General features: G+C 37.0%; 1 protein-coding gene and 3 pseudogenes across 1 annotated transcript; 3 read left to right on the forward strand and 1 right to left on the reverse strand.

The window, feature by feature from the left end:
• Positions 1-23,633: 23,633 nt before the first annotated feature.
• LOC145006923 (disease resistance protein RUN1-like) lies at positions 23,634-29,324 on the forward strand (annotated as a pseudogene).
• A 960-nt stretch (positions 29,325-30,284) lies between these two features.
• On the forward strand, positions 30,285-31,136 carry LOC145005924 (uncharacterized; annotated as a pseudogene).
• A 225-nt stretch (positions 31,137-31,361) lies between these two features.
• LOC145006924 (uncharacterized) lies at positions 31,362-34,948 on the forward strand (annotated as a pseudogene).
• Positions 34,949-42,239: 7,291 nt separating this feature from the next.
• LOC145007554 (heparanase-like protein 3) lies at positions 42,240-47,340 on the reverse strand. Its single transcript, XM_078966467.1, has 9 exons — positions 46,942-47,340; positions 45,754-45,790; positions 45,301-45,484; positions 45,071-45,219; positions 44,319-44,549; positions 43,533-43,722; positions 43,317-43,442; positions 43,121-43,220; positions 42,240-42,743 (listed from the first exon to the last, which is right to left on the reverse strand). The coding sequence occupies exons 1-9, from the start codon at positions 47,158-47,160 to the stop codon at positions 42,354-42,356; spliced, it is 1,626 nt and encodes a 541-aa protein (XP_078822593.1). The 5' UTR covers positions 47,161-47,340; the 3' UTR covers positions 42,240-42,353.
• Between the last annotated feature and the right edge of the window lie 24,749 nt (positions 47,341-72,089).

Consider the following 72,089-nt stretch of genomic DNA (forward strand, 5'->3'; position numbering starts at 1 on the left):
CACTGGGGAATGGCATTTTCGTCTATAAAGAGCCTCAAACGGTGCAACCTTGATGCTGGTGTGATGACTATTGTTGTAGGAAAACTCAATTAATGGCAAATGAGTATCCCATGCATTTCCAAAGTCTATCACACAGGCTCGGAGCATATCTTCTAAAGTATGAATGGTTCTGTAACGCCCGCAAATCCGGGCTAGTCAAATTAGAGATAATAGGAGTCAAAAAGGACTTTTCGACAAAAGATTATTTAGAATAAATAATCTTAACCAAGTTGTAGTATATGTCACGAGGTTTCCGTGCATATAAAGAACGCCGAAATCCGAGTTATAACGAAGAAGTTATGACATGTTAAAGTTTCGCAACGGAACCGGTACGATACCGGAAAGCGTAAATAATGAATTTACGATAGAGCGAGAATTAGCCTTAGCAATCTAAATGAAAATCGTAGAATATGTTAGAATAAGAACATTGATAAAAAGAACGCCCAAATCTGACTTCGTATGAAGAAGTTATGATTTTTCGAAGTTTCGGACTAGCAGAATACAACCCGGAATTCGAATATTAGATCGAGCGGGTTTTAGCCGACACGGCCTGAACGAGAATCGAAGATCTTGTTGAGAGTAGCATAACAAGAAAAAGATGGGCAAAAACGGATGTCGGATGAAGAAGTTACGAGGATTTAACGGATCAATCGTGTCCCGGCCCATTAATAATATAAAATTTAAAATCGAGCCAAAATTAGCCAATGAAGTCTAAACGAAAGTTGTAGAGTACGTTCCCACCTTCGCGTGGATATAAAGAACGTCAAAAATGGAGCTCGTATGCGAAAGTTACGAATTTTTGAAGTTTGAACTCGAAAATGCGAAGCTGATGCGAAATTCGGGTGACGTGGCGCGATCAGAGCCGTCACTTGCGGCCCACGGTCTCGCTTGGATAAGCGACACGTCGCTCCTCGCTACGCCCAGCGTCCGGCTTCGTGCGCCCCGCGTCCGTTCGCTCTCGGTCCAGAAGGCGCCACGACGCCTCGTCCTACGCCCCGCGTACGAGGTCCGGGTACGCCCCGCGTACCTTCGCTTCCCCTCCGTCCGGTGCGAGACAGCTGGCTGCGAGCTGGCACCCTTATCCGAGAGAACGCGTCGCGTAGCTTCTGAACGCCCTGCGTACCGCCGAGGCCTCGCGGCTATAAAAGGAGGCCGAGGCTGCCTCATTTTTCACACCAAAATCTCATTCTTTCTCTCACTACTTTCTCTCTCTACAACCCCAAACCATCCCTAAGCCCTAGTTGAACCCCTAGCACCCTAAGGAAGCCCCGAGGCTCCCGAAGTCCCGAGAAAAAGGAGTTTTTCGGTTTCGAAACGTTGCTCCAATTAAGTCCCGGTTTTCGATAAAATTCGCTGTAAGTATGCTACGCTTACGCAATTTTTAATATAGCTTTCAAATAATTATAGGAATGTTATTAGGTCCTTAAAATAATTATTTGGGCTATTATTATGAGTTATATTGAGCATCATTAACGCTTAATAATAGTCAGACTAATTAATTTATCGCGGTTATCATTAAACTAAACCCTAGTGATATCGATACTAGGTTTTATCGAAGGAATAACATTTTAAGAGTATCGAAGCGCTGTCCGAGTGCTGAGTCACCACCTAATCAGGTGAGTGCATATTCACTTTCAACTTACACATAGATATGAAGTATTTAATATAAATTACGTGCTATGTGTGCATATTATCTGAATACTTGCTATCTATGCTGGATGAACGTTTTATACATGTTTTCAAAGATTTAAACTGTATATGTATTTTATATCTACAAAATGTGTTGGGTAAAACATGGGTAGATGTAATAGTTGCTGTGTGATAAATAAAATGATGAGAGGCCTCGTTATAGATGTTATTGATGATCCAGTCATCTAGCGGAGTATAGATGACGACCACAGACTATTCTAGACAGTCCAGTGGAACACTAGCAGGCTCGCAACCTGTAGGTGTTTATTTGAACTGTGTGTTTATTCGAACTGTGTGTTCATTCGAACTGTGTGAACTGTGTGCTCACCAGATATACTCCACCCCAATGATAGTCCTTTGGCTAGGTCCCTTGTGCTAGATGTTTTAGGGACGTAATGTGAGGATAACGGGAATGGGTAATTGGGTTGGTTGTTTGATGTTTAACAATAATAATTATATTATTGTGGGTTGAAAACCCTATGTACTCACCAGGTTTCCCAACCTGACCCACTCAGTTTATTTATATCACAGGTGTTGATACGAAGTCACTTTACACTGAGAGATTTAAAGAGATGTAGATCACTAGTGTAAATAAATGTAAGTTCTGTTTATGCTTATGTTTCTGTATTAACAATGACATCCCAAACGTTTTGAAATGAATAAAATACGTTTCTCCGAAAATGTTTTAATAACATATTTATCATGTTTTTCTGGGAACAAATTCCGCAACATTTTTATAAAATGAAGTACTTTGATTTTCATAAAGCATAAACAAAATCGGTCTTTTCTGGCCGTGATTTTGGGGATGTCACAGTTGGTATCAGAGCATTAGTTTAAGCGAACTAGGAATATGGATTTATTTCTAGACTTAAACTTAGAATGCTAGGCGATGATTGTGAGGTGTGAGCACTAGCTTATTTTAGGAATGATGCCTAAATTGCTTTTATGTGCTAAATGATTAGTTATGCTATAGTTTGATCGGATCTATGGTCTATTGCCGACCGGATCTGGAAACCTTATGTGTTTAGGATTCTAAACGTACGACTACGATACTAGAACTAGCATATAAACGTTTCGGAGTGATAAGGATGATTTAACCGTCAATCCTAAGTAAAGAGCTAGATTCACCTTATTCGGTGTATAGATCAAGATGGCAAGAACCCGCAGCGGGAACGCGAATGCAAATAGGAATAGAAACCGACCCCCAGTGATCGAGCAGATACCAGTTATGGTAGCCGCTGCTGAGCCAATAATGATGGCCGGAGTGCAAGCGATGATCCAGGTAATGTTGGATCGTCAAATGGAGGAAACAAGGCGTTTACTTCAACAAGCTCGAGAGGAACTTACGATGCCTATTGAGCAGCCCGAGCTGAATGACGGGCAGTCTGAGGAAGGGAATGACAGCAGGACCGTTGGTCAAGCTGATCCGCCAGTGATTAGAAGGAACAATCAAGATGACGAGGTCGAGAGGAATGGATGCAAGTACAAGGATTTTCTGACTTGCAAGCCATCGACTTTCACTGGAAAGGAGGATCCGATCGGGGTCATGGATTGGATCTCGGAGATGGAGTTAGCCTTCATGACATGCGGTTGCAGAGGGAAGCTACAGACCACATTTGCAGTACGTCAGTTTCGAGGAGGCGCTGTACGCTGGTGGAATACCTTGGGGAAGACTTTGAGCCCTAATGAGCCCCTGCAACTGACATGGGCAGAATTTCTGGTGCAATTCAAACGAAAATACTGCTCAGCTCAAAACCTGCTTGAGCTAGAGAACCAGTTTTTAACCCTGAAGAAGGGAAGCATGTCAATCGATGAATACACGAACAACTTCACGGAAAAGATGGAGTTTGCCTTGCGTCTTGTTCCGGATGAGCTGACGAAAATCGACAAGTACGCAAAGGGACTTCCATGGGAGTATGCGGTGCCAGTGCGTCAGGCACCTACTCTGGAGGCAGCTATCTGGGCTGCCAAGTCGGTCAAAGATATGATCAAGGGAAGAGCCTCCAGCAAGATGGAGGTTGGCGAGAAGAGAAAGTTTGAAGGATCTTCAAGGTCCAGCGAGAAGAGAAAATTCTCGAAGTTTGAAGAAGGAACGCAATGGTGTGACAAGTGTAGAAAGAAGCACATTGGGAAATGCTCTAATTATACGACATGCTTTAAATGCGGGAAGACTGGTCATTACGCCAACGAATGCACAAACAAGAGAGAAGTCTGCTTTAAGTGTGGAGAAGAAGGACACTTCAAACAAGACTACCCAAAGAGAGAAGGGGCTACAAAGCCAAATGTGCCACCAAAGCCAAAGGCGAGAGCATTTCAAATGATCCTTGACGAAGCAAATGACAATGCAAGGGTTCAAGAGTGAAGGCTTGACATCCGAGGATCAAGTTATGGAATGATCGTGTAGATAGTACCTCACGATGTAGCCCGTTAGAGGCATAGTCTAGGGTGAACTTGAACACCTATGTAACAGTTTCAAGAAATAATATAAAACCTTTGTTTTGTTATCTGATGTGTTAATTTGTTGTATGGTTTTCTTGTATGGTGACTTGGAGAAACTGCGGGACAATACTTGGGACGAGTATGAGTAGGTGTGAATGGTAGTAGAGGCCTATACTACCGGAAGCACAGGACTCACACTTGGATCAGGGAAAGTCACAAGGTTACCAAGAAGCTAGTAATTGATTTCGTTTTATTCTAGTGTGTTGTTACCATTGTTTCGGTAATGACTAAGAAGATTGTTGTTATCCCGACCCTAGTGGTCATATTACATTGAGTCCGACTACGATGAGTAGGCTACGTGGTTCAGAGAACCAAGTTTGACGTAGCGTCCGATTTAAACCAAACAATTGAAATCAAAGCGATCAATAGTAATATCACGCTCGTTGTTAAAGAAGTTGGTAGCTAGAAATGCCTAATGTTAAAGTGTGATTATATCACATTAGAACATGAAGGAAGGCATAGTCTGTTTTAGAATATAAGAGGCCTAAGTCTAAGTGTTGCAACATACGATGAGAGGTCATTAGAATATGACACATCGGTCCATTGTATCAATAAAAGAACTTATCTTAAGTTCGTATCCAGTGAGGATCGAGATTGTGACTTGAAGGTCATAATTTGGAGTCTAACGTAAGATAGAGAGCGTATACAAGATCGAGCACCGCCTGTAGCCAAGAAATCTAAGGGTTAGATAGACGTTCGAAGAAACATCGAAGTTATGACTTAGGATGAATAGATAACAAATGGAGTCATCATGTGAGCCCTTTTCTTTGATGATTCCGTGACGTAATCATCCTAAGGGGGAGATAATTGTAACGCCCGCAAATCCGGGCTAGTCAAATTAGAGATAATAGGAGTCAAAAAGGACTTTTCGACAAAAGATTAATTAGAATAAATAATATTAATCAAGTTGTAGTATATGTCACGAGGTTTCCGTGCATATAAAGAACGCCGAAATCCGAGTTATAACGAAGAAGTTATGACCCGTTAAAGTTTCGCAACGGAACCGGTACGATACCGGAAAGCGTAAATAATGAATTTACGATAGAGCGAGAATTATCCTTAGCAATCTAAACGAAAGTCGTAGAATATGTTAGAATAAGAACATCGATAAAAAGAACGCCCAAATCTGACTTCGTATGAAGAAGTTATGATTTTTCGAAGTTTCGGACTAGCAGAATACAACCCGAAATTCGAATATTAGATCGAGCGGGTTTTAGCCGACACGGCCTGAACGAGAATCGAAGATCTTGTTGAGAGTAGCGTAACGAGAAAAAGATGGGCAAAAACGGATGTCGGATGAAGAAGTTACGAGGATTTAACGGATCAATCGTGTCCCGGCCCATTAATAATATAAAATTTAAAATCGAGCCAAAATTAGCCAACGAAGCCTAAAAGAAAGTTGTAGAGTATGTTCCCACCTTCGTGTGGATATAAAGAACGTCAAAAACGGAGCTCGTATGCGAAAGTTACGAATTTTTGAAGTTTGAACTCGAAAATGCGAAGCTGATGCGAAATTCGGGTGATGTGGCGCGATCAGAGCCGTCGCTTGCGGCCCACGGTCTCGCTCGGATAAGCGACACGTCGCTCCTCGCTACGCCCAGCATCCGGCTTCGTGTGCCCCGCGTCCGTTCGCTCTCGGTCCAGAAGGCGCCACGACGCCTCGTCCTACGCCCCGCGTACGAGGTCCGGGTACACCCCGCGTACCTTCGCTTCCCCTCCGTCCGGTGCGAGACAGCTGGCTGCGAGCTGGCACCCTTATCCGAGAGAACGCGCCGCGTAGCTGCTGAACGCCCTGCGTACCGCCGAGGCCTCGTGGCTATAAAAGGAGGCCGAGGCTGCCTCATTTTTCACACCAAAATCTCATTCTTTCTCTCACTACTTTCTCTCTCTACAACCCCAAACCATCCCTAAGCCCTAGTTGAACCCCTAGCACCCTAAGGAAGCCCCGAGGCTCCCGGAGTCCCGAGAAAATGGACTTTTTCGGTTTCGAAACGTTGCTCCAATTAAGTCTCGGTTTTCGATAAAATTCGCTGTAAGTATGCTACGCTTACGCAATTTTTAATATAGCTTTCAAATAATTATAGGAATGTTATTAGGTCCTTAAAATAATTATTTGGGCTATTATTATGAGTTATATTGAGCATTATTAACGCTTAATAATAGTCAGACTAATTAATTTATCGCGGTTATCATTAAACTAAACCCTAGTGATATCGATACTAGGTTTTATCGAAGGAATAACATTTTAAGAGTATCGAAGCGCTGTCCGAGTGCTGAGTCACCACCTAATCAGGTGAGTGCATATTCACTTTCAACTTACACATAGATATGAAGTATTTAATATAAATTACGTGCTATGTGTGCATATTATCTGAATACTTGCTATCTATGCTGGATGAACGTTTTATACATGTTTTCAAAGATTTAAACTGTATATGTATTTTATATCTACAAAATGTGTTGGGTAAAACATGGGTAGATGTAATAGTTGCTGTGTGATAAATAAAATGATGAGAGGCCTCGTTATAGATGTTATTGATGATCCAGTCATCTAGCGGAGTATAGATGACGACCACGGACTATTCTAGACAGTCCAGTGGAACACTAGCAGGCTCGCAACCTGTAGGTGTTTATTTGAACTGTGTGTTTATTCGAACTGTGTGTTCATTCGAACTGTGTGAACTGTGTGCTCACCAGATATACTCCACCCCAATGATAGTCCTTTGGCTAGGTCCCTTGTGCTAGATGTTTTAGGGACGTAATGTGAGGATAACGGGAATGGGTAATTGGGTTGGTTGTTTGATGTTTAACAATAATAATTATATTATTGTGGGTTGAAAACCCTATGTACTCACCAGGTTTCCCAACCTGACCCACTCAGTTTATTTATATCACAGGTGTTGATACGAAGTCACTTTACACTGAGAGATTTAAAGAGATGTAGATCACTAGTGTAAATAAATGTAAGTTCTGTTTATGCTTATGTTTCTGTATTAACAATGACATCCCAAACGTTTTGAAATGAATAAAATACGTTTCTCCGAAAATGTTTTAATAACGTATTTATCATGTTTTTCTGGGAACAAATTCCGCAACATTTTTATAAAATGAAGTACTCTGATTTTCATAAAGCATAAACAAAATCGGTCTTTTCTGGCCGTGATTTTGGGGATGTCACAGGTTCTCTCACTCTGACCATCAGTCTGTGGATGCTAAGCTGTACTTATATCTAGACATGTTCATAAGGATTTTTGTAAAGATTGCCAAAATCGTGAAGTGATTTTACTATCTCGGTCAGAAATAATAGAATTTGGAACTCCATGCAATCTGACAATTTCCTTAAGATAAATTCTTGTCAGCTTCTCCATATTGTCGTTCTCCTTAATTGGCAAGAAATGGGCGGACTTAGTCAATCTATCGACTATTACCCAAATAGTGTCAAACCCATTAGGAGTTTTAGGTAACTTAGAGATGAAGTCTGTTGATATCTGCTCCCATTTCCATTTAGGTATTTCTGGTTGTTGAAGTAAACCTGAAGGCTTTTGATGTTCTGCCTTTACTCTAGAACAAGTCAAACATTTTCTCACATAAGTAGCAATTTCAGCCTTCATGTTTGGCCACCAATAATTTACTTTTAAATCTAAGTATATTTTGCCAGAGCCTAGATGTACGGAATACCTAGACTTTTGGGCTTCTTCTAAGACCAAGTCGCTGACTCCACCGAACTTAGGCATCCAAATTCGGTTCATAAAGTGACTTGTTCCGTCATCTTTTTGTATAAGGTGCTTTTCTATTCCTCGCAAAGCTTTGTTCTTGATGTTTTCTTCTTTTAGAGCCTTAAGTTGAGCTTCTCTAATTTGTTCGGTAAAGTTAGAATGGATAGTTATAGTTAATGCTCATACCTGATGGGGTTTAATATATTCTTTCCGGCTCAAGGCATCTGCTACCACATTTGCATTTCTGGGATGATAACGAATCTCACATTCGTAGTCATTCAACAATTCGACCCATCTTCGTTGTCTCATATTAAGGTCTTTTTGGTCAAAGATGTGCTGGAGACTCTTGCGGTCGGTAAAAATAGTACACTTAGTACTGTATAATGTCTCCAGATTTCTAGTGCAAAAGTTACAGCTCCCAATTCAAGATCATGGGTAGTGTAATTACTCTCATGCACCTTAAGTTGTCGTGATGCGTATGCAATAACCTTTCCTCTTTGTATCAACACACATCCTAATCCTTGATTTGATGCGTCGTAGTATACGATGAAATCTTCTATCCCATCTAGAAGGGATAGGATTGGTGCACTACACAACATTTTCTTCTGTTTCTGAAAAGCAGCTTCTTGTTTGTCTTCCCAGTTGAACTTTGTATCCTTCTGGGTTAGTGTTGTAAGTGGCTTGGCTATTTTTTTTAGAAATTCTCTATGAATTTACGGTAATAGCCAGCAAGTCCTAGGAATTGACGCACTTCTCTTGGCATTTTCGATGCTTCCTAATTCTTAATTACTTCAATCTTGGAGGGTTGGACATGAATCCCTTTGTTGCTAACTACATGTTCTAAAAATTTGTACTTCTCTAATCCAAAATTCACATTCGGTGAATTTGGCGTACAACTTTTCTTTTCTTAGTAATTCCAAGATTATTTGCAAGTGTTGATCGTGTTCTTCCTTGGTTCGTGAATATATCAATATATCATTGATAACACTATCACGAATTTATCCAAGTACGGTTTGCAAACACTATTAATGAGGTCCTTGAACATTGTTGGAGCGTTGGTCAATACAAAGGCATAACTAAGAACTCTTAATGACCATACCAAGTCCTAAATGTTGTTTTCGGAACATCATATTCTCGTACTCCAAGTTGATGGTATCTTGATCTGAGATCTATTAATCTTCTAGAATCTTCATGTGTTTTAGTCTATCAAACACCATATCCAATTTTAGTTGTGCATCAGTCTAACCATAATTAAAAATAGGTGATCAGTCTACGTTTAGTTGTGGTTCGGCCCATGTACAATAAAACTCGACTAAGTAGTTTGACCTAAAACATTACGTTGAATTCTTATCGAGCATTTGGGTTTTCTATATTTTTGGTTTATACATGTGTTCTCATCGTGGGACTGAGTTTATACGTAACTCTATATCCTGTTTGTTGTATTCACGAGTATTATTAATTATTGTTTGTTACTTCAGGTCTAGCTGATAAGGCACCGGCCAGTCAGGACAGTCGGAGGGCAGGATCATTTTACCATATAGCCGTTCTGAAATCCAGCAACCCAAGCAACATGTCTATCCTATCACCGCTCCCGTAAGTAGTCCTTCAGTAGTAGAATTTAATAATACTTTTATTTGTAGGTTAAGGGATATACCTAAACCTAACAGAGTAATCCCTAAACTATAGTTGGGCTTTCCTAAGAAAGTACTAATTCACTATAGTTAATAGCTCTGATATCAATCTATCACACCCCAGCCGTCAGTGGAAACACCGGGCAGTGTAACGTCATTTCTCGTATCATAGTTATCAACTTCCTGAAAACACATGCAATTTAAAATACGTCAACATAAAGTTGGTGAGTTCACAAGTTTTGACTCCATATAAAATTAATACATTTTCCAAGTTCAAAAGTATAGTTTCGAAAGTATTATTTTGAGTTTCCAACGTTTAGTATATATATCCTAGGTATAATGGTTTACTTACCAAATAAGTATATACCTATAAGTCTAATATATTATAAATATAAATGTTTGTAATTTCATACAAACTAAGTTGCTACGTATAAATCTTATTTCAATTCTATACGAGTAAAACCGCTACGTATAAATCTATTTCAATTCTTTACGAATAAGTAGTATAGGTATAGTGGTCTACTTAATATAAAAGTAATATACCTACTAGATTCTTATACTTAGAGTATAAGTCTTTGGGAAACTTATACTTAACATTCATACTTGTATATCGACAAAGTATAATGCTTCTAAAGTTGTTCTACCATGAGTTTGTAGTTGCGACTGTATGACATAGTTTTATACCTCTTATTATTATTACAAGGATCAAACATTGTTGTAGTGCAAGGATTACACCTTGTGGTAGTACAAGGATCACACCTTGTGGTAGTACAAGGATTACACCTTGAGGTAGTAAAAGGATCACACCTTGTGGTAGTACGAGGATTACACCTTGAGGTAGTACAAGGATCACACCTTGCGGTAGTACAAGGATCACACCTTGAGGTAGTACAAGAGTTACACATTGCGGTAGTACAAGGATTACACCTTGCAGTAGTTTCCGCACGTTTCATCAATGCTGTAATAATAAAAAATAAAAGGATACTTCATCATTCGCTTTTGGTTGACTGTAGCTAACAGTCACAAGTGGGGTGGTCAACCAGTATACTAATTATACACGACTTCCTCGCTCACACGGGATTAACGAATACAGGTCAGAGGACTTTCACTAAGATCCCCAATCTTAGATGATGAATACAGTATCTCAGGTAGACTTTGACAACGTTCTATAGTTCTAACAACAAAAGCATTTTCGTGTCTAAAACCCTAAGTTACTAGAATACGCATTTAAACATTACTCCTAATTTCATAACATTTAGGTAGTATAACAACTATAACTTGAAGTAAAAACCAGGTTTTATCTCGACCTAAAACCAATAATAACAACATATAACGTTTCTAGTTTTATCTTGACATAAAACTATCAATAACAATACCAAGTTTTATCTTGACATAAAACTAACAATAACAATACCAAGTTTTATCTTGACATAAAACTAACAATAACAACATATAACATATCCAGTTTTATCTTGACATAAAAGTATTAATAGCAACATACTATATAACTTAACATTTAGAACTTTCGAATATGACTTCGATATTATATCTCACACAGCATATATGTAGAATCCTAAGTATAACTCAAGATCTACATTAGTAAATTAACATACTGATAAATTAATAATAGTTGTATGTACTCAAAATGTTATATTTAGAATAATCATATTTCGATTATCATAATTATATACTATCATATAGACATAATAATAACATATATACAATGACTAGAATGCGTTTGCCCCCGAAATATTAGAAAGTGGGGCTGTGAAACTCACCTTGGCAACGTGTTTTTATGTAATCTAAGAAGAAACGGTCAGCGGTATGAGGTCGTCGGGGCTCGGGAAGCGAAACGGCTTCAACAAACAAGAGAGAGAGAGAGAGAGAGAGAGAGAGAGAGAGAAAAGAATTGGTGTACTAAGCCTTAGGGTTGAAATGGCTATTTATAGTAAGGTTTTATGACACTCACGTCGTGAGTGTCATAAGGCTCACGTCGTGAGTCTGCCTGATTCACTCCGTAGACTTGTGATTTGCGTCCCTAGCTTTGGAAGGTGGCCATGACTCCTCACGTCGTGAGTGTCATAAAGCTCACGTCATGAATTTGGATCGTATCCTCTCGCAGCTTGTAGATTCCGAATTATAACAGAATGACTCGTCACGTCATGAGTGTCATAAAACTCACGTCATGAATTAGCTAGTTTAGGGTTTTTGAAAGCTGAATCTTCGGAATGCCATAACTTTTGCATACAAACTCCGTTTTTGACGTTCTTTATATGAACATGTAGGTAATTACGAGTAATACAACTCTCTTTTAGACATAAATAGCTAATTCTAAGTCTATTTTAAATTCCTCTTATTATAGAGATTTATAGTCTTTGGTTTATCATAACTTCTTCATGCGAAGTCAGATTCAGATGTTCTCTATATTTTTGGAATCGTATAGACGTATACTTTGAGTTGTATCATAAAGAAAGTTCATATTTGTATTACAGTTTATCATGAACTACATAACATTCTTACCACATTACATAATCACATTACATGATTAGCATAATCATATGTGATTGTTATTGAGCTAATTTTGACGGGTGTTACATGACCACACTGTTAGTGCTGTGAGGGTGTACCGAGACTGTGTCCTGAATGTGCTTGGAGAGGGGTTTCGTGTTGATCTAGTTCCGATACCATTGCGAGGGCTAAAGTTGATTGTCGGGATGGACTGGTTGGGGGCCAACGAGGCCATGATTAATTATGAGCGCCAGTTGGTGAGGGTTCGAACCCTAAGTGGGGGAGAACTGGTTATTTATGGTGAGAGGGCATCGTAGGGGCCAACCCTCTGTTAAACTGTGACAGCTAGGAGATTTTTGTAGCAGGGTTGTAAGAGATTTCTAGCATATATCTCGGATATGAGGGTCGAGACCACGACGGATGTAGTCAGTGTGTCGGTTATATAGGAGTTTCAGGATGTCTTTCCCGAGGAGTTACCGGGAGTGCCTCTGGAGAGGCAAGTGGAGTTTCACAATGATTTGGTGCTGGGTGCCACTCAGATAGCGAAGGCAACGTACCGGTTAGGTCTGCCCAAGATACACGAGCTATCTATGCAGCTTCAGGAGCTGCTAGACCGAGGGTTTATCCGTCCCAACAGTTCCCTGTGGGGAGCTCCGATCCTATTCGTGAAAAAGAAGGATGGATCACATAGGATGTGTATTGATTATCGAGAGATGAACAAGCTAACGGTGAAAAACCGTTATCCGTTACCGAGGATCGATGATTTATTCGATCAGCTACAGGGTGCGTCTTGGTTTTCTAAGATTGATCTTCGGTCAGGGTATCACCAGATGAGGATTCGGGAGGAGGATATACCAAAGATAGCTTCCAGGACTCAGTATGGGCACTATGAGTTTGTGGTGATGCCATTTAGGCTCACCAATGCCCCAACAACGTTCATAGATCTCATGAACAGAGTGTATAGACCGATACTGGATCGGGCGGTGATTGTTTTTATTGATGATATCCTGGTCTATTCTAAGACCAAGGAGCAGCGTGAGCAGCATCTGAGGGAGGCGTTAGAGACAATAAGGGTAGAGATACTTTATGCCATGTTCTCCAAGTGTGATTTCTGGCCGCGAGAGGTGCAATTTTTGGGGCACATCATCAACCAGGAGGGTATTTTGGTGGATCCAACCAAGGTTGAGGTAGTGATGAAGTGGGAAGTACTAAAGAATGTATTCGAGATCCGTAGCTTCTTGGGTTTAGTGGGCTATTACCTGAGATTCATCCAGGATTTCTCCAAGATCGTCGTGCTATTAACCCGCTTGACCAAGAAGAATATGACATTTTGATTGGCCCCAGATCAGCAGTTGGCTTTTGAGACCCTGAGAAAAAAGTTATGTGAGGCTCCGATTCTAGTACTACCTGAGGGGTTGGACGACTTGGTAGTGTACTGCGATGCATTGATCTCATCGTTAGGTGCGGTACTGATGCAGAGGGGGCATGTGATAGCTTATGTATTGAGGCAATTGAAGCCTCATGAGGTGAATTACCCCACCCACGACCTAGAATTGAGGGTAGTGGTGTTTTCCATCAAGATTTGGTGGCACTACTTGTATGGGCTACGGTACACTATTTATACTGATCATAAGAGTCTGAAGTATTTGATGGATCAGCAGAACCTCAACATGCAACAAAGGAGGTGGTTGGATGTGTTGAATGACTATGATTGTGAGATCTTATACCATCTAGGGAAGGCCAACATGGTGGCCGATGCTTTGAGCCACAAGACAGTGGGTTCCCCGATTGGGAACATTTGTTTGAGGATGACGGTGGTCTCTCCATTGTTGGATATGATCAAAGAGGCTCAGGGCGAGGGTGTAAAGAAGGATTGGAAGATAGAGTGGATTCAAGGTTAGTATCCCTTCTTTGTTCGGGGTATTCGAGGTCTTCTAACATAGTGTGGCTGGGTGTGGGTACCGGTAACTAGAGTAGTGAGACAAAAGATATTGGAGGAGGCACACAAGTCCAAGTTCTCTATACACATGGGGGCTACAAAAATGTAGAGAGACTTGAGACTGGGTTATTGGTGGCCCTGCATAACGTAGGAGATCGCTTGGTTCGTAGAGCGGTGCTTGACCTGCAGGAAGGTCAAGGCCGAACATCAGCGGCCATATGGCAAGGTTCATCCGCTACCCATTCCCATGTGGAAGTGGGAAGAGATTACTATGGACTTCATCACGATGCTGCCAAGAACAACAAGGGGTGTGGACGCCATATGGGTGATTGTGGACAGATAGACGAAGAGTGCCCACTTTATTCCGATCTCCGAGAGTATATCCGTTGAGAAGTTGGCATATATTTATGTGCGAGAGGTGGTGGCTAGACACGGGGTGCCAGTGTTGGTAGTGTCGGACAGAGATATTCGATTTACATCTAGATTCTGGAAGAAGATCCATGAGGAACTGGGCACTCAGTTACATTTCAGCACGATGTACCATCCCCAGACAGATGCCAAACTGAGAGGACGATCTAGACACTTGAGGATATGTTTCGAGCATGCATGTCAGATTTTGGAGGGAGTTAGGATACATACCTCCCATTAGCAGAGTTTTCATACAACAAAATTTACCATGCCAGTATCCAACGACCCTTGTTTGAAATGTTGTTTGATAGGAGATGTAGGACCCCGTTTTGTTGGGGTGCGGTTGGACACGAGGTCATAGGGAGCACTGAGGTAGTGCTCAAGACCACCGTGCTGATTCAGAAGGTGTGTGACCGGCTGCGAGTCGCACAGAGCCATCAGAAAATGTATGCTGACCGGCGGCGATCGGATCTTGAGTTCCAGGTGGGGGACCTCGTGTTACTAAAGGTGTTGCCATGGAAGGGAGTCATAGGGTTTTGGAAGAGAGGCAAGTTGGGACCCTAATATATTGGACTATTTAGAATTTAAGCCTGGGTAGGCAAGGTGGCCTATCGTTTGGATCTATCGAATGAACTTAGATAGATAAACAAAACCTTCCATGTGTCTCAGCTTCGAAAGTGTGTCACAGACGAGGCTGCGGTCGTGTCTCTGGATGACATTCAGGTGGACGAGAGCATGAACTAAATTTATAGGCTCATTGCGATTTTGGATAGGAAGACCAAGGTTCTTCAGACAACTCAACTCCTCTGACAGCTCCAATCGGTAAGCCACTTTGCCCACACGGGCCAAATCTTAGAAAGGACCAATAAACCTGGGGCTCAGCTTGCCTCACTTTTTGAAGTGGATAACACCTTTCCAGGGTGACACCTTCAAAAGCACCAAATCCCCCACCTGGAGCTCTAGCTCAGAGCATCGTCGATCCGCATAAATCTTCTAGCAACTTTGAGCCGTCAACAATCTCTGTCTAACTTGTTGTATAAGATCGGTCGAAGAGATCAACAATCCTTGGCAATGGATAACGATTTTTCACCGTCAGCTTGTTGAACTCCCGGTAATCGATGCACATCCGGTGTGAACCATTCTTCTACATGACCAAAAGGATCGGTGCTCCCTATGAAGAGTCGCTCGGCCGAATAAATCCTTTTCCTAACAGATCTTGAAGATGAGAGGATAAATCCTACATCTCAGGAGATGCAAGGTGGTACGATTCCTTGGCAATTGGTGTCGCACCCGGAATCAGATCGATCCAAAACTCTACCTGCCTTGCAGGAGGCACACCCGGTAACTCCTCATAAAAACATCGGGAACTCACGTACCACAGGATCATCATAAATGGAAGTCGATCCCTTTTCCTCAATCCGATTATCCACTAAATATGACAAATAACCCATTCACCCATGCTACAAACTCTATCTCGGCCTGGCGGCAGAACATAAAGCTAATTTCGATCTAGTACCCTCACCGTAGATAGTTAGCACTCCCACACTAAGGTCTCGAACCGTCACCATCTAACGCTCACAGTCGATCAGAGCCCCAAACCGGCTTAACCAATCCATACTCACGATCACACAGACATCTCCCATCGCAATAGGTATAAGATCTATCGGATAACCAACATCGAAGATCTCTAACACACAACCCCGATAGATATCAGTAGCGGACACCAGACGCTCATCAGGTATAGAGACTCTCAAGGCCCGACTCAAAGTCGCTCGTGTAATGCTAAAATGGTAACAAAAAGATGATAACACAAAAGGTCGACTTGCACCCGACTCAAACAACACAAGAGCAAGTACAAAATTCCCAAGAAAAGTACCTAAACAATCAATAATATAAGCAACATAAAAAAATAATCAGAATAATAGAGAACACATACTAGCCAGGATGTTTGGAGCTGCTTGGGCCTCTTCTACTGTCAACTGAAATGCTCTCCCTCAAGCCCTCGATGCCTCGGCTTTCCCTTCCGGCCATTAGTAATACACAGAGTCGCGGGGGACGGAGTCAGAACCGCCCTAGATGCAAGCTGAGGAAACTCGACCCTCATATGACATGTATGGTTGTAATTGAAAGAAAATTGAAATACATTGGGGAAATCCCTAACCAAAGCGCCTCATTTCCACATAGGTAGCAAGCCATCCCTAACCAACATGGTACCTCATGTGCCTTTCGTACTTTCGTAAGTGTGTCCCTTCTGGCCTCTAACTCTCTGGTCAGTGGACTTAGGTCGCTTAGTCGACGGTTGCGACTGTACTGGCCTCCTATCTCTCTTATAGGCCTGCCTTTCCTCCCTAGTCTGGGTCCCCAACTCAATCTCCCTCCTCCTGACATTGGTCTGCAGCTCAACCAATGTCCGATATGTAGTGTTTGTTACAAAATCATGAATATCCCTCCTCATGATACTCGGATACCGACTCAGACATGCCTACTCAGAAGACACGTGCTCAGGGAAAAACAAGGACCTCTCATGAAACATCCGGGTGATCTCAATCACCATCTTTGTCTTCTGCTTGAGAGATAATAAATCTTGGCCCAACCTCTCTCTCTCTCTATGTATTATATATATATATATATATATATATATATATATATATATATATATATATATATATATATATATATATATATATATCAACCACTGGAACAAACTCATCTCTGAACAGCTTGGTAAACCACTCCCAGGTCACCGTAGAACTCTCAGCAATAGTATAATCAGCTGCCACAAACTTCCACCAATCCCTCGCTCCCAAACGAAGCAGGTTCAGCGCGAAATGAACCCTCAGATTCTCCAGACATGAGAAAGTGTAAAAACATCCCTCAACATCATAGATCCATCTCATAGCAGCAATCGGATCCTAGGTCCCATCAAAATCGGGGTGCCTTCGTGGTTTTGAACTCTTGGTACCATAACGAATCACCCCCTGCATTCTCGCAGCAGCAAGAGCTGTTGTGGCTATGGCAGCAATAGCCTCAATGATGGCAGCATAACGCTCATTAAAATTCTCAATCAGTGTGTTCTTGGTAGACCGAAACATCTCTGGAATATCATCTCTGATTGATGCGGCCACCTTAACTGCAACAATCATGTGGATCACATCATCACTAGCACCCGACCTCCCGGGGTCGCTGGAGCCTGAACCTCGAGAAACCACCATACTAAGGTCTCATTTGATAGTTTTTGTCAGGGAAAGTGCTGTCTGGTAAAGTGTTGTCTGGGAAAGTTTTCTAATAGGGAAAGAAATCATGCTGTTTGATTGTACATCTGATTGAATGTGCTGAATGATGAAAAAAGTAATAATTCAATAAAAAATAAATTAAAAAAAGGTATTTAAAAAAATTAATAATCCAATAAAGAAATAAAGAGGCGGGGTTTGGTGTATAATTGTCTTTCCAGCCCATTCAGCCAGAAAGATATGATTTTGGGCTTTCTGGGAAAGACATATCTTACCGGGAAAGACCCCTTCTTTTGTGCAAATCAAACAGTCTTTCCGGTTTAGTCAGCCAAAAAGATCTGTTTGGACCTGGAAAGATGCGTATCAAACGGGGCCTAAAACACATAAGAAAACCATCAGATATCTGGTTAAAGCACATATATCATCACCCACACACTCCAACAAGTTCCTAAGTTCCTTAAGATTCCTTCTTGAGTCGCGTACGCATCCGGTGCTACGGGCCCAATACTACCTTCCACAGTAACCCGTATTTATCTCAAGTCATCATCTCAAGACCCTAAGTCAAAAGGACTCTATTTGCTTAGATCAGTTATAGACTCACTCTATTGGTTCCTTAGAACCACGACTAAGCAACTAAACACTAACTCTAGACTGCTCCCCCAACATTGCTTCACTTCACAAGATCTCCGTTGTCCTCGCCATATGCTTCGCACATGCCAATTGTACACAATATGAGACTCAAAAGACATTTGAATAAATTATTCTACTTCAAATCCAAAACTAAACAAGGAACAAGAAGAAAGGCTAAATCAGGCACTTTAAGGCTATAAAATCCTAACTATGTACAATTATATAGCACACACAAAGCAAATAGCAATGACTGATTCAGTCTCATAAGAATGAACTCCTAGGCTAAAGGCATCACAAATCAGGTAACACTATCACACCATTCCTGCAGGATCCTTAAACTACCGCTAGATAGCACACAATTCTATCATCTCATAAAATATCAACTCTACACTACTCACATTATAAGTTAAGGTATTTTGGGAAACTACAACTCGAGCTCTAGTTGATTGTACACACTGCTTCACTTGGTTTTTCTCCTGTAAAAATCTTCATTTCTTTGTTAAGTTTTTATAAAATTCTTCAGATCCATATTTTGAGTTTGGAATTACCCTGAAGTTCATCCAAATCCCTCAAACCAGGGCTCTAATACCAAATTGTAACACCTCAAATTTTAAACCAAATTATTCATTTTTAATTTACAAAAATAAAGTTTCACAGCCCCAGTCATCAAAACATAAGTGTCTAAAATAAACATCATCATAAAATATCAGGCTATCTTAAACTATCCTAATAATAAATCTCCCAGCGAGTGTGTACAACTAGACCTTTGCCTTCCCGCAATCCTCAGAAGTACTTGAACCACATAAATCAACAACTATAAGCATGAAGCTTAGTGAGTTCCCAAGATACCACAGATAACACATCATAAAATAAACAACTGGAGGTTATCAGAAACCCTTGGGACTATCAGCAGTCCCGGTGGGAAACAACATGCCCTATGGGTTATTAGCAACCCTAGAAACTACCAACATTCTCAATCACACATAAGCAACATAATATAACATAATATTAGACGAAGCTAGTCATCAAAAATATAGTTATTCTGCCACACATGTAAGAATAAATGAGGAGACTTACCTGATATTGATGACAAGTAAATCTCAAACTCGAACTACGGAAATTAGACTCTACCTAATCAACGAAATAATTAACCTTAACTCATAATTAAGGTCCATAACTCAACTCGCGATTCCAATCCTAGAACTAAGTTCCTTCAGGGAAAAGAAGACCATTTTGCCCTTCTCATGGACCAAAATCCTAAATCTTGACCAAAGGATAAAAGTCAACGAAAGTCAACTGCCTTCTCGCAGGGTGTAGCCAGGAGGACGCCAATGCGTACGTTGAGCGTACTCTCTCTTACACAGTGCGTACCACTCAATCAGCGACAATCGGGGAATGCAATGGCCATGCAGGGTGTATCCAGGACTACACCAATCGTACTCTACATGATCCAACTTCACCAACTTTTATGTCTTAATCTGTTAAGACACCTATTCCAACTTCAGATCTGACCATCCTAGGGTGTCCTAATCCATGAAGTCATCGACTTTAAGCCTTTTCATGGCTAGAAAGGACCCATGGCAACAAACTTTAACTTCCATCACACTCTAAGTCACTTTACTCATGCATGGGCCATAGGAAATGATCAAGCAACCATTTTTATGAATCTACAACTCCTAAAATGCATGAAATGACAACCAATATTCTATGTAGTGCTCCAAACTCATAAAGGTCCAAACTTTAGGACAAGATGCTCATAAAAATCGTCCATGGAGATCAAAAGGGAAACTTATTAAGGTATAAAATTTAAACCTGAAAAAGATGTACAATGAGGAATGGTTTTTGGATCTACAAGCTTGCAAGCAACAACTCCTTCTTCTAGCCTCCTTTTTCAACATATGCACCAAAACCACTTAATAAGCTCCCAACTCTCATAAAAAAATCTTAGACTAGAGATTAAGGTTTTAGAGGGAATGGTGGCTGATAAGGAAAATCCAAGGGACGCATAAGGTGGTTTAAATAGGGAGCAACCCTTAAAAAATAGGGTTTAAGGACTGGGCTAGTACGCCCGACATACCACACGTACGCCCAACATACTAGCAGGACACCTGTGATCCCGCATCACACGAGTACGTTGCATATACCCTCAAGTACGCCCAACGTACAGCTAAAACGTGAAAAATTTACCACAAGGGACCAATTATGCAATTTTGATAAAATTAAGAGCTGAAATTACAATACATGATAATCGAAAGTACCAATAAGACAGTTTTGCCCTTATTATTTTTGTTAGAATTATTTTTTATTTAATTGTTGTTTAGAAAAAACTATTTAATAAAAAAATCCATGTGATCCACCACCAAAACCCACTCCTTTTACGTCCCTCACTCTTGGATGTTTGATCTAGTCCCTCACTCTTCTTCACTATTGGCTGCCTCACTCCTACCTCCTTCTTCCCCACCGCAATTGGCCTCATCCTTTAACATCGAGCTGCATCTCCTTCCTCCCTTTCTACTACCTCTCATTTTCTTGCTTAGATATGAAAGATGAAGCATCAATGAAGGGGTCCCCCATTACCGGACCATCGAACTCCCTTAAATCCCCAGACCAGCGATTGTTCCTAAAGTCACCATTATGAAATCAAAACCCTAGATCGTGGTGTCCGACGACAATGTTGCAGAAAAGATTTGTCCGCTTATTATCGTCAGCTAGTGAAAGACCACCATCACCGTCACTACTTTAGTCCTTATCCACTATCACCATATCCTAAAACCCTTCACGATCATCATCAATTTGGAGAAAGAAAAAGAAAATGAGAGAAGAAAGTAACCAGAGGCGTCTAGGGTTCGGTGGTTGGAGCATTGTTGCATTGGGAGAAAGAAAAGAGAATAAGGTCTGAATGACAGATGGTCCGGTAATGGTGGATTCCGTCGATTAGGTTCATCTGGTTCCAGAGGTGGTTAGGGTTCATCTGGTTCCAGCTTCTCTCTACTCCCTTCATTTGTAACATCCCGAATTTCAGAAGTATGATTTAAGAGTTTAAAGTGTAATTTTGAAGAATGGTCTCGACGAGTAGGTACACTTACTCACCGAGTTGGAGCGGGTTTGGATCGCGAATTAAGTGACCAACTCGCCGAGTTGGAAGCTGGACTTGACGAGTTGGTGCTGGGATGAGAAAAACCTTAATCTTAGGGTTTGCACCCTATTTAAAGGACTTAATGTCCTCCCCTCAGCTCCTTTAGCCCCCTTTGAGATCCAGTAAACCCTCGCTCATGTGTATATGGCCATTAGAGGGAGATTGAAGCTTTGAGAGGTGTTCTAGTGGAAGAAAATTGAAGATCAAAAGGATTTGCATCAAGAAAGTAGTGTAGATCCAAAATCTATTATAGTTTTGGGCACATCTTGGAGGTAATGAGCTATTACATTTCCTTTGTTGCTTCTACATTTATTCTTGAATGAGATTTGGGGTCATTTTGGTATGATTGAGATCTACTTCGGGTTTGGAGTCCAGATCTGAGGTTTCTACTTCAGATCTAGACTTGTATTGGTCCAGAAAGTCATAAAGCATCAGTTATTGAATTGTTGGTGAAGCCCTTTTTGTCTAAAACCCTAGTCCTAGTTTGTTTTGGTCTTATATCTCTTTGGTTTCACGTAAAATTTGCAACTTTATATGAGGGATAGATTGTAGAAGGTTGGATCTATGGATTGGAGCCTCAGTATGGCTCGAAAAGTCTCTGAATGGATTGAGAACTGGAGAGACTCGGCGAGTCACATGGGTGTACTCGATGAGTTGTATGAACACGTGCATGGACTCGGCGAGTCAGGTCGCAGAACCCCAACCTCTTTTGGAACCAGGAAGATTGACTTTGACTGAGGACTTTGACCTTGACGAAGTGTTGACCAGTTTGACTTCCAAGGGTACTTTGGTAATATTGGTATTTATGGAATTAGTTCTTTGGTAGTGTTCAGTGGCGGCGATTGCATCGGAGGTCGGAGCAGCTTGGTCTTATCTTTTCAGTTAGCAATTTCAGGTGAGTTATCCTCACTATATCAATAGGGTCTAAGGCACCAAGGCAGGCCCTTTTAGTTGTTATCTTGGTTACACTATGCTACATGTGGTCATGATCTGTTAGATTGGTATCAAAATAGACAGTATGTTGTTATGCTCATGTGATCCGTTAGGATTAGTATGTTAGTGACCTGGTTAGGTCGATGCCTTGGTCATGAGAGATTGCTATGATCGATGATCTGTGAGATAGTTATATTTGATATTTGTACTTGTACTATTGATGTGCTTATTGATCTGTTAGATCGGCATCCTGGTAATTGGGACAGTATTATGTCAATGACCTGGTTTAGGTTGGTATCCTGGTATATAGGATGATGCTATGTTAGTGACCTGGTTTAGGTCGGTATCCTGGTATATAGGATGATGCTATGTTAGTGACCGGTTGGATCGATATCCTGGTAAGGATGATGCTATGCTTTATGATCTGTTAGATCGATTTGTTTGCCTATGGACTGTTATGTGATTTCCTGTTATATGTACACATGGTTATTTGCTTGATGTTTGGGTTGAGGCGAACCTGCTTTGTGCTGAAGGCCAACATACCCTATGAGCGGTCTGGATAGATTGTAGGCATGTATGGCGTTCGAGTCATACCGAAGGCTCAGATAGATCCAGATAGACTGAAGGCTCGGTGCGGACGGTCCAGTCATACTGTAAACTCAGAAAGTGGACCAGGTGAATTGAAGGCCTGTTGAGGGCGGACCAGTCACGCTGCAGACTTGATAGGCATGGTTGTTCTGTATTGTGATACAATATGTTATGATTATGGTTATATGTGGTTGGTATTTTGGGGGTAACTCACTAAGCTTTCAGGCTTACAATTCAGTGTATTGTTTCAGGTACTTCAGGAGATTATGGCAAGGCGAAGGCGTGACCGTACCGCTCCTCATGTTTTATGATTCATGTGATATGGTTCTGGGGGATACTCTGATGTTTAAACTATTTTGAAAATAAGATGTATGAACTTAATGGTTTTTGAATGAAATAAAATGTTTTAAATTGGCTCGAATTTTTGGTCGTTACATCATTTTCTCATCTCTCATCTACTAACGAAACTAAATGCGGAATTTTTTTTCTGAGATTTTGTTTGGATTTGATGGCATAAGGTTTGCAATCTAGAACATTGAATTCATCGCTTGGGTTGTAATTTGTGTTTCATCAAATTCTATGTGATGTTTTGTGATTTCTATTTCATCAGATTTTATTGTTTTCAATTTAGTTTCTTAAGATATAAATTTTGGTTGTGTTTTTTTTTCACAAAATTGATTAGTAATTATGAGTTTGGTTATGGATCTTGCTAGAAACACCAAGGAGGTAAGCAAGCGGGAAGGCGACGTTTTGGTCGGAGGAAGATGAAACAAAGTTATGGGTTGTTCGTCGAAGAAAACGAAGTTGTAGGTTGTTTACCGGAGAAGAAGGGGATGAGGGGTGGGATGGGTAAAGTAGTAATGGGATGGTGGGACCCATCAGATTTTCATATTTAATTAATACTCTCTTCACATTTAATTAATATACGTTAAAATAATTCATAATTTATATATATATATATATAAAGGAAATCAGTAAGGGAAAATCAGTCTTTTTAGATTATGGACCAAACGTGCAACAAAAATATAAATAAAGGATGGTACGAGTTAAAAGAAATTGTTAGGGACCAAACACACAGATTACGTATGGAACATCCGTGTAATCTACCCATTTGACTAATTTGAAACAAACGTGTAGTTAATCGCACGATAACAACAACCCAAAGTCACCGAACACCTCTAATCCACCAGAGATGTTTACTTTGATGCCATTATAATTCCCTTTTTCTAACAACCTCTCATCTTACTAATTTCAATGGCGTCCGATTCATTTGTTGCTTCTCTGCGAAATCATACCAGCTGCCATGACGTTTTTTTAAGCTTTAGAGGTGAAGATACCCGTAATTCATTTACAGATATACGTAGCTTTAGAGCGAGCAGGAGTTCGCACTTTTAGGGATAATGATAATATCGATAGAGGTCAAGAACTGAAGCCGGAAATCGATAAAGTAATCAAAGAATCCAGGGCTTCTATCGTTGTATTGTCACAGAAGTATGCGAATTCCAGATGGTGCCTTGACAAGCTGTTGTTGATCCTTGAGCAAAGGCTGAGCATTAATCAAATGTTGGGTAATCTTGATGGGTTAAGTTGTTCATGGGTACGGATTCGAATAGGTCGCTCCAGTTTCCTTATCCACAAGTTGAATAATCAGGACAATTGGTCTAATGAAAGACCTGGTTTGGTGGAGCTTCAATAAATGTGGACTTAGTAGTCCTATATTTGTGGTTTTAACTGATAGTTCTCCTTTTCATAGCATGTTTATTATTATAAATAGAGTAGGGTTTATCTTCTAGGGTGTAGGATGTGTATGTATGTATTTTCTGTTTTCATGAATGAGTAATACACAGAAAATTGTCCTATCTTCAGATTGCATGTTCCTTCTTTTACTGTGAGTATTAGTGCATGTTTGATCTTGTGTAGAGAATGTTCCAACAATTGGTATCAGAGCACCTAGGTTCACACCTGGTTCTCAACAAGAAAGAGAGGATGAAATCAAGAAGTTTGGTGATAGGAGGATCAATTGATCTGTAGCAAGAAAGTAAGCAGTAAGCATGAAGAAAAGCTGTACAACAACAAATTAGAAGGAAAGAAAGAAAGAAAGAAAGAAAGAAAGAAAGAAATAATGAAAGAAAGAAAGAAAGCAAGAAAGATAGAAAGATAGAAAAAAAAAAGAAAGAAGAAAGAAGAAAGAAGAAAGAAGAAAGATAGAAAGAAAGAAAGAAAGAAGAAAGAAGAAAGAATGAAAGCAAGCAGCAAGTCTGATCATGTTTGTTAATCAGAGGAAAGATGCATCAGCAGTTTTTTGTTGTTTGTTAGTAGGTAAGAAAGAAGAAGCAGGTAGCAAATGACAAGCAGGAGAGGGCCGGTTGCAAGCAAGATAGCAAGCATGTAGTCTGTAGCACGTAGCAGACAAGAAAGAAAGAAAGCAAGAAAGCAAGCAGTAAGGGTGATCAAAAGAGTGAATGAACGCAACTAAGCAAGTAGCAGGTTGGTTACTCGTGTTGATCAGAAGAAAGTAGCAGGAGTAGAAGGGTGTTGTATGTTAGCAAGAAAGAAAGAAGAAGCATGCAACAGGAGCAAGAACCGACTTTGTTGTGTTGAAGAAACGGGTCAAGAAGCATCAAGATTACGGGGGTGAATGTTGGGTAATCTTGATGGGTTAAGTTGTTCATGGGTACGGATTCGAATGGGTCGCTCTAGTTTCCTTATCCACAAGTTGAATAATTAGGACTTGTTCTAATGAAAGATCGGGTTTGGTGAAGCTTCAATAAACGTGGACTTAGTAGTCCTATCTTTGTGGTTTTAACTGATAGTTCTCCTTTTTCATAGCATGTTTATTGTTATAAATAGAGTTGGATTTATCTTCTAGGGTGTAGGACATGTATGTATGTATATTTTGTTTTCATGAATGAGTAATACACAAAAAATTGTCCTATCTTCAGATTGCATGTTCCTTCTTTTACTGTGAGTATTAGTGCATATTTGATCTTGTGTAGAGAATGTTCCAACAATTCGTATCAGAGCACCCAGGTTCACACCCGGTTCTCAGCAAGAAAGAGAGGATGAAATCAAGAAGTTTGGTGATAGGAGGATCAACTGATTTGTAGCAAGAAAGTAAACAATAAGCATGAAGAAAGGCTGCACAGCAGCAAATTAGAAGGAATGAAAGAAAGAAGGAAAGAAAGAAAGAAGAAAGAAAGAAAGAAAGAAAGAAAGAAGAAAGATAGAAAGAAAAAAGAAAAAAGAAAGAAGAAAGAAGAAAGATAGAAAGAAAGAAAGAAAGAAGAAAGAAGAAAGAATGAAAGCAAGCAACAAGTTCGATCATGTTTGTTAATCAGAGGAAAGATGCATCAGCAGTTTTTTGTTGTTTGTTAGTAGGTAAGAAAGAAGAAGCAGGTAGCAAATGACAAGCAGGAGAGGGCCGGTTGCAAGCAAGATAGCAAGCATGTAGTCTGTAGCACGTAGCAGACAAGAAAGAAAGAAAGCAAGAAAGCAAGCAGTAAGGGTGATCAAAAGAATGAATGAACGCAACTAAGCAAGTAGCAGGTTGGTTACTCATGTTGATCAGAAGAAAGTAGCAGGAGTAGAAGGGTGTTGTATGTTATCAAGAAAGAAAGAAGAAGCATGCAACAAGAGCAAGAACCAACTTTGTTGTGTTGAAAAAATGGGTCAAGAAGCATCAAGATTATGGGGGTGAATGTTGGGTAATCTTGATGGGTTAAGTTGTTCATGGGTACGGATTCGAATGGGTCGCTCCAATTTCCTTATCCACAAGTTGAATAATCAGGAGTTGTTCTAATGAAAGACCTGGTTTGGTGGAGCTTGAATAAACGTGGACTTAGTAGTCCTATCTTTGTGGTTTTAACTGATATTTCTCCTTTTTCATAGCATGTTTATTATTATAAATAGAGTAGGGTTTATCTTCTAGGGTGTAGGACGTGTATGTATGTATTTTCTATTTTTATGAATGAGTAATAAACAATAAATTGTCCTATCTTCAGATTGCATGTTCCTTCTTTTACTGTGAGTATTAGTGCATGTTTGATTTTTTGTAGAGAATGTTCCAACAATTTTGTTTTACCTGCGTTCTACCATGTCGATCCCTCAGATGTCAGGAACCAAAGACAAAGTTTTGCCATTAATGTAGGCAAAAGAGCAGAAGGGTCAATATGGACCGAGTTTAATGTCAATCGATGGAAGACAGCTCTTACGGAGGTTGCTAATTTGACTGGCATGGTTGTTTCCGGGTATGCTTTCTCTATTCAAGATTACTGTTAAATCCTTTGGAAACTCTTTTTGATTAATTCACTGAGATTGTTAAAATATGATAAGGAGTCGTAATATGTGCCTAGGAAATGATAGAATTCAGGTATGCTTCTTAAAAACATCAGGTCATGGAATTTTCTTTTGCTCATATTGTGCTTTGAAATTATGCAAAGTGCAGAACCAGCTGATGATGAGAGGCTTACTGTGTCTATTTACTATAGAACTCTAACTCTCTAAGGGGTGGGTTTAGTTTTGCAAAAATACTTCGTTTTCTTTATCCCTTGTCTCTATACGTAATTAAATTTTCTACATAATGAAGATTGCAAGTTTACTTGATCGGATAAATAGATTTTCGGTTATGTATTAGACATTATGTTGTTCTCCTCCTTACATATGAATGGTTTACAACAAATGTACAATATACACATATTCACGTATTACGGATGTATATATATGATGTGAAATAGTGAGTGAGAAGTGAAGCTAAAATTAAAACAGACAACATAACAAGTCTTGGGGTTTGGCTTTGGCCCTACATGTATTGGTTGTTTCTAGTTGGCCTTGTCATTATTGAAAACTTAATTCAATCGGATTGCATATATCCGTACACCTCAGTTAACATATTTAGCGGGTTGATAATGGTTGCAGGGAGAATATTAAATTTGCTGGAGCATTTGAATTCCATCCACTATAACTGAAGAAAGCTAAAGTGTTTATGAAGATTAAATGCCATGCTCTGAATGTGTTTCTTTTCTTTTTCTATTATTGCAGGTCTGAAACAAATTTTATCTCAGAGATTGTTTGTACAATCAAGTCTGAACTAGATTTGAAACTAGTTAGTACTCCCTGCTCTTCTAGTTGGAATGGGCACTCGAGCTAAATCTATAAACTCATGGTTGGAAAATGAGCAATCTGGTGATAACATTCTAGCAATCTTTGGCATGGGAGGTAGTGCCAAGACGAATCTGGACAAATTCATTTACAACTCGAAGAAACAAAAATTTGGAAGCAGCAGTTACCTTGAAGAGATTGGAAAGCACTCTAAACAGTCTGATGTTTGCTTGGACTACTAAAACAACTTCTCAAAGACATTTTAGGGGAAAAGAGGGCAAGAATATCAAGTGTTTCTGAGGGTACAAGGAAGGTTGAGGAAGCCTTACAAGTGAAAAGGGTTCTTATTGTTATTGATGACATTGATGATCATGACCAATTAGATGCTCTACTTGGAACATGGGTTTCTCATACCCAAAGCAAGATCATAATAACAACTAGGCTTTTAGATATACGTGCATGGTTCAGGTCCATATCTTGGGAGTGTGAGGTGCAAAAATCTGAATTGTTGAATGATGAGGAATCATTACAGCTTCTGATTTGGGATGCATTTGGATCCAAAATTCGTATGGAAGGTTTCAAGGATCTCGGCATACAGGTAGCACAATATTGTGGTGGAAATCCACTAGCTCTTAAAGTATTAGGTTCTTCTCTGTTTTTTGATGCTGAAGAGTCAAGGTCAAAAAATAGCATGACAGAGGTTTGGAGAAGTACATTGAATTCACTGAATTCATTGAAAGGAGATCTTGATTGTAAAATCCAAGATATACTACAAAAGAGCTTTGACTCATTACCTTATGCTAGTAACAAAGAGTTGTTTCTGCATATTGCTTTCTTCTTTGTTGGTGAATATGAGGGTTATGTGGTAAAGATTATGGAGAATGACTGGCATGCAAAAGCTAGGATCAGGACCCTCATTAATAGATGCCTTCTTACTGTCTCACCAAGTAAAAAACTAATGATGCATCAATTGCTTCAAGAGATGGCAAGAAACATAGTCCTTCAAGAGTCCAAAGATCCTGCAGCACGTAGTAGAGTCTTGCAAAATGATGAATCTTATCGTTTGTTGACAAAAGGAGAGGTACTAACTACTAAGATGCTTCTTAATTATGTGTATCTTTAAACTTTCTTTCCCGTTCACATGAACCTCCTATGTTAACTTGCCTTCTCTTATTTTATATCTTTCCCCATTAGGGTTCAAAAACAATTGAAGGTCTATCACTTGACATGCAAAAGCTCAAAGAAGGGATGATGTCAAATGTAAGCCAAAGATGTGAATAAGTGTGGTACTTGTATTTAAGTGCATGTTATATCATACATGAGGTACATGTACTAGTTATTAATTTAATACTAAATTTACACCATTAACCCTTGATACAACTTCAATTACAAAAATGGACAAACTGAAATTGCTCAAGCTAGAATATGTGAAACTCAAGGGGTCTTACAAGAATTTTCCAGAATTAAGATGGTTTTATTGGAGTTATTGTCAATTAAAATAAATACCATCCGACTTATTGAGTAGCAACTTGGTGGCTATAGATATGAGCTATGGATAGTCGGAGAACTTTGAACCGCCCATGGTAGGAATTTGATGTCTTGTTTGTCACTTCATCTTTTTGGTTGCGTTTGGTTTTGCAAAAGTGTTCTCAATTTTCTTGGAAATTTTAAAAAAAGTAGTAGAAATTTCATTTTCAGTTTTTATTGGAAAAATTATAAAACGTGTTTGGTTAAAACTGTTGAGTTTTCATTTTCCGTTTTAGAAAATTAGAAATCGTGTTTGGTTGTGTTTTTTCTATTAGTTTTCGATTTCCACGTTTTGCTATTTTAAATTGTTTTTGAAATTCTTTTTAAGTTATTTTAAATAGGGTTAGGGGTGGGTTGGGTGTGTGGGGCAAGTAAGGTTAGGGTGAGGTGGGGTAGGTAGCATGGATAGGGTGGGGTGGGTTGGGCGTGCTGGTATAGGGTGGGTATGGCGGTAGGTACAAGTAAGTGTGGGTGGGGGTGGTTGTGGGGTAGGTAGGCGGGGTGGGCTGGGTGAGTAGGGCATGTGGGGATGGGGTGGATGTGGATGCAATGTATGGAGTGTGGGTCGGGTTGGGTGTTTGTGTGTATTTTATATTTTAGAAAACTTGTTTTAAATGGAAAAGTGTGGAAAACAATGATTATCAGCTTTCCAAGTTCTCTGTAATTTTGGAAAACTAAAAATTTTCTTTTCGTGGAAAAATTTTAGAAAAATTATCAAAGTAAACACTTTTTTAAAAGTTTCACTTTTCTGGAAAAGTAGAGAATTTTTTACAACCAAAGCACTATCGTAGCTTCCCAACTTTCTTACGGTTTATGTGTTAACGTACGATGAAACAATCTTTGTATTCTTGGAATAGGTTCTTAATTCAATGAAGATCCTAAATCTTAAAGGGTCGTTCGATCTTGTCAGTATCCACCATCTTTCCAGACTTCCTAATCTTGAGACTTTGATTCTCTCGCACTGTATCAATCTCAGTTTGACTCATGTTTGTGAAATCATCGGAGGTCTTAAGAAGCTTTCTCTATTGGACTTTGGATGGTGTAATCATCTTGGGAAGGTTGCATCAAATAAGTATGAAGATCAACCGTTGGTCCCCTATCCAGACTCGTTAAAGATTCTGTTTCTTAATGACTGGAACATTGATGGAATAGATGATGATCCATTGTTTTTAATTGAAGAGCTGCCCTTCTTTTACAATCACATGAATTTGGTTAGTAATTCGTTAATGCTCCTGACCAATTACACTTATTATGAAATGCTTCGGGTATTCGATGTGAGTGGTTGTCGAAATATAAAGTCCCTCCTATGTCTCCCAAGTCCGCTAGAAGAGTTGGATACATCTTGCTGTTTTGAACTGGAGAAAATAACATTCGAATAAGCTCGGTTCAGACTGCGGAAATTTGAATATCAAGGTTGTGACAACTTATGTGAAATTCAAGGCTATTTCAAATTGGTGCCATTAGCAAAGCTTGATGAAGTAGATTTGGGACATTTGAAATGGATCAAAACATATCAGAATACTAAGGTGAACCTCACAGGTGATGTCTTTAGAAACTTTTGGTAGACACAGGTACCTCTCTCTCTCTCTCTCTCCCTCCCTCTCTCCCTCCCTCGCTCCCTCCCTCCCTCCCTCCCTCTCTCTGAATAAGCACTCCCTCCCTCCCTCCCTCCCTCTCTCTGAATAAGCACAAAAAAGAACACATCTTTGTACTACCAGGAAACTGATTAATATATGCATAATTTGATATTTCTGCAATTTGTTTGAGCAGGTGCTGTATGAATATGGTATAATGAGCACATACCTTCAAGGCATAAAGGCTCAAAGCTTGCCAACGTCTGAGTATAAGTCATCGTCCGCGTTCTTATCCTTTCGTGTGCCTTCTTGTCCCGAGAAATGCAGGATCCGAGGATTAAACATAACCACCTCATACAGAATATCAGCCAGAACACACAGGGATGAGCATACAAGGGCTTTGTTCACGAAAGTCAGCAATACAAGCAAGGGCCTTACTTGAATGTATAACCCTGCCATCTATGACATTTCGGGAATTGAAGAAGATGTAATGTGGTTAAGCTATTGGCCCATTGGGAACATATAAGATGCCGGTGATGACATCAATGTGTCCATCATTGTGGGGGATGGATTTATGGTAAGCAGGTGTGGTGTCAGCCTTGATTTCATAGATGATGGTGAAGAAGAGCTAAAATACAACAAAAATTACAAGAAAGAGGAAGAAGTAATTGGAGGAGATCTATCTGAATTTGAGCTGACTACAGGAGCCTACTATCTTTGTCGTCGCGATTACTTCAAGTCAACCACTCCTGATTGGTTAAATATATTATTTGGTGATACCATTTCACATAAAGGTAAGTTCCTCTTTGAGCTGATGCTTTCATCAAGATTAAGCAGCAAATACTGATGCATTCTTATATCACACTATCATAGACTTAGAAGGATGGAGAAAATCTCTTCAGAGATATATGGAGCGGTTTTCTTTCAGAGACAACCCTTATTCCGATTAGTTATAAGTATGAACATTTAATCATTCTTTTTGGCGTAAAATACCAATATTTGTTTGTAAATTTAAATAAATTTAATGCTTAAATCCCTTAACCCAACCTAACCTAATCCGAATGAATATATGCTTTGTTTGTTATTAGAATAAATTACATGTGGAGCATTCCTTAATGTGTAACTGCCCGCCATCAGCTTGTTTTTTTTTCTTCATAATTCCTCATCCTTTAATCTTAGTTGTTGTCCAGCCTTTCCTCATCTATGATCAGAGTGAATGGTAGACACTATTTTTATGGGGAAATTGACATTTAGATATTTTTTTACACGATTGACCATTAAACTTGTTAAAAGTGTTCACATGTTATCATTTAACAAGTTTAACGGTCAATTGTGTATAAAAAAAGTTGCCTAGACGTGAACAAAACAAAAAGGTAATTACCATCTAAATTATTATTTTTTTCCAATTTATCTAATGTTTAATATGGATTTTATTTTTCATATTTTTTGTATTATTTTAAAAGCATCAATAAATATTGATCGTTCATCCTATTTTATAGCCTTTTGATCTGACAAAGCAGTTTTCTACTAACTTGTTTTTAGCAAAAACTTACTATTATAAATATTAATTAATCATGGATCGATTCTAAAAGTTTCTTAGGAGCCTTAGGCAAAGCATATAAGCTATCTTGTTTTATTTTATAATCATTTTTCTAAAAGTAGTCGTAGATAACTTTTTAAAAAACCATATTTCTAAAAGTGGTGTTGGTAACTTTTTAAACTTTTACATTCAATCTTTGTTTTGATGTTAGACTAGATGTTACGATGAGAAATGAATAGAAACATGGATAGAAAAATATGGGAATATAGAAAAAAAAAAAAAAAAAAAAAAAGAGAAAATAAGGATAATGAATAGAAACAAGGAATGAAGGAGGAAGAAGGGTTGACGAAGGGTTGACAAAACATTAAGCCAATGTCCAAGGATGAACGAAATCTCTACGGTCCTATTTATAATCTTGGATCCCTTCCTAAGTTTTGTACTACTTCCCATGTGGGATTGGAGCATAACCACGAAATTTAACTCATTTCTCATGTGGGATGGAGTGATTTCATCAAACTCTAATTTCATAAGGGTTTTCGAACATTCCTGATTAACCAACTATTGATTAATAAATATTCAATCCTTTGATTAATTAAACTGTTAATTAATTCCTAAAATATATTTCCATTTAGTTTCTAATTAATTATTAACCATAATAAATAATAAATCAATTTTTCCTTTATTTATTCCACTTAATTTGGGTCTTGAGGACAACCCAAAAGGATCCTATTATTATTAGAAATATTACAAATAGTTAATGAACTTTGTTACTATTCCAACAGGAACTCCCCCTCTCCATTCTTATCATTCTCTCTTTCTTTCATGTTTGAAAAACTATGATCTTAGATTGTTGGGCAAACGCCACATATACATGCATAAAAGCACACACATACACCTCACAAAAAACGAACTTGAAAAAATATATGATTTCATGACATTGTGATTTGCTATGGATTTTAGTTTGCACACTTAGGAGTGTAGTAATCGACTTTTATTGTGCTTCCATGATGACAAACACACCCACTTGCAACTCCCTTCTCCCATCCTTTCTTTCTCTGAACCTTTCATTCTTTCTTTCACTCCTTGTTGTGCCATCCTCACTACAAGAAATTTGAGCATTAGCGGCGACGCACACCTTTAGCGACGACAAACATTTTTCGCGTTACTTGTCACCATGAAAGGTGTGTGTCACCGCTAATGCTCACACGTCATTGATCCGTATCAATAGCTAAGATGAAATCATAGTCGGTGATTTAGTCCTAATCCAATGACAAGAAATCCACATTGTCTCAAACCTTTAGCGGCGATGTTCTTACTAGCGACATCATCTCTGCAGGTACCTGAAAAAAATATCGCCAAAGATTCCCTCCAATGTTGTCGCCGCTATTACACCTCCCGTCGCCGCAATTGCTTGTCGTCGCCGCTTATGCTCGTCACCGATAATACTCTTACTTTTTTCCTAGTTATGTCTTGCGTTCCATTTTCCTTTCCAACTCAAATTGATGCGATTGCGATGATATTTAACATATTTTGAAGCTTCCATCGGCATCCAAGACACCGACGACCCAAACATCATCACTGACGACTTACCTTATCACTGGTGACGTTCTACAATGACGATTCCACCCCATTTCCGATGACAAGTAGTTGCAGTGAGTTTTTTCATTTTTTTTTTCTCTTTGCTTTTCGATTTCTCCTCTCCCCCATTGAATGTGCATGTTTTTTTTTAAGTAATTTTGACATCTTGGAGTTTGCTTCCTAGAATTTGAAGATCCCACCGCCACCACCACTTTGTCGCCGGAAATTGCTATCACAACCACCACTAAAAAGGTATATATATATATATATATATATATATATATATATATATATATATATATATACCTTTTTAATGGTGGTATATTCTTATTCTAATCTACCACTTCTAATAAAAGAGTCTAAATTTGTCCATGAGTCATTTTCTTATAGTTTTTAGTTTTTTTCTAATATTCTATAAAAATGACACATCTGATTTTATATGATTTTCTTTTTATATTCAAAAACAAAATATGATTTTTAGAATGCATGTAATCTCGAGTTAACAAATAAATAAAATTTGAATTACCAACTAGATCAAAATCTTAATCCCAGATTAATTGGATTGATTGTAATCCATAAAAAATAGTCATTTGATATTTATTTACATGATTGTAATCCCTTAATTTTGATTTCAGAGCTACGATGATGATCTACACCTTCTCTTTAATCTCCTCTCAAGTTTGTGACTGGGATGCCAAGGATCACAAACAAGGTGTGAATAACCATGCAAATATACTTGGTACCCTTAATATTTATCACTTAATCGATGTGCCAGTTAACCACACGCGCTCCACCGATTCTATGCAAATATACTTGGTACCCTTAATATTCACATTTTTCTAAAGTAACTAAGATTGGGAATTTATAAAAAGTTTAGTTACTTTATATTTATCATTATACTTATAATGAAGGGAGAATTATAGTCCTTGTCCTATCCGTTCGGCTAACGACCCTCCACCAGTTAAGGAAGCGGTGGGTGAGAGTGGACACCCATTAAACTGCTATTTTATAGACAGTAACCTTATACCTCCTTATAGACCTGCTTTACTAACGGTAAGACTGACTTTGTTCTTACACACACACACACACACACACACACACACACACATATATATATATATATATATATATATGTGTGTGTGATAAATTTTTATGAGAACACCTAAAAGGTTGAGAACGCGAGAACAGGTATATTCATTTGTGATTCCATGTATTCATTTGTGGAAAAATGATAAATTTTTATGTATAATCAACATGAATATGTTTTTCCTCTTCAATTGAAATTAAAGGGGTAAAATTTATCACTTCTCCACAAATTAATACATGGAATCACAAATAAATATACTTTGTTCTCGCGTTCTCAACCTTTTTGGTGTTCTCATTTGATCCTACTCCTATATATATATATATATATATATATATATATATATATATATATATATATATATATATATATATATATATATATATATATATATATATATATAACTATTAACTATTAACTATTAATATTATAATAGTATAAGGGTTGAATTTTAACTTTTAAAATTCTATAAGTTTGGAATTAATGTGTGTATGAGACTTTACAAATTCAAAAACTTGAGAGAAAGTTTTGAACAATTCAAAAACTTTTGGATTTTCATAATTTATGAGTTTAATTAAGGTTTTAAAAACTTTAATGAAGAGACTCTTGAACATCCATAACTTGAGGACAAGTTATGGAGTCCATAAAACTATTTATGAGAAAGACTATTCAATTATGTAACCTATGAGTTTTTAATAGATCTTTAAAAGAAACGACTTTTAGTAATCCATGACTTGAGGAAAAATTATGGACTCCATTAAAAAACATTTAGATCAAGAATTAACTAACAAACAATTTGCAAATAATTACTATATTCTACTAAAACTCATAAGTGTATGAACAATCATATCAACAATTTCAATAATCATATAAACACATATAAAACTTGAAATTTTGATAATAACCTTGAAATTGGTTTACCATAATCATTACTACATCAAAAACAGGTTTTATAAGTCGAAAACAGTTTAAGATAATGATTCTAGAGAAATTCCAGCACCAAAACTCGCAAACCTGCACCCAGGCCTGCTAACTCGTCAAGTGCATGAACTGACTTGGCGAGTTGGTTGAATATATTCATGGACTCGTCGAGTTCCATGAGGGACTCGGCGAGTCAGCTGGGAAGTGTGCAGAAATTCGATATTTTTCAGCAATTTGCATCAAGTATAAAGAAAACAAGCCTAGTCTCTGATACCACTGATGGGTTTTGAGCATTCTAACACTCATATGGTGTACATGCAACCCTATAAATCTTGGATCTATTTTTTTCTCTATTATACATGCAAATATTCAATATTCCAAGGTTTCATCCTAACTAGCATAATATGAAGCAACTATACTACAAAAGCCTAGATAGATAACATACCTTTTGATGGAGCTTGAAGTCTTGAACTTTAAGGGCTTAGCCCCAATAGTGTGTAAGCCTCAAATGGAATCACAAATCACTAAAAACACCTTGGAAAACTTAAGAGAATAGTAAGCACACTAGAAATTATCCCACTCTTGTTTACTCACACACTAGTTCCATTTCATGTGCCAAGGACCCCTTCATGTAAACCCTAATACTCATGATCTTTCATTTCCATAAGATCCATGGGTTAAAGCACCATGGACTATCTATGGACTTTCCATGCAAGCGTAGCCCATTCTAAATAAGCATTGGCCCACTCTATATAAATATAAGAGTCCATATTTAATTAGTTACCTTTTGATCACTAAATTAATTCCAAGTTAATTATAGATCAATATTAATTAAATAATATGATTTCATATTAATATATTAGAACTTATAATATATTAATATAAATCATAAACATACTAATCTCAAAAGACTATCCATACAAATTGTTCCGTTGAAGTGCAACCCAAATGGACCATGCTACTTTCAGGTCGAATACATACCAATAATAGTTATGGGCTTAGATATCTAATCCAACACAAATAACACTGAGAATGGAAATTTCCAGTATCACAACTATGAGGGTTTATCATATTTCATCAATGGGATCTAAAAGATCCATGAATCAAAACCAAGAGAGATCTAAGCTATTAAGCACCAAGTTTAAGACTTTATACCTCAGAAAGTCGCCAAAGGTAGGTGAGATTCCAGATCCAATGCTTCGCCTCAAGCTAAATGGCCTTCAATTTCTTCCAAGTCCTTCACCAAGCACAAAAACACACAAAATCCACTCAAAACCACAAGTTTCCCAATAAGGAGCTCACAATAAGGGGCTGCTCAAGGGTCTTTATGGTCTTTAAATAGGGGGCAAAACCCTGAAAATTAGGATTTCATCCACAGCCGCCAACTTGTCGAGTTGAGGCATCCTAACTCGTCGAGTTGGTTCATTAAACCACGCGAACCAAGTCCCTTTCAACACGACGAGTTGAGGCACTACAACTCGTCAAGTTCTATAAGAAAAATCAACATTTTGAGAAATAATTCTTACCAGGAACCCAGTGTTACAATGTGGTTGCAAGTTTTTTCCCTTTTTTATTAGCTCCAACAAAGTGGTATCACTGCCTATGGTTTCAGATTCAATAGGTTGTAGCAACCACGTTCATGTTTGATTCATGATTGTGATCGAGTTGAAAAGATCTTGGTAATTTTGTTTTCGATAGCCTTAAATATAAGAGGTTTTTAAGAAGTTAAAGATATGCACCATATAGAGGATGTTGATCATTATGTGTTTACTGATCCGGATCAAAATTTTCTGAACAACGGTTGTTTATATTAACATTTTCGAAATTGTTTTTTGATAATTTGTTAACTAAATTTTTGGTGATTTTTGAACTAATTTTTTTATGATCATATTGGATCATTTTTCGAACAAAGTCTTTTATAGGTTCGAAACTTATCAAAAACCCCAAACATGTTCTACTTGTTCTTTTTACCGACCAACTTTTTTTAAAATAGTTCTTCACATTTGCAAACTTGTTCATCATTTTTTATTTTTATTTTTATTTTTATTTTTATTTTTATTTTTTTATTTTTTTGCAAAATGGGTACTATTTAATGACAAACTCAAGCCTTAACTAGTGGACTGCAAAAGGGAATTTCGAAAATTAACTACATCTAAAAACTTTTTTTTTCCAAAATTGGTAGTCATTTGAGGAACTTCCAAGATAAGTAGTCTTTATTTAATACTAGGTGAATGTTCGCACGTTGCACAGTAGAATAATTATGTACTTTAATATGGTTATATATATTATCATAAAAATAAATAGTTAACATTCTTTTTGAGCATATGGTTAGTTAAAAAGTTATAATTTTAAAACAAATAAGATAGTAACATAATGCAATTAATAAAATTATTACATTATAATTGATATGGTTTAATTTAGTGTGAATAGGTTGTACATAAAGGTTCTATGTAACTAAATAGAATGTATATTTACTAATAAATAATGCAAAAATTAAATATGGGTTCTCATTTGTGGCCGCATGCATTTAGTTTCTTAAGTAAACCCTACATGTTTGAAAATTATTGAAATATGATTAGAGAACTTACTTATTGCCTGCAATGTTTTGTAATTTAAGATATCTAATTTTCACATTTTTTCATTGTAGACTTTGTAGAACTTCTGAATTTCTGCCATTAAATCTCTATGCTCGAATTTCTCATTGATTTTTAAAGGTTTTAAATCTTATTTCATTCTTGGAGTTTCATATCCTTCAATAATTGTGTGTACACCTCCTGTTCTTGCATTCTTTGGTATGATTAGAGCAAATATAATTTTGGAAACCTATCTAAAATGCAAAGGTTTTAATATTATATCTTGAGAATTTAACTTCGGTAGAAAATATCGCCTTCACCGGCTCATGTTTGTAAGACTTGGATTCATTTCTAGGGTATAATATCTACTTTAGTTCATCCCCAACCTATATTATCCTATCACACATGCCATATATTCATAATCCGTTTAGAGAATTTGAAATTGTACAAACTAAAGGAGAGGAAGTTATGAAATTAGTGATATAAAGAGATTTAATTACCATGCAACAGGAGTAAACTAAAGGAGCAGACTCTATGAAATGAATGATATAAAAGGATTTAATTACCATGCAGGAGCATGTTTTGTTTCATCATTCTTGCCAAATTTTCATCTATGAAATGAATGATATAAAAGGATTTAATTACCATGCAGGAGCATGTTTTGTTTCATCATTCTTGCCAAATTTTCATCAGAGTTGAGAAGATATTTATTAGTACGTAGGAACAAAACCAATTGTTCCTTTATGCCATGCTCTAAATCACCATTTATAGTTCCATTTGTAGCTTCAAAATTTCAGTTATATAAAGTGTGTGATGTGTGATTAAATAATTTGAAAGTGAAAAAGTTTGGGGGTTTCAAATGAATGAGGTGTTTGGAAAATTATGGGGGGGGGGGGGGGGGGGGTTAAATGCATGAGGTGATTGGAAAAATATGTCATTTATAGTTATAGTATGATAGTATGATATAGACATATAGATGTAAAGCGTATGATTATAGAGACATCTTTTTATCTTAAATAGTAATTTAATTTTTTTTGTACCATAAATATTACTATAATTATGTAGAACATATGATAATAGTGACTTATTTTATAAGGTTAGAACTTAAAATTGTATTACATACAGGGTTATAAAACTTGGCTAATACAACCAAATACTCAACATGTTACATAAAATCGACCTCTAATGAAAGTGAATTTGCCTAACTCAGCTAAAAGACACTTGGGTATTAATCAAACTCGATCCAAATCTAAAAAAATCTCGTACAAAATCATTTTCAAAATTCTAAAACTTAATTGGTCACTTTTAAACAAAGACAATCTGACCAAAGAATACCATCAAAGTCCTACAAAGGTAAATGCAAGGAAGATCTCATGGCTTAGTCCCTTTGAAATATTTCACAACATTTCATATTTATAGAGAAATATACATTCTCTTGTTCCAATAAATTCATTATGTTCAATAAAATATTAAATAATAAAAATAAAACGACATCCCAACAATTTACTGTTTAATAGTTCTGTTTTTCAGTAATCTCGTAAGTTGCTATAAAAAAAGTAAGTTTTATTGAATAACTTTTTATTAAATCATAAAATCATAAATTCAGTTAGGTACTTAATATAAAAAAGTTTGTATATATGTATTTTCATGATTAAAATCATTATAAAATGAACTCATTTATAAAATATAATCAAGTATATATTTCGTGCTTTTGAATCGAAGTGATTTTTCACATAATTATAATTTTATGTTTAGGTAGATTTTTTTTATATTTATATAACATTATGTAACTTATTTATAACATTATTAGAAATTTTTGAATAATCATGAGAGTTTTAAATGTATGTGGTAAAAGGAAAATCTTTCCTTTATCGGTCCAAATTGATCCTGCTTCGATTCAACTCAATATACCCAACTACATAACTTTTTTTCTACCGAAACACGATTTGAACAAAAAAAAAATCCGATTCAAAACCATTTTAGAAATTCTAAAACTTAACTTAACACTTGCCAATATAGATAATTCACCAAATAATACCCACAAAATCTTATAAAGGTATGCATAAAGAAGTTCTCATGATTTGGTCTCACAACCTTTTCTATTTATAGAAGACAAAACGTTCTCTTGTTTACTCTCACCATCGATGTGGGATGAAGATTATGGATGAGCATGGGACGGAACCGGTACCGACTTGTCTCGTTCCCAATTTCCCGAATACCGAATTTGATCGAAAGTTAATCCCGAGTACCGAACCGAATTAACATCACCAATACCGGTACCGGAAATGATACTAGTACTCGGTACTAGTACAGGTACTGATGGTACTGATTCCCGAATTTCATGTATTCGGAGTACCAAGTACCGTCCCGTATTTTTAAATTCGGTACGGTTCGGTACCGGTTCCAATACGGGATAAGGATTTGGGACAAACTGCTCATCCCTAATGAAGATATTGTAATAAAATATTTTTTCTTGTTTATAGAACATTATTTAACTAATTTATAATATTATTGTAAAGAAATTGAAAAATCATCGGAGTTTCAAATTAATACGGTGAAAGGAAAAATATTTCTATTATAAATATCTATAGATATTGTTATCAAATATGATTATTGGTGTGAATATCACTTTTATAATTACTTTGCTTAGGACATCTTCTCCATCCCCACTCTAAATTTCATTTACTATTCCATTTCTATCTAATGTAATATATTTTGGTGTAAATAAATAGGATTATTGGACATATAAATGATACTATTCATTTTCACAAAAAATATAACTCTATTTCTATCTAATGTAATATATTTTGATATAAATAAATAGGATTACTGGACATATAAATGATACTAATCATGTTCACAATAAATATAACAACCTTTCATATGCCAATTTTAGCCCCTTTCATTTTAATTAGGTTTTATGTATGTCTAGTTTATTTTAGTTTACTAGTTATAATTAAAGTGTAATAGTTAATTTTTGTAATATCTTGTTCTATATAAAATGATATTAACTAATCACAAAAATACAATTTAGTCTTCATATATTGAATCTATATAAAAGTCTGTTATAATTTTAATTTTTTATTTAATAAATGTTGTTTCAATAAAATCATAACTAAATCGAATTATTATATAAAGATAGTTTATTTTTTATAATTTTGTGATAATATAACAACAATCTTTTATCTATTTTCAATCCTTTTTCTTAGAACTCCTATCACGTTAAATTGATTGAACATTATAATTGTTTTAATGTAAGGAGAAAAAAAATGGTCATATAGTCCCATTCACAAACTTTATTCGGTGTAGAAAGATAACAAAGAAACAAACCTCAATGTATTAAGACAAATATCATTTTACCGATTCCGCCACCCCATATATATGACTTAATGGAGAGAAAAAAATAATAATAAATAATTCTATAAAGATGTATGTATTATTCACTTATATCATCAATCTTCTATAAATTCTATAACCAGATTGGAACCAATTCCCCACCCATGTATCCCGTAACTAACTATTGCAAGCATACAAAGTAAAATGTGGGAGATGTACAAATACAATAGAATAAGGAGCAACAATTATCGGCTCCGAATAATTCATAAACAAAGGCTTCAATGAAGGTATTTCATCCGAGGAATTTACCCTCAATTCTTTTCCATTCAACATCATTACTTTACTGTGCAAATTTCCATCTTTTGGTGTCAAATGATATTCTTCTCGTGTCCTTATTCTTGTCTTATGCATCTTTGCATGTGTTGATTTTGAACGAGTATGCTTCGTTTTATGATCATGATGAGCATGAGACCTGCGTTTGTGTAGCCTCCAAGTACTGTTAACTGATAGCTTTACATCAACAATAGTGCTATTGTCTAAATTCATTAGAAGGATCACTATCCCCTTCTGCAATACGGATCAAATTGTCATAATTCTAATAAGCTATATACAAATACTTCTTTTGACTTAATACAAAAAGAATAATTTAATATTGAAGTCTGGGAAATGAGGTTTTCACTATTAAATCATTGTATATTCATAAATCTACTGAACTACAGCATTGTACGTATATATATATTTTTTTCACATTAAAGACATTGCATTTTGGAAAAAAAAACAAAAAATCCAATTATAGCATTGAAAATTTCTTTGTATCTAATGACATTGCGATTTTTATTTGAACACTTTTATGTTTTCCTTCCATTTCCCAGTTTCTCAAATATTTTTTAAACTTCATTTATCCACACATCAATTCATTAAAAAATAAATAAATAAAGGCTTACTGATTCTTTGGCACAATGTGAATAAGCACGTATCTTCTTTGTCCCGACAAATCTTGTAGATAAAACCTTTCTCCCCGTTAATCGATGCCAAAGAAGTGCACTAGAAAAAAAAAAAAACGAATCCCGTTATAATTGTGACCTTTTAAAGTGTTTGACTTTAAAAGTCAAAGTTAAATATTTGTTATGATTTATGAACCTGTAGTAGTCTGGATTTGGCTCAAAGGTAGTGGTATTAAGTAAGCCATAGTTTCCTCCTATCAAACTTTGTCTGCAATATGTTTTTGTATCATAAACAGATGACATCCCCAGCTGATCCAAGTACCTAATATTATGAGAAAAGATAAATAGTCGTACGTTATTCATTAATAGTATGTTTTACCTTATGCATTTATACTTGTACAAATTAGCTTACCAGAAACTGAACACAAATGCGTTCGTAACAAGATCTTGACCACTATTATAAGCTCCACCAGCCTCACTAACCCAAGCAGCTGCTGAACTTTTGGAAGTATTGAGAGTCGATTCAAGTTGCTTGAACGTATCATGCGCGTTGTCAAGATAAGACGGATCAAGAATCTTTGCAGTTAGGTTTTTATCGACCCCTGCAAGAATCATGGCATAAAAATCTGAACTTTTGTGATCCGGATCCCTAACCCATACACCCTAAACCCTAATTTCAGTTTGAGCTATCCGAACTAATGTTTGCAAATGCAAATCTCACAATCTTCAAGTAGCACAAGAGTAGCCGTTGCAAAAATAGTCAAAATAGTTAAGAGTTCTAATTAGAGTAAATTACAAAAATGGTCTCTATGGTTTGGGTAATTTGCGAGCTTGATCCATAACTTATTTTTTTATTTCCGAAGGTCCCTATTGTTTGTTTTTATTAGGGATTAAACATGCAAATTACCTTAACCATATGGACTATTGGTGTAATCACTGTGGATTTAGACTGGGCATTGGGCTCTTACACCTGTCATCTATAGTTTGCCAACCCCAAAACCTTAACTGCAAATCTTAATTTAGTTCGACTTCCGATAGTCGTATGTTTATATAAATAGTCAAAGCTTCAAGTCTTAACCGGTTTAATGCAGATTATAGTTGGTTGTCGACATTGGCCTTTTATTTTAGCCATCTAGTTGAAGTAGGCCAACTCAGGTGTGCACAACAAAAATATTTTGTTTAAGAATTTGAAAGATACCGGGGCCGAGATTGTAAATGTGGTGAGAGATCACGTTGAGTGTCTTGGATGTATCGGCTAGGAAATCCTCGAACCATTTTGGATCATAAAATCCCCCGGGTGCAATGATAAGTGGCTTCGGTTTTATACCCTTGTAAATACGGTTCACGATGTTGCTAAGGGTTATTGTGTCATTTGCATATTGAGATGATGATATACTTGTTCCAATGCCATTTCCACTCAACTCATTCCCTACAAGTTGAACACGTTACAAAAAACCACAACCCAACCAAATAATAAAATAAAACATAACAAGAAACCGAGCTGGACCATATCTTAATATGATCTTGATGTCTTTTTTATTATATTTTTTTAAATGGCTAACTCTTACACCCTCAAATGTACTCATAAATCTACATCTTAGTGCTAAGGGAAACTTAACCTTCAACGTAAATATTGGCTGTGAGATACCTTTTCAAGAACTACTGATACAGTTAGGCCACAAAACCTTTGGTTCATTTGTTTTTTTTATTATCATATTGTGGAGTTCAATAAATATATTGTTCATGCTTTGATGTATCTTCAAAATATATTCACTTACTTGATTGCTATTTGTCTTGTTTTGAAAGAAAAACACAACCAAACAAAATTGTATTCTTTAAGGTTAGAAACCAAATAATTTTTGTTTGGTTTTAATTTTAGTCAAAGAGTTGAACTAAACCGAACTGAACCATACTCATCCCTAATTTGTTACTGCTAGTGTTTTCACATACCGAGCTCCCAACCATTGATTGTGTAGTTCTTTTGAACCGTGTAGTGTATTAGCGCTTCGGCATTGGTCGAGTCCCAAGCTCCTATCGTGGAACCGTTGGTTAGCACCTTTTTACCTGTGAGAGCATTTAGTCCAAAAGTATACACGGCCCTGAATGTAAAAGACAATTATAACCCTGAAAACATGAAAACTTAAAAAACAAAACTGTTTTATTTTTTTGAATTTGATTACCCTGTCTCTTGTAAGAATCTATTAAGTTCATCCCATCTGGATAGAGGCAAACATCCTTGCGTGAAACCAAATAATGCTGTGGTGTTCTTGATGAAGGGTTTGCAGGGTTCATGGTGATTTTTGGTTTGGTAGATAACATCATCTTGCAAAGTGCCTCCTAATCTGATCTTTAAAGGAGAAAAGGCTACATAGTTTTTAAAGAAACGCAATTAATTTTATACAATATTAATTATAATTAATGCGATGTTATCCAATTCATTAACTATGCATTTTTCTAATTAACCATTTAATTTAACAAACTTAGTATTTAGGTAGATGTTAAATAAAGTGGTAAAAATGATACCTTGTTAGAGAAAAAAATAATGGTGAAAAAATATAAGTGTGTTGCATTTATTTTTGCAATCAACTGTAAAAAAACTATAAAGAGTAAAGAAAACTTGTTGGTCTTTTCACCTTTAATGGCATTCTTCAAGATTTTGTTGTGAAGATCCTGCATATAATTATAGAAAAGAACAGCTTCAGAGATTTGAATTTATATATATATATATATATATATATATATATATATATATATATATATATATATATATATATATATATATATATATATATATATATATATATATCCAAAGACATATGTAAGTTGACAAGTTCGTCCTTGTTAGAATGGTGTTATATATGTTCATTTTTCTACTTTAACGAATATTATGATTAGATTTATTTTTTTAAAGAACAGATGGTTAGATTCTTTAGAGACGTAAGGCCTAACTTTTTTGATGACATCAAGTAAACCCACAATCAACATCTCCTTTTATTTCAAAGACAAAATGAAAACGTTAGCATAGGTAACAATGACACTCTCACATCAAGCAAATTGTAATCAATAGTGACGCATTTTTACTTTATTTTCAGTTTAACTAGTGGACTAAAGATTTTAAAGAAGACAGATATAGTTTGTGTAGGACTTTTTCACAAACAGTCCATAACTTTCCCATTTCCACAAAATAACCTTATTTTTTTTAAAGGCGGGCCACCATAATGTTGAATCTGAACCATGAAATTGAACTCAACTCCATTTAAAGGTCTTTTGACTTTTAATCCCATACACATCATTCATGATTGAATTTTCTAGATATGGTCTTTTGACTATTTTTTAATCTAAACAATTATCGACCTATTACAAAACAAGCAGGCATCGGTCTATCGGAATGGTGTGTGTCATCCTCAATGAAATTGGGTGTTCAAGTCAGACATAGGTTGAATTATGAATAGAATATAAGTAAATGAGATTTACAGTTTTAAAAAAACACTTATTTTGTTTCATTTTGTTAGTCGAAATAAAAAGGATCAATACCATAAACTTTTATGACAACTAATTAATAATATTTAAAAAAATGGTCACTTTATCCATTGAATTGTAGGATATGATAAACGGGTATTGAATCATACTATGTTATCTAATATCTATTAGCTTATGTGATATCAATAATGATATAATTATCCCGTTTAAATCCATTACAATCATGTTATCTAATAAAAGTTTATTTGACTATTGACTAACGACTACAATTTGAAAATAAGCCACGCAAACATTTATTTTCAAATTGTACTCGATAAGCTAATGGATGAAAAGATGAATACCACATTGAGGAGAGAGGCATGATCCCAGCTGCAAGTACCATAATCACACTTCTCAGGTGGCCACCAATCCATTGTTGCACATACAAAATCATTATCTGTCTCTGCAATCCTACTTTTACCATCAATCACCACTCGCCCATTCTCACCTTTTGAATCCACACAAATGAACAAGAAGAACGCCAAAAAACACACACCCATGTCAACTAACAAAGAACCCATCTCCAAAACCTTCTTTAATGGCTATCTTTCTGTTCTGGGAACCTGTGCAGTTGACAGCTGGACGTTGAAAAAAGTACCAAAAAGATGAAGTTTTCAGAGTTCTTTTTCTTTCGGTTATACATGAAAAGGTGGGATGAAGGAGAAAGTTGATCTTGAATGGATACCCATTCAAGATTTCATACTTGGATTGTGGGTTTTGAGTTTTGGTAATTGAGGCGGGTTTTAAAGACGGGGTGAGGTGGCGATTGGTGGGGGCCATGCGGTGTGTTTGTTCTTTGCTTATGGGAAGTGTAAAAAGATTGCTGAATATAGGGGAAACCGATGATGTGTTGTGTAGGGCTTCTATTTCTAGTGAATTGTGTCTGGGATACAAACCGGTAACAATAGGTGAACATAGAAAGTAGGGTTATTTTTATATTTGTACACGATATTATCAGGGTTGCAAGCGTAAAATGGACAGATTAGTTATCAGTTAAATGAGATTTGAATCAAAATAGATGATTTTATATAGTACTCGTTGGGTTAACCCCACAAAAAAGTGTTGCACATTTTAATTGATCATTTGATAAATAAAGAATTTCTTAAATATGATTAGATTAGATAAGCTATATTTCTATAATACTAATATAATATTTTAGAATTAATAAATTATGTAAAATGTTGTAATGATTTGAAACATTTTGACACTTTCAACTCAACTCATTTGACAGGTTTTACATTTTCCAAAGCTTTACATTTTACAAAGCTTTTAGAATTTTACTCGTTTAATCATTTAAAAATGAAACATAACCAAAATCAAAATAAATAAAGTATAATATTAATATTTAAGATAATTTGTGGCCTTGTGGTACATATGTAAAAATGAAACATAACCAAAATCAAAATAAATAAAGTATAATATTAATATTTAAGATAATTTGTGGCCTCGTGGTACATATGGATGTAAATATGTAACACCTCAACTTCTCAACTTCTCAATTTGTGTTCTATTGGTTCTCTACATATATTAGATAGCATTGCATGTCATAAACAAAAACATAAGCGAAATTCTATTTAAAACGGTATAAATTTAAAATAGAAAATAGTTAAGAAAAAAACGACTTAACCATCAAATTTATTTTTCTTTTGGGAAAATATTATTATATCATAATCAACTATTATCATTTACGTGATTTGGTAAAAAAAAGTAAGTTTTTCCAAATAAACCATTTAACTAGTTAAAAAGTAGGACAAAAAGTTTTTTTTTCCACAATAAACCATCAATTATTATTATTTACATGTTTATTAAGTAATTTTGGTTTGTTTTAAACAGATTCTTCGTTAACTAGTTAAATAAAATTATACAAATGGTCCCAAGTGCTTCAAAAAAATTTGTGGTTGGTCCCTCATCAACACCATTCATCATCAACACCACACCATTCACTTTCGACAATGCCTGCAGAATTAAACTAGTCAATTTATAGACAATAAACGTTAAAAATGACTTTTTGATAGAAGATTATTTAGAATAAATAATCTTAACCAAAGTTATAGCATATGTCACAATGATTTTGTACATATAAAGAATACTGAAATCCGACTTATAACGAAGAAGTTATGAACCGTCGAAGTTTTGCGACTAAATCGGCACGACGCCACGTAATGTAAAAAGTGAATTTTTCATAAATTACTTTTTAGCATTAGAGATCTAAACGAAAGTCGTAGTAGACGTTAGTATAGAGAACATCCAAATCAAACCTCGTATAGAAAATTATGATTTTTCTAAGATTCCGCATAGCATTGCACAACCCAAAAATCAAATTTTCGATCGAACGATTTTAGGCGACACAACCTAAATGTGAATTGAAGATCTCATTAATAGGAGTTCAACGATAAAAATAGAGTCGAAAACGGAACCCATATGTAGAAGTTATGAATATCACACGGTCGTTAACAGTATAATCTTCTCGTATTGTTAAATTTAAAAATCGGCCGTGAATTAACTGATGGATTAAAAAAGAGAGTTATAGATCGTGTTAATACCTACGTGTGGATATAAAGAATATCAAAAATGGAGATCGTATGCGAAAGTTACGGATTTTAGAAGATAATTAGTTTTTTGGGTAATCTGCAAGTAACACATAGCGCGATCTGAGCCACTGCTTCCTCCCCATGTGTTCCCACCGGATGGTGACACTTGGCACACCAACAGGACGTGTTGGACTCAGTAACACGTCGTGTTGCATGATTTCCATCTATAAATAGAGGCACAAATCACCTCATTTCCTCACACCTTCTCTCCCAAACCTCCCCAAAGCCTCAAGGCTTTTCTTTAGTCCTTCTTAGGAGTTAGTAGCGAGTCCCAGAGCGTCGGAAGGCTCCAAGAAGAAGATCTTTCAGCTCAGAAGTTATGTCGGCGTAGAGCCTTTTTTCTCGCTAAACCCCCTATAAGTTAGTTATGCTTACCATACTTTAAGGATAACTTATGTTTAAATTCATTATCGTTATTGTGAACCTATAAAAAAGATTTATCAGTGACTCAAAGTCGTTATACTGATTGATCTACTTACGGGAGAGGTGTTTAGAATGGTCATGTTGGCTTGGTTGTTGGATTTCAGAAAAGCTATATGCTGAAATGGTCCTGCCTCCCAACTGTCATACCTAGCTGATCCTTACTTGATAGATCATGAAAGTAAACTTTGAGTTAATAATAAATTCAGACTAATAATCAGTCTCAATAAATATTAGACTAAAATCCAGTGATAATAATATTAGGTTTCGTGAAAGGAAAATATGATTATTAGAAGCGAAACACTGCCCAAATTCCAAGTCGTCACTTTGATAAGTGAGTGCATAGTTACTTTTATCTTACACATAGATATGAAGTATTTGTATCATTACTTGCTTCTATTTCAAGTGAATTGTTTCTGGGATACAAACCGATAACACTGGGTGAACATAGAACGTAGGGTTATTTTTATATTTGTACACGATATTATCAGGGTTGCAAGCGTAAAAATAAAATGGACAGATTAGTTATCAGTTAAATGAGATTTGAATCAAAATAGATGATTTTATATAGTACTCTTTGGGTTAACCTACAAAAAAGTGTTAGCACATTTTAATTAATCATTTCATAAATATAGAATTTCTTAAATATGATTAGATTAGTTAAGCTATACTTCTATAATAATAATAATAATATAATATTTTAGAATAAATTATGTAAAATGTTGTAATGATTTGAAACATTTTGACACTTTCAACTCATTTGACATGTTTTTAGATTTGCACTCATTTAATTAGTTGAAAATGAAATATAACCAAAATCAAAATATATAAAGTATAATATTACTTTTTAATGTAATTTCTGGCCTTGTGGTACCTCTTTCAACTTCTCAATTTTGTGTTGTTTTAATGCTCCAAGGCCGTACATATATTAGATAGCATTCCATGTGATAAACAAAGAATAGGCCAAATTCTATTTAAAACGGTGTAAATTTAAAATTTTAAAAAAAATCAACAATTTAACCATCAAATTCATATTTTCGTTGGGAAAATATCATTAAACCACAATAGACCATTAATCTTACAACTTACATGTTTATTAAGTCATTTTCGTTGGTTTTTAACACATTCCCCGTTAACTATTTAAATAAAATTATGTGAATGGTCCTTATGGTTTCAAACTTTTTCGTGGTTAGTCCCTCATCAACACCATTCATCACCGACGCTACCACCATTCTAGAAAATACTTTAACGACCAAATCGAGTAAATAACAATAATCGATTATCCTATATGGACATTTTGCATTTTTTTTATTTAACCACTTGTTGATACAAGAAAGTGACCCTCGACAGCTAAGAAGGACCCGAAGACTAAAATCATTTGTGATCCGGAGAAGAGAATGTCATTGTTAACCATCAATGAAACCCAAACACTAGAAGAAAAAGACCCGAAGATATCTTTTGAACATGAAGACTATAACAAGTTACTTTAACTGACTATGGGTGTAAGCCTTGTATTATCCGGTGTACCATTCATAGTCACCAAAGTCAGTTGCTTTGTAATAGTTTAATATTTCCTTGTAACTTTTGGACCTCCATAAATAGAGTGTTCCTCTTCATGTTTATGCACCAATTCAAATCTTATCAGTACAAAATATCTTAATCTCAATATTATCTAAAGTTATGTGATTGATAATTTATCTGAGTCCCTTTTCACTTAAGTTGTTCATCATTTACTAACTTGTGTTTCAATGTAAACCATGTTATGATTCAACTAAGTGTCTACATGTTTATGCTTATTGATATAACTTGTTGCTATTTACATTGCTTACTTTTCCGCAATCTAACTTTTATTGTTGAGCTAACAAAGATCCATTGAGATTAACTTACATTTCAGTAATATATTATCTCGTTATTAAGTTCTTCTCTCAATAATTGGTACCAGAGCTAGAGTGGTTGCCTTTTAACTCCTTTCATAAAATCGAAGGTTTTTCTTAAAATAAACTCTGATTTAAAAGGCCTTCTATACCACTAACGCTCATTAAAACAAGGAAAATGGCACAAGCTTATTCTTTGAACATTTCAAACAGTTTTGGAGGTTCTAATAGAGTTCTAATATTGTTTGCAAGTGAATATCATCATTGGTCCCAAAGAATGGAAAGATATTTAAGGAGACTAAGAAGAGATCTTCGAAATTTGTAGAGGAATGACCTCATGTCCCCATTATCACTCCCATTGCTCCTAATGGTGCTCATGCAAGACTCGAAGGTGGTCCGATAGCCATGAACAGACCCACCAACGATGATCTCTATAAGATGGACAAAGACGCAATTTCCCTCTATAAAATTTCATGTGGCGTTCCTCCAGACAACTTTGGCATCATCATCAACTATAAATCCACCAAAGAAATTTGGGAGGTACTCAAAAATCTCTACCAAGGTTCTAAAGAATCACAAGACAATAAGCTCACTACTGTTCTCAACGAGTTCACCAACTTCAGTGCGTTACCTAGTGAAAGTCTTGATGGCTTCTTTAAGAGATTTAACATCATAATCACTAAACTCTAAAATGCTGGTACCATCATAAGTAACCATGAAACCAGTATACAGTTTCTCAACAGGTTAGGAAGACATTGGACAACTACAAAAGATGATAGTTCAAGGAGATAGGAAGGTCCAAACTCTTTCTCTATTCAAACTCTATGGTGAACATTAGGCTCAAGAATCCACAGTCATGAAAGAATGTGATGATATGGGTGGATCACTTGCTTTAATGGCTCAAGCTCCTCAGTATGTCATCAAAGCATTGCAATATCCCTATCCCGGAGAGTCATTATATCAACATCCATATGACAATTCACTACAGTCAAATGAGGTGGTTGTAGAACTAGATGATGATGAAGATTTCCAAAATACTGTAGTTGTAATGCCTGATTCCTGGTATGTATTTAACTTATAATTTTTTCCATTTTATAGAGTAACTCGATGATTTGGGAGCCCCAAACTCGTCGAGTAGAGATCATAAGGTTCTCGTATTTTAAATAACATACTCGACGAGTTGGGAGGCCTCAACTCGACTAGTACGCTGGCAGATATGAAATCCTAATTTTCGGGGTTTGCACCCTACTTAAACACCTTAAACATTTCATGTTGGCCTCATTTCCAGCCTCCAAGTCACAAACCCTAAATCTCAAAACCTAAAACTATTATGAGTGATTGTGATCCATTCTAAGTGTTTTTAGTGTGTATTGGAAGCCACTTGTCACACCCCAAAACCAAGAATGGCGGAAATGTTCCGGGGCGGAGGACATCATGTAAAGTATCACAACACAGTAAATGTAAATAAGCAAACAACATCATCCATTGCATTAAATATAAAATTTTAATACAAGCGTGTTCCGTACAGTTCTAGACACCAAAAATATAATGTAAATCAAAATAGTATGATGAGTCTTGAATGCGCTCCATCTTCTCAAAAGCTAGCATCGGTACCTGTCTACTGATGACCTGAGAATACAAGTTATTTTGAAAGAGTTTATCAGCATTAAGCTGGTGAATTCATAAGTATTTTAGTGTCGAGGTTTATTATCAAAACGTTTGAACCTGTCGCAAGTATGAGTTGTAAATGTATGTAAGTGTTTGTAAAAGTTTGAATCTCTCAGAAAAACCTATATTTTCTGTTAAAGTAGCCCTCTACCAAGGCTTAACTGTTTTGTATGCTCGTTTGATGTAAAAGTGTGTAATTTCCCAAGTGTAACTATCATTTAACAAAATATAGTTTGTACATTAAAGTTTAAGTGAGGTTATCACCAAAATGTAATGGGTAAATTATTGTAGTACGGTAGTTTTGTTTTATATGAACTACTGCTGTACTAACTACCTTAAACCGGGTTTATATTAAGGTATCGTGTGATAAATTGCACCATACTATCGACTGGTAACATCGACAACGTATAGTCGAAAAATAAGGTATGACGTTTGGCACCCGCAGACCTATCGGTCCCACTGTAGCTAGCAGCGAGGTGTAGGATAGTCAATCCAGTATAGATCTATACGCAAACTCACGCTCTTCCTCCAAGAGACTCTGGTTACAACTCGGGTCATGTCAATTAAGACATGCTCCCATATAGTGGATCACAATTGTTAACGTATTCGTGTATATGCAATATAATGTTACTTGTTCTAGTATCGTTGTATATGTTCTCTTAGTAATAAGTATTGACTCCTGAGTGAACTGACTCCTTGATCTAGAAATTGTAGTAGTATGATCCCGTGTTACCCCGATGGTAACTTACTAACGAGGTGCTGATAAGTATGAATATGGAAGTACTTTTATGTCAATACATGTATATATGATATATAACTAACATTGAAACGACCCTCAGATGGTCACCCGAAATTCCACCAGACCACATCCAAATCGAGGAAAAGGAAATAGGACAGGTGGCTTTCCTAAGCCCTTTAAACATTATTTATACAACTATACATATATGGGCATGCAAATTTATAGGTAGTAAAACAAAGTTTACAATAAAGCATTTGATAAGTAAAGGAGTTTGTAAAACATTTTGAAGTAAAACAGTTTGAACAGTGATAAAATCATTGGTTTCCTAGTTATTAATCATATGTGACTAATGCAATCACATGTGATCGAAGCAATAACTATAAGTGTTTAACGTGTATTCCCCCCCCCCCCCATAAAGTATTTAAACATTTAAAAGCATTTCAAAGGTTGAATAAAGGGGTATGAACTCACTTGGAAGTTTGAAGATAGCGAGATCGAAAACCGGGCAGAGTTTCGTCTCGGGAAACGGATTTTTCTCGGGATTCTCGGGAATCTCGGGAGTAAAATCGACTCTCGGGACTTGAGCAAAAAGACCAGAGCTTCAGGTTTGAACGGGCACGGAAATCGAGGCAAGATCGTGAGAGAAAGAGAGAAAATGAACAAGTTTTTCGGAAAGGCTCGCATCCCTTTTATAGGGGTGTTGAACCGCCTCCGAACGCGGGGCGTACGGGTGTACGCAGCGCGTACCCGTACGTCATTGCTTACGTATTTCGGATGGAGCGGGTCGGATGGGACGGCGGGTCGGGTAGCTTCGCATAGGGCGACGTGGACGATCCGAGGCTGTGCCCTCGAGTACGTGGGGCGTACGAGGGTACGCGGCGCGTACCTCGGCCCTAGGCTGACTCCTCTTCGGATAATACCGAATTTTTAATAAAAATTATATATAAATTATTTATCAAACTTCAAAAATTCATATCTCCTTCATACGAACTCCGTTTTCGACGTTCTTTATATCCCCGCGAAGGTGAGACTACGATCTACAACTTTCGTTTAGATTCCGTTGGCAAATTCCGAAATTATTTTTATTATTTATTTATTAAAATGACGTGATTAAGGAATCTCTTTAAAAATTCATAACTTCTTTATCTGACGTCTGTTTTTGCCAGACTTTTTACCGTTGAAATACCATTGTCGAGACCTTCGATTCTCGTTTAGGTCATTCCAGCCAAATGTCGCCCAATCTCCGTTTCGAGTTTTTAGCTGTCTGTTGCTAACCTGAACTTGGAAAAATCATAACTTCAATATACGAAGTCGGATTTGGGCGTTCTTTTTACGTATGATCATGGTTTAATGAGATTTAAATATAGAAGAATTTAAATAGAAACTTTTTGGACATTTTATTATCAAAGTTAATTTTATTAACTCAAAAATGTTTACAATACTTGACCTATTAGGCCATTACAAAGAGTTGAAATATCGGGTTGTCACACCACTGGAAGAAGGAAAAGCTTGAGGACACAAGAAGGAACTTATAGATCCAGAATCCTTGTCTCATCCATGACATTTTGTTGGTATAAAGCTTGAATGTTGCTTTGTAGTTATTTGGATCTTCTTTTAGGGTTATTTTGATTGGTTTTGGTCCATATATCATGGTCCTTGGGAGTTTGATGTCCCCAACGGATTTACACTTTAGATCTAAGGTCTTAGGGGGATTTCATGGCATAAAGGTGTCAACTTCATGGCTATGGAAGTCCCATGCAACCTTTAGACCATCACTTTGTCCTTTTGGAGCTTCTAATGGTCATGCATGTAGATAAAGTTGGGACTTTACGTGACCTTCTTGTCCTTAGAGTCCAGATCTATGATCTCAAGGTCTATCTTGTAGTTTTGGTGGTATTTGGATTAAGACTTTGGCCTTCTGAGGTTAGGTTTTGAGCTTAATCCATTTAGGTAAGGTATTAATGGTTAAAGTTGGAAACTTTACCCTTCTAGAAGCATTTTCAGTCTAGATCTGGAGTATAGAGTGTAGATCTAAAGAATAAAGGCTTAATGCATTAAGAAAGGCTAAAAGACTGAAGAACTCGACAAGTTCATAGAGGAAATCGACGAGTTGGGTCAAAGTATCTCGATTCTATTAAAAAGAAGAACTCGGGGAGTTGGAGAAAAACTCGACATGTTGGATTGCAATTTCATGATTCTGTGATTCATGGGAACTCGGCGAGTTGAAGGGTAAACTCGACGAGTTGAGTCAACTCGGAGCGTTGACCTTGACATTGATTTCGACCATAGTTGACCCTAAAGTGGTTATGAGTATGAAATGGTATTTAAGGGCTTTTTTTGGTTCAGGGAGTAAGTAGAGATGATTTCGGGGCAGAGACATTTCATCTATCGTCCGACATTTGAGGTGAGTTTCCTCCTGGATTTAACAGGTTGAAGGCACCAATGTCGGCTCGTGTATATTATGTGTGCTGATTAGTAGATAAGTGTGGGAAGGGCTCGTATCTTAGCATTACTTGAGTATGGATATGGAATAGATTGGTATATTTGGTTATACTTGTTGTTTGTGTGATACTTGTATGTGGTTCTTAGTTAGCTGAGTATGGGCGCAGCCCGAATCTCATTATTAGCTGAGTGTGGGCGGGGCCCGTAACTCCTAGTTAGATGAGTATGGGCGTGGCCCGTATCTCCTAGATAGCTGAGTGTGGGTGGGGCCCATATCTCACTAAGTGTGGGCGGGGCACGTATATCATCGGGTAGGGCCCGTTATCCGAGTGTGGGCGGGGTCCAAATCTCCTTGAATGTGAGTGGGGCCTGTATCTCCTAATTTCATTTTGTGTGTATGGTATGTGGTAGTTTGGGGGAAATTCACTAAGCATCGTGCTTACGATTTTCAGTTTTGGTATTAGGTACTTCCGGTAGCAAAGGGAAGAGCTCGGGATGACTACATTGCACAAACCATGATGTTTAGCCTGGGATGTTTACTCTGATATATTTGACATATGTTTTGATATGGATATATCGTTTATGATGTTTTGAGATACTATGACTTATGTTTTGATGAGATGATTTTAATAACTATAGTTTATTTATGATTTAGAAATGAAATTTTGGGACTATATTTTATGAGTGTTACAATAGCACTCGTCAGTCAATAGTTCAATCGCCTCCCACCACCCACTTTTTGCAAAAATCAACGGTTCACCAAACCACCTTTCAACATAAATTACAACCCTCAGAGCAATAATCAGTGATATCCCAGAAATCCTCATCACCAACCTTAGCCTGAGAACACTCCTCGGATGATTTCTAATCACAAAAAAATTCCACAGACTAACAAAAGACCAGACTCCGGTATTACTACTGAAGACAACAAAGATGGAATTCTTGTATGTCACAAAGGTCACAAGGAAAATCACTTTACAAGAGATCGCAAAGCAAATGTTGTGAAAGACAAAGCATTCTATCTTAGAATGGCTCAGGAGATGGAAGATAAGGGGAAGGAAAAAGCAAAATCATGCGTAGCTCAAGTTGGTAGAGATCATCAGGTTTGGTCTTCGGGTGATGAAGATGAGGAGCCTGACAACAAAAGGAAGAGAGGAAAGATATGCATGGTTGTAGCAACAGAAGAAGATGGTTCAACTAACCGGAAGAAAACTACTGCTGCATGGTAAGGGTAGGGACCCTCAGCATTGTTTAATAGGTAAAACTTATGATTCAATCTAATAACCATAGCCTGCATGATTGTGAATCTCACCTAGAAAGACTTAATGAAACTTGTGTTGTCGTCCGTACAGACTAAAATAAAGCCTTAAATGAAAAGAACATAGCGACCCAAGACTTGTATCACTTAAGAGGAAGACTAGAAGACAAGAAGCTTCATGTCACAATGTTTGAAAGAGACTTGATAGAAAAAGGATGATAGGTTACTTAGTGAGACTCAATTAGAAATTGCATTCAATCAACAGGATTTAGTCCGCAAGGAAATTGTACATCTGAATCAATTATTTGAAAAGTTGTTTAATGAAAGTGAGGCCATTGAAAATTTAGTTAATAATGGGACTATTGATAACACATATAATTGGGGATAGTCAAATGACTACTATACCAAAGAGAAATCCCTCCTCGGTTTGATGCCAAACATCCATACGTCCCACGAGACCGGGCCTTACATTACCCAATCAATGACAAGACCTTTCCCGAATACATTCGATGTCACTTCGGCAAACTCCATGACCTCTGTAACAATTGTATGATCGAGGAGATACATCTTGAATCCTCGGTAAACTCATAATTTTTTTTGCCTATCATCGGTACGATTACTCCTGATTCCCAATCTAGTTCCGAAGTGGACGAGGAAATTGTTGTGGAAAGATCTGAATCTTTCTAAACCTCTGTTGTTAATAAAAAAATAATTTTATATGGACCATCTCATCCCTCTAATACAAGTCACTATAAGGACTTACCTTTAACTTACTCTGAGGTACTTCAATCCTCATTATTAACAAATTTTAGCCCGCAGACGTCAGTCAAGTCGACATCGACTCTTCGGTCTCTCTTATATGAACTTGACATTAACAACTTTGAGTTTGGACAATGCTCCCAAAATCATGAACTCTATAGTTCCGATGATTTAACACCTAGGTCAATGTCTAGATCAAAGAACCTTAAAAGGCCCCAAGTAAATGCTTCCAATGTTGTCACACCAAAACTTGAGGCAAAAATGACTCTGAAAAATGAAGTCAGATCCTGACTTGAAAGGCGGGAAGCTGAGTCAAAAATTATATCTTTCAAAACTCAGGTCAAATTTTCAAACAAAAGGAATTTGGACAAATACACCCCTGCAAAATCTTTTCAAAATAACACTGCAGTCGATGGATCTTGTCAAAAAGCATGTACAGTGGCTAAATCTTTTGAAACCAGCAACACTGTACCCACCCAAAACAAGGTCAAGTCTTTGTCACAAAACTCCTTAAAAGAATATTAAATGTAGGGTATTTTTCACACTTCACACTTTTCAAAAACCCATCAACCCATTGGGAATTCAAAACCGACATTAGGTCCCTTAGCAATTCATCTTGAAATATGACAGACTATTCAGTAAGGCACAACCTAAAGATTAGGGAAAAGGAACAAAAATGACCCTCTAGACCTTTGACCAAGTACATTATATGGGTCAGCGAAAAGAAACTCACTTTTGGCTTGTACCCACTAGCAATAAAGAGATATCACATCCCAACTCAAAATGTCAAAAAGAACGTGAAACATCATGGACACAAACAAATATGGAGAGAAAAATCTCTTCATCGTTCCCACAACAAAGCATCTCAAGTCACCACCTGCAAGCGTACAATTTATAGGAATGTTTCCCATGTTACTACGAGCCCCAAACTATTTTTGGTGCCCAGATTAATCAACTGATTATGCAGGCTATGTGCGAGGAGGACCATCAAGAAGAATGGTTCAGTGACAATGCATGTTCTTAAACATGACAGGAATGTTAGACTACCTTCGTGACTTCAGGCTAGTCATTGGTGGCAGATACGTCACCTTTGGGAATACTGTAAATGGGATAATAAAGGGATATGGTGTGTTAACTGCGGGAAGCTTCTCCATTCAACGAGTAGCTTATGTAGATGGTTTAAAAAAAAATTTGATCAGTGTTGGTCAATTGTGTAAAGCAGGTCATCGGGTAGAGTTTGACAACGAGCATTGTTACATCATGAAAAATGATAGAGAGAAGTGTTTGATTAATTCCAAAGTCGAAGGAATAATGTGTCCACTAGACGTTCCTCTAATCATCAACAAACCACAATTATGCTTCTTGTCAAAGGCAGTTTCTGAGGTCAGTTGGTTGTGGCATTGGAAGCTTGCACATCTCAACTTTAGATACATCAATAATTTAGTGACTGGACAGCTGGTTCGAGGACTTCAAATTATGAAATTCAACAATGATACTTTGTGTCCAGCATGTGAGTGTGGTAAACAAACTAAAGGAATTCATCCTCTGATAATTGATTCTTTAATTTTTGAACCTCTGGAGCTCCTTTACATAAACCTCTGCGGTCCTTCAACTGTAGCCAGTCTTCATCATAAAAAAATACATTCTGGTTATACTTGATGACTACACTCATTTTACTTGGGTGTTCTTTCTAAGACTAAAATCAGACTCGTCGCAGATTCTAATCAATTTCATCAAAGAGATAGACCTATAGATCTAGCTTCCAGTTAGAAGGATAAGAAATGGCAATGGCATCGAGTTCACTAATCAGCTTCTGAATAGCTTTTTAGTATCCAAAGGAATCAGCCACAACTTCTCGGCACCATACATACCACAGCAGAATGGAGTAATGAGAAGGAACCAAACGTTGCTTGAAGCTGCTAGATCAATGCTCAACTATGCTTACTTGCCGCTCTATTTTTTGGCCAAAGCAGTGGCAACATGTTTTGCTCAAAATCAAAGTATCATTTGCAAAAGTCTCAACAAAACACCATAAGAAGGTCTAAACAACAGAAAACCCACTGTACGTTTCTCTCATATTTTTGGTTGCGGGTGTTTCGTGGTCAGTAACAAGGATGATCTCAACAAATTTGCACTGAAATCTGATGAAGGCGTCTTTTGGGTTACTCAACAAACAATGTTGCATATTGTGTTCTTATCAGGAGAATAAGACTAATAGTTCACAGCTTCAATGTCAAATTCGATGACTACTATGTCCACAACATTTCTCCCAGTAAAGAAACAAAGTTCATCATGGAGGATGACATTCCACCTTCGTTCGGACCCTTAAACATAGTTGAAGTTAACTATGATGATCTCTTTGATCTCCCAGAAACTACACATCTTTCAGAGATACCGATGTCCTCGGTAGCACAAAAACAACACTCAGAGGTATCTGGACTAACCATTTCTGAAGGAACTTCATTCAATGCTTCCACCTCGTCGTTTGAGGGGGAAAGCTCAAATCCTTTGGAAATTGCAACCATCGAGATTCCAGTACTTGAAGATGTTTCTCTGGTACCCATCTATCAAGTGACCAATAAATCAACTATCTCTGAAGATTCCACCAACGAAGAAGTGGAAGACATTGATATTGAAAGGGGTCCAAGAATAGTAAATCATTAATAAGTTCTGGGGGAACCATCATCAGTTCCTGGGGAACCTTCATCTTCAGCTGTTGAAATAATCCCAACAGTTCAAGACTCATCTGCGAGATGCTCACAACCCGAGGGGGAATAACCTTCAACAAATAGATCTGAAGCCTCCTATGAAATAGAGGACATTCTCTCTAATGCAACTACTGAACATCACCAATCTCGCCTACATATATGGATGAAAGATCACCCACCTGACCAAATCATCGTAAATCCATCTTCTATTATACAAACTCGTTCTTCTTCAGATTTAACAAATCATTGTCACTATGAAACTTTTATGTCATCAATCAAGCCCAAAACCATGAAAGTGTCACTTTTGCATCATGATTGGATTGTTTCAATGCAAGAGGAACAGGCAGAGTTTGAAAGAAATAAGGTTTGGAAACTTGTACCGAAGCCTAAAATACATATTGTAGTTGGAACCCGATGGGTCTACAACAACAAACTAGATGAATCCGGTGCTATGATCCGCAACAAAGCCCGATTGATAGCCAAAGAGTATAGTCAACTAGAAGGAGCTCAACATGATAAAACTTATGCTTTGGTGGCAAGAATGGAAGCCATGCATAACTTTCTCATGTATGCAGCACATAAAAACTTCAAAGTTCATCAAATTGACGTAAAAAGTGTGCTCCTCAATGGTGAATTGAAAGAAGAGGTGTACATACAACAACCTCCAGGCTCCGAAAACTTAAATTTTCCCAACTATTGCTATAAGCTAGAGAAAGCTGTCTACGATTTAATACATGCACCAGGATCTTGGTATGAAACTCTTTCAGTGTTTGTTGTCAACTCTGGGTACAAACGAGGTGTAATAGACCCTACCCTTTTCAGAAGAGTAAATGAAAAGCACTTAATGCTTGTGCAAATCTACGTGGATGATATTATCTTCGGTTTAAGTGATCAAGGAATGGTGGATGACTTTGCTAAGTCTATGACCAACAAATTCCAAATGAGCGTGAACAGAGAGATTAATTTCTTTTTAGGTCTTCTAGTCAAGCTGGTCCCTCAATGAATTTTCATCCATCAATAAAAGTATACTACTAAACTTTTGAAGAAATTCTTAATGGAAAACTGTTCCTTGGCAAAGGTCCCCGTGGCTTTCGGTTACAAGATCTCAGTTGACCTTACCGGAGAGTCGGTTTATCAAAAGATATACCAAGGAATGATTCGTTCATTGATGTACCTTACTGTAAGTAGACCAGATATAGTCTTCGCCACAGGTTTATGTGCTAGATACCAGGATGATCCCAAAAGTATCACACTTGATTGCAGTCAAGCAAATATTAAGATATCTCAAAGTGAGTAAGGCCTTAGGTCTCTGGTATCCAACGAGAAATGATTTCATTCTACAAGCTTTCACTAATGCATACCATGTAGGGTGCAAACTTGATAGAAAAATCACCTCGGTAGGATGTCAATTTCTAAGTGGAAGATTACTGATTTGGTCCTGAAGGAAACAAAATGGTGAATATGTTGCTGCAACCAACTGCTGCTCTCAAGTCCTCTGGATGAGAACATAGCTCAAGGATTATAGGTATAGGATGTTACGGGTACTTATCTGTTGTGATTCAAAGAGTGAAATACCCATTTCACACAATCATATTCACCACTCAAAGATGAAACAAATCTAACTATGGTATCACTTCATCAAGGATCGTATCCTCAAAGGTAATATTGAACTAATTTTTGTTCCATCTCACGAGGAAATAGATAACGTCTTCACAAAAGCACTTGACTCCACAAAACTTAATGGCTTTTTAGAAATATTAGGAATGAGGAATCCAAACCTCAGTTCTTCTTGAAAGGATAACAACCGAAGATCTCATAATCTTTGGGTGTAATTAAATATGATTTTTTACTTTTAAAAAAAATCAAAAAATTAATTAAAAAAAACTCTTGAAGAATTTTACTTACCTTATCTATTTCTAGAATAGCCGATGTAGTACATACTTCATAAGTTGCTCCTCAGTATGCTCTATATACTGAAAATCATTTATGATTGATGTACTCCTTGGGTCTCATTATTATTTGTATTTCTAACCTTGTGATCAAGTTGCTCCTCAGTATCCTCTTCCTGCAGACTCACTCAACAATCTAAACTCATCTTTCATTAGGCCCATCAAAGTTCATTGTGTGCTATTTAATGAATCTGAAACATCAAATGTTTTAAAAGAATTTTTTTTTTCTTCTTCATTTAATTTGTCACACATGAAAAACGATTTCTCTTCAAAAGACTTTTCTCAACAAGGCCTACTTTTGGTTAAAAGGATAAACAAATTGATTTTCCTTAAAAGAAATATTTTTTGAAAAACCTTTTACTCAACCAATCCCATCAAGAAACCGTTGGCATCATATCCATTCCACTCCCCCATTTTACCCAATGCATGAAACTGTTTTCACCCCACGATGGTCTGATGCATCATCATGCGCCTGGAACAACATTTAATGCCCTCTTTTTTTTAAAAAACATTTTTGATTTAAATTGAAGGTTTAGGTCATTTTTGGTCACTTAACTTTTGGTTTTATGCTCATTTGGTCACCTAACTCTTTTTACGTTTTTAAAGATCATCAAACTTTTGGCTTTGTGCTCATTTGGTCACTTAACTTTTGTTTTGGTCACATTTAGTCACCAAACTTTTAAAATTGTGCTCATTTAGTCACTAAACTTTTTTAAAAAAATTAAAAGTTTAGTGACTAAATGAGCACAATTTTAAAAGTTAGGTGACTAAATGAGCACAAATCTAAAACTTAGGTGACTAAATGTGACCAAACCAAAAGTTAAGTGACTAAATGATCACAAAGTCAAAAGTTTAATGACCTTTTAAAACTTCAAAATAGTTAACTGACCAAATAAGTACAAAATCAAAAGTTAGATGACCAAAAATGACCCAAGCCCTTAAATTAAATCACGAAAAGGTAAAAACCCAACGGTTTTTACCAGTTGTCATTAACTCGATATTAATCATTTTTGAAATTCGGACGTAGAAAAACTGTTTTTCTTCCCCAAGAAATCTTACACTTTCTGAACTCTCATGGCGATCTTCATTCTCTTGATCTTCTTACAAATTCCATTTCCATCAAGTTCTTCAAATCATTTTTCATAACCATGGTGAAATCAGGTGCTTCTAAGAAACAATACAAGCCTTCCAACTCTGTGAGACCAACTGGTTCTTGGAGGCCATTAAACTTCAAATTCCACCATCCATAGAGTTTTATACTCCTAGCAACAACGAAATCTTTGCTACTCTGTACCAAATGGGGTACCAATCCAAGCTAAAGGGGATCGATGAATTCATGTAGGGAAAGTTACCAACTGTTTGGCAATATGTTTGCCACTATGTGATTCAATGTTTGTCTGGAAGAACTGGTGGAATGGATAACATCGGTAAGCCACTCCTCGACATTGTGTGGAGCTTCTTCATGGGAAACGCAGTAAACTACGGAAACATCCTTTAGGATGATTTCCTTTAGTATGTGTTACACCCCCAAACCAAAACGGCAAAAACATTTGGGGCAGAGGACGTCATGTACAGTATCATATCAATGCATAATATTAAACAAGTAACAACATCATCCATTGCATTAATAATATATTTTAATACAAGTGTGTTCTGTGTATAGTTTGAAAGACACCAAAATATAAATCAAAATAAAATAAGAGTCTCGAATGTGCTCCATCTTCTCAAAGCCTGGTCCAGTATACCTGTCTACTGGTGACCTGAGAATACAAGTTATTTTGAAAGAGTAGATCAGCATTTAAGTTGGACAGTTCATAAGTATTTTGGTGTCATTGTTTGTGTAAGTTTGAATGAAAGTGTTTGTAAATGTTTGTAAGTGTTTGACGTAAATGTTGTATCTCCTAGAAAATCCTATATTTTCTACTTTATTATGAAATGTAGTCTTCTACCAAGACCCGATTGTTCTGTATGTTTGTTCCTTTGTAAAAGAGAGTGTTTTCCCAAGTATGACTATCATTACCAAAATATAGTTTACATTATTGTTTATGTGAGAAGATCACAATGTGAATGTAATGGGAAAAATAAAGATGTACTGTAGTATTGTATATAGTAACTACCATTGTACTAACTACCTTAAACCAATTATTAAATTAAGGTAAAATGTGATGAGGTTATAACCATACTTGATTGACTAGTAAAACACGATGTTCGAAGACGTCGAAATGGTATGACATTCGACACCCGTAGACCTATAGGTCCCACTGTAGCTAGCAACAAGGTGTAGGATGGTCAATCTCGTATAGATCTATACAAAAACTCAGGCTCTCCCTCCAGGAGACTTTGTTTATAAAACGTGACACAAGAGTATATTGTCATGCCATGAAGTAGTGGCTTACATTAATGTTATAGTATTCTTGTATTTGTATAGTATGTTCTATCTGTTCTAGTGTATTGTACGTTCTCTTTGTATAGTATGTTCCTCCATGTTTCTCATTACAGTATGTTCTTTTTGTTTCTCATTATAGTATGTTTGAAATGACTCATGTATGAACTGACTCTTTTATGCTTCATTGTACTAGAAATAATGAGTAGTAGTCCTGTAAACTATACCTATTATAGTTTACTAGTAAAGTTGTTTGAATCACTGAGTATGTTTGCACACCTTTGCTACCCGAAGGTATTGAACCGATGTAAGAACTTTTATATCTATACACATATACATAATATATAACTAAGATTCAAACGACACTCAGATAAACAACTGATACCCTAAGTCCACAACCAAACAAGGAACAGGAAATAAAGTGAGTTATCAGTCCTAAGCCCTTTCAACCTTATTTATATAACTATATCTTTATAGACATGATTTTAACAATATATAAGTTTAAAAGAGTTTGATAAATAGTTTAGCATATATAAAATAGTTTTAACCATTTGAATGGTTATAGATGACTTGATGTCAGTTTATAAAATGTTTTGAAATAGTTTGTTTGATAACACAGTTTTGAAGTATAAGAAATCCACTTGTTTGATAGTTATTAATCACATGTGATTGATACAATAACTATAATGTTTTCTAATTGTATCCCCCCCCCCCCATAAAAGCATTTAAAATCATTTAATAGATAAGTTAGGGGTATGAACTCTCCTGTAGTGAGTGATTCGAATGTAAGATCGATATAGGATGTTAAGTGTTAAGCGAAGTCTCGAGCACAAACAGATCCTATTAAGCATATAATGACACATATATGTATATAATTAGTGTATATAACAACTAATAATGTTAGGGAACCACCTTAAGGACTAAGAAACACTTGGAATGAATTGTTACAATCACATATGATTTTTCTAAGTGTTTACGGCCATACAAGGGTGTGTTTATAGCCTAGTGGTGTTCACGGCCATGGTGTTTATGGCCATGGGTGTTCACGGCCATTGATGTTCTTGAGAAGGATTTACGGCCAAAGGATATGGTATGGCCATAAACTCTTGAGGATCAAGCTAAAATGGTTGATTTCTAGGGTGTATTTCAAGAGATTCTAATGGATAACTAGTATACGGAAAGGATATTTACGTTTTTGAAGCTTAAAGGGGTGTTCACAGCCCAAAGAACTAGTGTGTGTTCTTGGTGTTCTTGAAGATATAACCCAAAAAGAGATGATTTCAAGGATTAAATCATTGGGTTTTACTAGATTAAGAAAGGTATCAACTAATAAATGGAAGAAACACTTACAAATTTGCCGAGAATTAGGAGTGTTCTTGATGATACTTGAGAGGGAAATGAATATTCTTGAGTTGGAATTGTGAGAAATGATGAAAAATGAAGGGGTATCCTACATAAGGAAAGATTTCACGGCCAACCATGTGATTACGGTCGTAATCTCTTGTTTACGGCCGTAAACTCCAAGTGTTGAAGTTTTTCGGCTTGAATGTTGCACACTGAACTCTAGAGGATACTTCCTAACACCCAATCCTTGACTGTACTAGGCTTTGAACACTCAAACAGGCCCTTAACAATGCTAAAAGATAGCAGAAACAGGTCTGACTTGTCATTGAATTGAATGTCTTTACAAGATAGAAATTTCGGGTTGTCACATCATCCCCCGTTAGAGAGAATTTTGTCCCGAAATTAGAGTTTAAGCAATTACAAATAACTAAGTAAAAAGATGAGGATATTTCAGTTTCATTTGATCCTCACGCTCCCAAGTGAATTCAAGTCCCTACTTGACATTCCAACGAACCTTCACTATCGGGATACGACTTTGCTTCGTTTTCTTGACCTCTTGGTCCATGATCTTTACTGGTTCTTCCCCGAAGTTGAGGCTCTCGTTGATCTTGATCTCGTCGAGTAGGATTACAAGAGTCTCGTCGTAGAAACACTTTTTCAAGTTCGAAACATGGAAAGTAAGGTGTACGTTACTAAGTTCGTAGGGTAGTTTAAGTTTGTAAGCTACAAAGTCGATTCTAGTGAGAATCTCGAAAGGCCCTATGTATCTTGGATTTAGCTTTTCACGCTTTCTGAAGTGTATCAATCCCTTCTATGGTGAGACCTTCAATAGAACATGGTCACCAACCTGGAATTCCAATGGTTTCCTTCTCCTGTCTGCATAGCATTTCTGTCGGTCTCTAGAGGCTTTCAATCATTCACGAATCTGAACGATCTTCTCTGTCGTTTCCCATATGATCTTTGGACCTGTGAGAGTACTGTCAGGAACTCGTCCTTTAGCTAACTGTGTGTCACCCACCTCAGCCCAGCACAGAGGGGATCTGCACTTTCGGCCACAAAGGGCCTCAAATGGAGCGGCCTTTATGCTCGTATGATAACTGTTATTGTAGGAGAATTCGACCAGGGGTAAATGAGTATCCCATACCTTCCTAAATTCTATCCCAAGGCTCACAACATATCTTCCAAGGTTTGAATAGTCCTCTCACCTTGCCCGTCGGTTTGCGGATGGTAGGCTGTACTCATGTCCACCCTAGTTCCTAGGGAACCTTGTAGTGACTACCAGAATCTTGAAGTGAATCTACTATCTCTATCGGAGATAATGGATATGGGAACACCATGCAGTCGTACGACATCCCTAATGTCGGTTCTCATTAGTTTCACCATCTTGTTAATTTCTTTGATAGGCAGGAAGTGTACGGACTTTGTTAACCTGTCTACGATCACCCAAATAGTATCGAGACCACCCGTTGTCTTGGGCAACTTGGTTATGAAGTTCATCATGATCCACTCCCACTTCTATTCCGGTATCTCCAGTTATTGTAGTAAACCTAAGGGTTTCTGGTATTCGGCCTTAACCTTGGGGCAAGTAAGACACTTACTCACGAAGGTAGCAATCTCTGCTTTCATGTTAGGACACCAGTATAACTTTTTGAGGTCAAGATACATCTTATCTGAACCTGGGTGGACGGAATATCGAGTGTTGTGCGCTACGGTCATGACCAAGTCTCTGAAACCACCGTACCTCGGTGTCCAGATCCGATTAATGAGATATAAGGCTCCGCCACCCTTAACTTCCAAGTTTTTATCCATCCATCTCATGGATTCACCCGCCACATTTTCAGGTTTCAAGGCTACTAGCTAAGCCTCCTTAATCTGTGTGGACATGTATGAATGGATAGTCATAGTTAACGATTTGAATCAATGACCAGAGTATTCTTTCCAACTTAGGGCATCAACTACTACGTTGGCTTTACCGGGATGATAATGAATTTTGCATTCGTAGTCATTAAGTAGCTCGACCCACCGTCGTTGTCTCATATTGAGCTCCTTCTGGTCGAATATATGTTGAAGGCTTTTGTGGTCTGTAAAGATTGTGCTCTTTGTACCATATAGGTAGTGTCTCCAGATCTTCAGGGCAACTACCACTACTCCTAACTCAAGATCATGTGTGGTGTAGTTGACTACGTGTGTCTTTAGTTGTCTTGAGGCATAAGCAATGACCTTACCTCGTTGCATAAGAACATAACCGAGTCCTTGGTTGGATGCATCACAATAAACCACAAAGTCTTCTATCCCTTCTGGGAGCGATAGTATCGGTGTGCTGCATAAGGCTCGCTTTAACGTTTGGAACGCCTTCTCTTGTTTCTCTTCCCAGTCAAAAGGTCACGCCTTTCTAGGTCAACGTAGTAAGCGGTTTCACGATCCTAGAGAAGCTCTGAATGAACCTGTGATAGTAGCCCACAAGGCCTAGAAATTGACGAATTTCTATAGGCGTCTTCGGTGCTAACCATTTCTCAATGGACTTTATTTTGTAAGGGTCCATGTGAATTCCCTATTCACTAACAATGTGAACCAAGAATTCGACTCTTCGAATCCAAAATTCGCACTTAGAGAACTTCACGTAGAGCTTCTCCGGTCGTAATATTTCCAAGACTTGACATAAATGTTGACTATGATCCTCCTTACTTCGAGAGTAGATAAGTATATCATCGATGAATACAATGACAAACAAATCCAAGTAAGGACGATACACCCTATTCATTAAGTCCATGAATATTGCGGGTGCATTGGTCAATCCGAAAGGCATCACTACAAACTCGTAGTGTCCATAATGAGTTCGGATGGCTGTCTTGAGAACATCCTCCTCTAGCACTCGTAATTGGTGATACTCGGATCTCAAATATATCTTTGAAAAGTAATTCACCCCTTGAAGTTGGTCGAACAAGTCGTCTATGCGAGGAAGAGGGTAACGATTCTTGATGGTAAGCTTGTTTAGTTCTCTATAGCTGATGCACATATGGAACAATCAATATTTCTTCTTCATGAACAAGACCGGTGCTCCCCAGGGTGAGAAGCTTGGTCTAATAAATCCCTTACTGAGCAGTTCGTTAAGTTCACCGGATAGCTCCTGCATCTCATCTGGTGCTAGACGATAGGGCGATTTGGCTACTAGGGTAGCCCCTAGAACTAAGTCGATTCTGAACTCGACTTGACGTTGTGGTGGTAATCCTGGTAGTTCTTCTGGAAAGATGTAGGGAAAGTCGTGTACTTCTGGGATGTTCTTTATGTCTTTTGTCTCTTGGCTCATATCAACCACATGAGCAAGGAATGCATGACATTCTTATTGTAAGACTTTTTACGAAGGTTCGTTTCGGTTTTGTCGCCATAGATAACTTGAGTTTCGCTAGACGGTAGATTTAGACGAATGGCCTTTTCATAACACATGATGTCAGCACGATTAAGACTCAACCAATCCATGCCGATAATGATGTTGAAACTTTTAATTGAGACCGGCATGAGGTCAATCGGGAATGAATGGCTATCTAGGGCTAGGGTACAACCTATGTATATACTGCTAGTGCTCTCAGTCTTTTCGTTAGCCATTTCTACAGTGAACAGTTCCTTAAGTGCACATGGTTTTTGTTTAAGTATGTGAGCAAATTTCTAGTTCACGAAACTCCTCTCCGCTCCACTAACAAACAATATGCATGCATAAGAGTTATCGAGGAGAAACATACCAGTGACCATTGTAGGGTCGACTACTGCTTCCTCATGGCCTATAGCCAAAACACTTCCTACTCCGCCAGCGTTCCCTGCCTTCGGGCAGTTCCTCTTGTAGCGAACCACCTCGCCACATCCGTAGAAAGCCTGACCCACACCAACAGGGCAGAGTTTCTTTGGGGCCAGGAGGGGCAGTGGCCCCCCCTGATTTTTGGGCTAGAAGCAGTAATTATAGTTCAAATTTTTTTTGTTATTAGCCTGCTCTTTTAAAATTTGGGCTTTGGCCCCTCCCGATCCCTCACAGACTCCAAATCTCTAATAGTCCAATATACGAATTCTCCAAGCGATTCTTCAAGAAATCAAAATCGTTCATCCAATTTCCCAATTTGCTAAATCGCTTCTCGCTTTCTGTTGTGACCTTTGTTGCTGTCTCGCATTGTGTCGCACTGTCGCTGTTTCCGCCTGGTCTCACTCTCGAGTCTGAAGTCTCGCCATCGGCCATCGCCATTCGCCAAGTCTTGAAGTCGCCATTCACAGAAAATAGAAAATCAGAAATCAGGTATGGTCTCGTATGGAATCCCGATTCCCGAATCGGCGAATCCTGTTCTTTCTTTTCTAGTTCTCTACTTTTGCTGTTCTTTCTTTAATTCTTTTGATTTTTGATTGCTGAATGTTGATTGTTCATTGTTGTGTTGCTGCTACTACTATTTGTTGTTTCTGAGTTTCCCTAATTCTCTCGGTCCAAACTCCAAAATAGGAATTAGAATTTCTTTTTAACTTGGCTGTCATTTGCCAAATGCCAATTAATAACCTTTTGATTTCAGTTATGGATTAAATTAATTGTTGACAGTTATGACTTATGATTTAATGTAAGCTCTAAGACACCAAAAAGGAACATAAAATTATTGATTTGGTCATTTGGTTATGCACTTATGCTTCAAACAAAACTAATTATTGATTTGGTCATTTGGTTATGCACTTATGCTTCAAACAAAACTGAAAATCAACAAGACATTATTGATTTGGTCATTTGGTCATTGTTTTGTTTTCACTTAATCACTTTTGATTTCAGTTCATTTTTTTCATTTTTCAGTTTTCACATATTGTTAATTGTTAAATGAGTTATTGGTTATTGTTATATTTTTGATTTTGATTGAATAATTGTTCCTTCATTTTGATTTTTGTAGATATAATCATGGGAAAGATTAAAACCTTAGATTATTTTTACAAAAGAAAGGTAGATGATAAAGAAACGAATTGATGAATTTAAAGACATTAAAGGTCGTCGGGCTGAGTTGTAATCATTTTTCTATGTGTTTTTGGTGTTTATTGTTGAAAACAATTTGTTTTTTTTTAAGAATGTTAATTTCAGTTTAAAATATTTTTGGCCCCCCCAAGTTAGTTGTTCAAGCTCCGCCACTGCACACTAATGTCGGGGACTTGAGTGATTTTCCTAGCCAGAGACTTATAGAAACGAGGAGTGTGCCCCCTTCCTATTACAGTTAGCGCACTGCATTTTCCGAAAGGGTCCTTTGTGGTGGAAGCTGCACTTGATGCAATTGGGATAGCTCCAACATACGGCTTAATTAACGCAG

Source organism: Lactuca saligna, chromosome 7, assembly GCF_052625555.1.
Source record: "Lactuca saligna cultivar CGN05327 chromosome 7, ASM5262555v1, whole genome shotgun sequence".
In the NCBI taxonomy this organism is placed as follows: domain Eukaryota; kingdom Viridiplantae; phylum Streptophyta; class Magnoliopsida; order Asterales; family Asteraceae; genus Lactuca; species Lactuca saligna.

Bases quoted from the DNA above. Each gene is read 5' to 3' on its own strand.
- LOC145007554 (XM_078966467.1), bottom strand. From the start codon at position 47,160: ATGGGTTCTTTGTTAGTTGACATGGGTGTGTGTTTTTTGGCGTTCTTC. The intron at 45,791-46,941 runs GTATTCATCTTT...AATTATATGCAG, and splicing joins ATGCCTCTCTCCTCAATGTG to GATCTTCACAACAAAATCTT. The intron at 43,221-43,316 runs GTTCATAAATCA...TTTTTTTTCTAG, and splicing joins CCAAATCCAGACTACTACAG to TGCACTTCTTTGGCATCGAT.